Source organism: Carassius auratus, chromosome 31, assembly GCF_003368295.1.
Source record: "Carassius auratus strain Wakin chromosome 31, ASM336829v1, whole genome shotgun sequence".
Lineage (NCBI taxonomy): Eukaryota > Metazoa > Chordata > Actinopteri > Cypriniformes > Cyprinidae > Carassius > Carassius auratus.
Window position 1 is genome coordinate 22325074 of NC_039273.1, and position 56201 is coordinate 22381274.

At 36.9% G+C, this 56201-nt stretch overlaps 3 protein-coding genes across 3 annotated transcripts; all 3 read left to right on the forward strand.

The window, feature by feature from the left end:
- Positions 1–255: 255 nt before the first annotated feature.
- On the forward strand, positions 256–8407 carry LOC113050868 (cytochrome P450 27C1). The gene is made up of 9 exons (XM_026214280.1): positions 256–1065; positions 3256–3446; positions 3827–4026; positions 4755–4964; positions 5074–5237; positions 6422–6585; positions 6721–6799; positions 7038–7241; positions 7377–8407. Exons 1-9 carry the CDS (start codon positions 772–774, stop codon positions 7491–7493), a joined length of 1623 nt encoding a protein of 540 aa, XP_026070065.1. The 5' UTR covers positions 256–771; the 3' UTR covers positions 7494–8407.
- A 1283-nt stretch (positions 8408–9690) lies between these two features.
- Positions 9691–22972, forward strand: LOC113050870 (mitogen-activated protein kinase kinase kinase 2-like). Its single transcript, XM_026214282.1, has 17 exons — positions 9691–10208; positions 11115–11187; positions 11333–11448; positions 12643–12683; positions 13418–13517; positions 13606–13719; positions 13820–13916; positions 14189–14319; positions 14421–14500; positions 14980–15047; positions 15146–15238; positions 15321–15539; positions 16141–16289; positions 16375–16506; positions 17456–17585; positions 17766–17943; positions 18461–22972. The coding sequence occupies exons 2-17, from the start codon at positions 11184–11186 to the stop codon at positions 18678–18680; spliced, it is 1872 nt and encodes a 623-aa protein (XP_026070067.1). The 5' UTR covers positions 9691–10208; positions 11115–11183; the 3' UTR covers positions 18681–22972.
- Positions 22973–40442: 17470 nt separating this feature from the next.
- LOC113050872 (cytochrome P450 27C1-like) lies at positions 40443–55267 on the forward strand. The gene is made up of 9 exons (XM_026214283.1): positions 40443–40832; positions 46630–46820; positions 49380–49579; positions 49705–49902; positions 50320–50483; positions 51662–51828; positions 52852–52933; positions 53015–53221; positions 54379–55267. The coding sequence occupies exons 1-9, from the start codon at positions 40590–40592 to the stop codon at positions 54493–54495; spliced, it is 1569 nt and encodes a 522-aa protein (XP_026070068.1). The 5' UTR covers positions 40443–40589; the 3' UTR covers positions 54496–55267.
- Positions 55268–56201: the final 934 nt, after the last annotated feature.

Below are 56201 nucleotides of genomic sequence, written 5' to 3' on the forward strand. Positions count from 1 at the left end.
TTCATGTTCCGCTAATTTGTTTTTAAATAGAAAACAAAAAGGAAATGGGTTAAAATAGGGCAGATTTAACAAATTGCCAATGTAGAATATTACATTAGTTTGTCTATACTCTAAATTAATATTAGGCTAATGAATGATATTGTAGTTAAAATTATTTGAAATGAAAACAGTATTCAAGGATTGACTTGATTGAACCTGTAGGCTATGTATTGTTTCTGTCTACCCTGCAAACAAAATTAATTAAATAAAATGAACTAAACTGAACTGAACTATTAAATGTCTGTATACTCTCCCCCAAGCCTAGGGTTGGTAGTGGTAAGCGCAGATCTGGAGGAGGAGTTATGATTAGGCAATCAGGCAGTTACTAGTTAATAATTTGGCAGGGGGTCGAAATTGGGCACACCACCAGTACTTTTCCAGTTGCTGACAAATACTAAAGAGTCTTGCGGTTAATGCGGGTCAACTCGAGAGCTGCTAGCCACAATGGATTTATGTAATGGCCAATTTATTTTGCAACAAAAGAAAATCCTTCACTTCAGCTTTCCATCGCACACGTCTTCTGCCTCGTGGGGGGTGCGTGAGGACCTCTGCTCATGCCAGGGCCAAACTCCAGTGTCCAATCCCCTTCGCTGATCACTAACCTCTCCCGTGGACCTTTAAAAAGCCGCTGCGCACCATTCATCAGTGCGCATTCGCTCCAGCCTGCGAGCACCTTCACATCTACAAGACACTCCTGACTTTATCTTGATAGCACGTTGTACGGTCTTTGAGATGGCTCTTCAAAGCAATATTCTGCACTTGGCCCGCAAGAGTCTGCTCCAGGAGTCATCCAAGCCGTTTTTCTTCCAAACCCTCGGGCTGCACAAATCCGTGGCGAGCAGCTCTCTGGAGATCGCGGCGCACAGTCAGGAGGATGTGAAGGAGGAGAACATGGTGCGCCCCGCCGCTGAGGAGCAGAAGGTGGCGAGAGTGAAGAACCTCCATGAGATGCCCGGACCCAGCACCATGGCGAACCTCACTGAGTTCTTCTACCGGGATGGATTCAGCCGCATCCATGAGATCCAGGTGAGTCGACCGCGGTCAAACGTGACCACCGTTACGCGTTAACTTATGTGTTTGCATTTCAATGTTTCCTCAAGCGCGCAGTTTACACATTCAATACACGTTCAGCGGAAAAGACGGTACTCAACCATACGGTTTCATTTAATAAAAAGGCCACATATTTGAGTTGTATCCCCTTTATGTGCTCTGTAACCTATTAACTTTTTATTTAACAATCTGGCAGAAACTGCAGTGCCAGCAATTGCTGTTGCACAAACTATAAATAAACCTAGTCAAGATCAATCAGTTCGGCTGCGTAATGTGCAGTGCGGACACGTGAGGTGTTGAATTACTTTTGGAGTTGCATAAACCGGAGAGTACAGTCTCCACCCCATCGCGAGGGACAGTCGCAAAACTTATTTTATCCCAGGCGCAGAATGAAGAATCACGCAATACGGTGTCACTGCCAAACACCCAAAGAATGACAGAGATTTGCAACACTCAGGAATGATTTAGGCTACACAGGGCTACAGAATACAGACTGAAAAATGTGTAACCTAAAAATGTTAACATCTACAAGTTTTAACATAGTTTTATTCAAGTCTAAAATATAATTTAACACCAAAAATATTTGGTTTATATGAACAAAATAAAATATAATGGGTTAAATCGGGTAATAATATGTATCTTTAATGTAAACAATTGCATTTATTCTATAGATAAATATTTAATCAATTCTTCCAATGAGTAAATATGTATAACCAGTTGTAATTGAAAATGAAATTATGTGTGTATCTTGATTTCCTCTCAAATTGCAATTCAGTAAGTTCCTCTTCATGTCATTCCAGTTCAACATCCTGTGGAAGGTGGCCAGTGAAATAAATTCTAACTAATGCATTGAAACAGAGCCAAGAACTGCCCATTACTAATCTAAAATGGCCAGTGATGGCTGGCATAGGCTCACATGTATACATTAGGGATCAGTTATGTTGTGCAGCGAAGTCGTCTTAGGACTGTGAAAGATGAGAATGTCTTCCAGGCTGAGGAGACACAGAGGTGGCTTTGTGTTGAATGGTACAAACGACTTGAGAAGGGGGATGAACGTGGTGGGCAAGATCGCAGCGAGGGCCGTATTTGCAAATGGGCCATTTATACCGGGAAACGTCTTCCTGTGCATACTGAGCAGTTGACTAACAGTCATGTGGTCTTTGGGGAGACATATTGTCAGTCAGGAAATGGGTGATGTTATATGGGCAAATATGTTTTATTGCTTTATTACTGTCATTTTTTTTTTTTTTTTATCAAATTTTTATTTATTTTTTCCTTTAGGGAAAAACATACAGACATGCTTCACAGAAATAGAATATAAATGTATATATACATCCATTTACATACATGCCTATACATAAGCATATATAATGAAGCATAATTAACATAAAAAAAAATAAAAAAATAAAAAAAAACAAAAGAAAAATAAATAAAATCCCATGTGGAACCCACCCGCCCCTTGGATCCCGATCCCCATATCTCACTCGCAGATTAAATCTAAAGCCCACGGAGAGTGGTCAGCAAAGAGTGCCAAGCCTCTATTGCTGACTCTTTGGCACCGTGGACTCTAGCTATTGACAACTCCAAGTAAACAATATCCAAATACATTAAAAGCCAAGCTCGAAAGCAGAGTGAGTGTGGAGGTTTCCAGCGTGTGGCAAGTAGTTTTTTAGCAGCTGTAAGTCCAGCCAACAATGCCCTTCTCTTGTCCAGTGTCAAACCCAACTTTGACAAATCATTCAAAATAAGTGTAGCAGGCGTACAAGGCAGTCTAATCTTAAACAACTTAGAGAGGTTAAAGGCAACCATCTTCCAAAATTCAGCCACTGGGGAACATTCCCAGAACATGTGAAAGTAACTGCCAATCACTTTAGCAGAACAGAAAGTACATGTAGGATCGTCAATAACCTTCATTAAATGAAGCTTTCTAGGGGTAAAATAAACCCTATGTTCAAAATTATAATGAATTTGCTGGTGATCAGGGTTTCTGGAATTATTACTGTCATTTTGTTTCCATTCGTATTATTTAAATAGAGCATTTACAGCTTGAAGGAAAGCAACCTTTAAAGCACATACTTTACATCGGTAACAAAAACAAGAACAAAACAAATGGTTCCAGTGCATTTCTGAGCTCCATACTGATCAGGTTTACAAATCTTCTTGCAGTTGGAGCATTCTCAGAAGTATGGGAAGATCTTCAAGTCTCGATTTGGACCTCAGCTGGTGGTGTCCATCGCTGACAGAGACATGGTGGCACATGTTCTCAGGTCTGAAGGTGTGACTCCTCAGAGAGGCAACATGGAGTCCTGGAAGGAGTACAGAGATATGAGGGGAAGATCCACTGGACTCATCTCAGCGTAAGTACCTGCGGATGTGCTTTCTTGAGGGGTGCTGTGGGGATTAAAATGACATTTTTGATACTTTTTTGATATTGATCAAAAGTGGTTATAAACTATTAATTACAGATGTTTTATATTTCAAATAAATGCTGTCCCTTCATCAAAGAATCCTAAATAACATCACAGTTTACACAAAAATAAAAAGCAGCACAACTGTTTTCAACACTGATAATAGTGACAATGTTTATTAAGCAGATTAGTATGATTACTGAAGGAGTGGCTGGTGTAATCGCTCCTGAAAATTCAGATTTGCATCACAGGAATAAATTACATTTGAAAATATGTTCAAATAGAAAACAGTTATTTGAAATGGCTGTTTTCACTGTATTTCTGGTCAGCGAGGGTGATGAATGGCTGAAGATGCGCAGTGTTCTGCGTCAGCTGGTTATGCGGCCCAGAGACGTGACCGTTTTCTCCTCTGAAGTCAACGATGTGGTGGCCGACCTGGTGAAGAGAGTGAAGACACTGCGTAGCCAGCAGGACGACAGACAGTCTGTCCTTAACATCAATGACCTGTTCTTCAAATATGCCATGGAAGGTGAGCCTGAGGGCACAGTGTGTATTTTTATGTGATAAATTCTAGTTGGATATTAAAGGCGAAGTGGTCTGATATATTATGTTTTATGCTTTGATCACAGGACAGGATTTGGCCTTCAGCCAAAGAGTTTTCCTTTCATAGTGGTTTAATTTCCTCCTCCAATGCTGTAGGGATTTTTCTATTTTAATTAAAAGAGGACAATCAGGTAGCCTAGTGGTTTTTCTGAAAAGGAATATGAGGGCTTCGTATAAATGAAATATGACCCAGCTATTTAGGGAGTCTGAGTATGAATCAGATGTCCCATAGACATTTTTCGGTGGGGCGGTTTGTTTTTGGATTTTGATTTTTTTTTTTATATAGTGTGTTGTTTTGTCACCTTTTAACATACTTATATAGTGCTTTATACAAAACAGATAATTTTAAAGCAGCTTCAAAGCAATAAACAGGAAAATAAAAGTGACTGATGGTCATCAGTGATTAAGCAACTTAAGTTTAGTGTCATTAATCAGCTCCGTTCATTCAGTTCAATATTAATTCGATTGAATTTAATAACAGTGTCAACGCTGCAAAGATCACCAGTGATGAAACAACTGCAATTTTAACTATAAAGCATGCCGATATAAGACAACAGTGTCAACAATCAGCTCAGTTGAGTGAGATTCAATATGGTAAATCCATAAACGTGAAGCAATATGACATGAATAACACAATGTTGAACTCTTTTCTAGGTGTTGCGACCATTTTGTATGAAACCCGTCTGGGCTGCTTGGAAAATGAAATTCCCAAGATGAGTCAGGAGTACATTGCTGCACTGCACCTCATGTTCAGCTCTTTCAAGACCACCATGTACGCCGGGGCCATTCCCAAATGGCTGCGCCCCATCATTCCCAAACCCTGGAAGGAATTCTGCAGCTCATGGGACGGCCTCTTCAAATTCAGTAAGAGCAGAGGGAACTGTGGTGTGGGCTTCAGTGTCACTGTGAGACAATTGGTCTTCTACAGCTACTACAGCTTCTTATTAAAAGTTTGTATAAATGTGTGTTTTAGGCCAAATCCATGTGGACAAGAGGCTTTCAGAGATCAAAAAGAAGATGGTGAAGGGCGAAGAAATTAAAGGGGGGTTGCTGACTCACATGCTGGTCACCAGAGAGATGAATCTGGAGGAGATCTACGCAAACATGACAGAAATGCTTCTGGCTGGGGTGGACACGGTAAGAACTGTGGCTGCTGGGAAGGAGATATGAAGTCAATGCTTCAGAACTTGTTGTTCATGACTCGTAATTTGGCACGAATTCAGCGGTAACCTATATTTTTATCAGCATACTGATAAAACAAATAAAATAAAATGTATAGCCTGAATGCACTGTAAGTCGCTTTGGATGAAAGCGTCTGCTAAATCCATGAATGTAAATGTAACCCAAATGAATTCGAGTGATACAAGGTTGCTCATGCCTGAATTAAGTTATGCTACAATATATTTTTAATCTCACCCACATTAAACAAGACCTGCCAAGACTCTCTCCGTTTCACTGAGGCATCCTTTTCACTTTGATCTTTTCCTCTCTTTTTCTTCCAGCTGTAGGATCATTCCATTGTGAACCAAAGCCTGTTATGTAATCTTTCCCTCTCCGCCTGTCAGTCTCTCTGTCTTGCTTTCCCTTCACCTCTATGAGGCAGGGTGCCTGTTTTGGGTTCTTGCTCCAAAAAGGAATTAGTCGCCCCAAAAAGAAGGTGAACACTGTGATCACTGGAGCTGAACGCACATGACAGAGGCAGATTTAGGCTTAGATTTATCTGAGATAAAAGTAATGATGAATGGAGGGAAGCATGGCAGGGCTTTCATTACAGGATGAAGGAGTGTAGAGAGGTCCTAACAAGGGGGAGAGTGAATGATGTTGACTGGAGGGAGGCTGAAAAAAGCTTTGGGAGAATCAGTCCATGGGAGGTGGTTATGTAATGAAACGTCTTATGTAAAGCTGCAAAATATAGTAGAGCAGAAATTATCTTTACCATTAAGGGGCAATATTTGCCACCTAATTTGATTTCCAGGTTTTTATTTTTAACCTTTATAAGTGCAATTTTTCTAACTGCATTAAATGTATACACCATCTTTTATGATTTTTTAAAATTTAATCAATAAATTAGACATACTGACACTGTGTCTTTTTATTGTGATTGCTGGTATTGTGATTTGCACTACCAAAATGGCACAGAGGCCGCATTTGAAGTGGCATTACGATGTATTTACATCTTCAGATGCAGCTCAGAGGTGGTATGAATGCATTTACTCTGCAATTGAACAATAAACGATGTTAAAATAAAGAAGAGAGGAATTAGTGTAATGTTACTAACCTCTATTAAGTCTTCACATTTTCTTCTCTCTGCCCCTCTGCAGACCTCTTTCACACTGTCATGGAGCACATACCTTCTGGCAAGACATCCCATAATACAGCAGGAGATTTTTGAGGAAATAGACCGAGTGCTGGGAGGACGTATCCCAACCGGAGAGGATGTTGCTCATTTGCCCCTTATTAGAGGGCTTGTCAAAGAGACACTCAGGTAAGCTCCGCCCACAACTTCAGCTTATGACAGAAGTACAGTGATCATTCTAAAATTGCACAGCATTCATAGAGATCTGCACAATGCCTAGTATTGTTGCAATAACACATTTCGCTGTCTCTGTAATGCATATAGGCTTTTCCCTGTTCTTCCTGGTAATGGACGCGTTACACAAGATGATCTGATCATCGGAGGTTACTTAATCCCTAAAGGGGTAAGAATATTTTTATATGCTTGTCTCATAAACACATGTCAAAACCTGCCCCTGTAAGTAGAAGCATTGTTTTAAGCCTGTCTTTCTTTCAGTTGTAGATTTATAAACTAGCTTGACTGGGATATAAGTAGATATGGTGTGCCTAGAAAAAAAACACAGTTGACTTATATTTTCACAGAATTCAGTATGTTAAAAAGATGGGATATCATGAAAAACGAACAACTTCCTGTGTTCACAGACTCAACTTGCTCTGTGCCATTACTCCACCTCTATGGATGAGGAGAACTTCCCCCGTCCCGGAGAGTTCCGTCCAGACCGCTGGATTCGCAAGGATGCCTCTGACCGTGTGGATAACTTCGGCTCCATCCCGTTTGGCTATGGCATCCGCAGCTGCATCGGGAGGAGAATAGCCGAGCTTGAGATGCATCTGGCTCTCACACAGGTGCGTGTTTGGATCTGCGTCTCAAAACTCAGCATCAAGCAGCATCAAGTTCTTAACCATAGTGGTGCTATTATTAAGCAGCTATTATAAAGTGGATTCTTGTCTAATGGTGTCTAATGTTTTTCTCGGTCACAGCTCCTGCAGAAGTTCCACATTGAGGTGTCTCCCCAGACCTCTGATGTGCGTGCTAAGACTCATGGCCTGCTCTGTCCAGGGGCACCCATCAACCTTAAATTTGTGGACCGAATGTAATGTGCCGTTACACTCTGTGGGAATTGAAACCATAATCCATACTGTGCTTTTGAAGTCCAAAGACTGTTAGCATCGTTGTGTATTATAGTGCCTCTTCCAGCTTTTATCCAGCGAAGAATGTTGCTTTTGTTTATGTGTGAAGTGCCTCTAAGATTTTTTATAGTTTGCTTGTGTGAATGTTTATAGCCAATCAGAAGACCAAATATTTTAAACAGCCACTATTTTATATAGTTGAATCAATGCGAATTACTTTGAGAACTGCGTTATATTTTTCATTTACATCATAACAGCAGTGTACTTTTCTCTCATATCAGTGTTAAAAATGAGCATGAAATGTGGTCAAGAACACCTTGTATGTAGATGTTTTACTGTTAAATTAGCTTTAGTGCTAAGCTCGTTATTTATTTAACATGGTACACTTATATAAGCTTAAAGACTTCTAGCTTACAAGCAGAAAATTCCTAAAGCAAACGCGAATGAGAAAATCCTATTAAAACTACAAAGCTACTTTAGAAGATTGTGCTAAAACCCTGTCCTGTGGACATTTATATTAAGATAAGTATTGTGTAAAGAAAACTACACAGCATTGTCCATCTTGATTTCAGTGTGGCTATAATTATCTAATTTGTTATTCAAGAGTGATTTTGTTTTGATTCCACTAAAACTCTTTAGTGGAAAACATTTTATTGTGAAATGCAAAAATGTGCCTCTTTTAATTTTTATTTTTTTTTGTGCACTAGCCTTATAGGCAACCGATGGTTAATGGGAAATGGTGAAAATTAACAATTTTCTCTTTTGTTTTGTTGAAAATGAATGTTGTTTCTGAGAGTTGTGAAATTACTCCGTATTGTTGGATATGTGAAAATGTTTTAAGTTACAGAATTTTGTATGAATAAATTACACCTTTATTCATATGTTGTCTGTTTAAACATACTATTTAGGAACAACAACAAAAATATTGTCTTTGTCATGCTTACCTGAACTACATGAAAATGTAAAAAAAAATTGCCTCAGAACTTTTACACACTAAAATGCTCTATGTGACTCAAAGACTGGCCTTCTAACTAATTTAAACAAGTAATTAATTATTCAACTTTGATAGATTGATGACACATGACTCTTCAAAAAAGAAAAAAAAAGAAAGTAAATGCAAAATAATAACAATAAAATAATTCTAAATAAATATAAAAATATTTTAAGTACCGGTAAATGCATTTATCTCTATGTAATTATTAGATTTATCCACCAGATGGCAGAATGGTTTGACTAGCGGGAGAAAGAAACAGACTCAATGTTAAATGTCTCATTTGCCATTAGCTGAATTATCTTAATTACAAATAAGGTGGTTTACACACACACACACACACACACACACACGTGTGTGTGTGTGTGTGTGTAAAATCTGCATCGGCTAAGTGGCTTTATTTAATTATTAAAGACAAGTATAGGCCTAATCTATTAATCGTCCCAATGCAGGGTTCTGGATTACATGTCGGTCAGAAGTAGAGCCTCAGTGGGGCGGTTCTTGTCGGGAGTGAATGACAACGTAAGTAGACTCTACTGGATGTGTAGATAACAAATCCTTGGGTTTTAATATAAATTATTTTAATGCGCATGAAAACTCAGTAATGATGCATAAATTACAGGGCAAAGTAGTAAAGCCAATTGGGGGTTAACTGAAAACTTTCGGGGCTTAGTCCACTGGCAGCGTCACCCCTGCAAATAACCAAAAGAAAATGCAGCATTCACGCCATATCGTTATCACCGTAATTTCGAGATGACAACACGTGACGTTCTACCACCTGCAGATGGTACAGCGGTCACCTGGTACAAGCCATAGCTCTAGATCAGTGATTAGCTCAGTAACCTCCCGGTTCACAAGTTGTAATTACGAGTTCTAAAATGACGTGAACGCATTTTATAAGCTGAAATTTAGTAATTACGGGAATTCCGATATAGCGTGAATGCACCTTTATTTAACAAGAAGCCCAAGTTCTGATTGGTCGAGAGGAAGCGAACCACATTCTCGGAATGGCTAGAACTCGATACTGCGAGTCTCTGGCCATCCGAAGCATAGATATGTATAGATAGATTCCCCATTCGACAGCTCCTAGCACGTAGAGGTCTTCGATGTAAAGCGGTCAAATGAGGTATCTAGGTATAAACGTCTAGGATCCGAGGCATTCGTTAGGTGTCAGTCGACAGATGGCGCTGTGGAGACACGTGAGTTGTTTGAGTCAGCGGTGCTGTCCTAAAAGTAGTGTGTGTGTGTGTCTGCGTGTGTTTTTAAGTGTACTTAATATCTAACATCTTTTGCTAAATTTGTTGTACGCTATTTTGAATTCATTTTCTGACCATACCTTCTCATGCTTGGGCATAGCTATCGTTTTAGATCGTGAATCTCAATATTCTACCCTCAGTCTTAATTGACAGTAGTTGATATTCGTTAGGTCGGGGGGCGCGTTGAATCCAATGTAAACAAACCCCGGTTAGCGGTTGATGATTAGGGTTTTTCTTCCGAAAAACTCGCCTGGGATCGCTGCAGCAGCTTTCACCAACTTGTAAAGTGCGTTGGAGTCAGCGGGAGATGATTTGGCCGTGTATTCAGGCCTTGGACTAAAGTTGATGTCGTTTAATTGAGTCTGTCAGAGTGTCAGATTCGTCTCGAGGCCTCATATCTGTGGATGAGGAAGTGAACGGACCAAGCTCACCCAGGTGATCAAATGCTTTTTGTTTTATTTGTTTTATTAGGAGACTGAATGATAAAGAAATTTTAGTTACCTAAGCCCATCAAAATCACTCAGTTAGCTGTTTAAAGTCGTTAGCATCTTGGCTCAATGCTAATTTTGGCCTAGAGAGCTAAGCGGCTAAATGTGTTTATAAATATGATTACGGGCCGTAGTTATATTCAGTATTGTGTCTTGGTGCAGACGAGACTAAATTGAATACTAAATGGCATTGTGAACTCAGTAGAATATCAGTATGTAATCACATTTGGGTAACTTTGACCTGCCATAGTTTTGACAGGTGCTCGCGAGCTAACCACTTAAACATAGCTTGTTTATTAGCTTTGTCTGCCGTTAAAGGTTATCTATACATTAACTGAAATATTATTTTACTGTTCATCATATTATGTTTAATTTTGTAAGTTGTTACTATATTTTACTCAAACTGTCATACATGGTTATGAATGAGGTAACATTAGAAACATAGACTGTATTAAAAACAGGTAGAACCCTATCTTAGGACTTAAGACTTATCTGATAAGCAAGCTATTTATCTGTAATTTGACATTTTCTTGTTCTTTAGATATTTTAATCAAATAGTTGTGTGTGTATATCAGTCAAACTAGCTGCTGCTGTCGTCTAGCGTCATTCATGATTTTGACCGATTTTGCCAGCTGAAGTAGTATTTGGGTCTTTTAAAGGAACAGTTCACCCAAAAATGTTTCTCACTTTTTGCTGTTCTGTAGTAACCGAGAACAATTTAGTGGCAGTGATTTCACTGTAGTCTTTATAGATTTTGAATGATTTATTGTCACTTCACGCAAATATTTCACGTTAATTTTATTAATGAATAACGCTATTATTTATTTAATAAATATGTTGTTTTCTTGTGTAGGAGAAAGGATCCCATTTCATGGGAGAATCCTCTTTCCTTTACTCCTGGGTGAACCAGTGATCTGTGAAAATGGGTATGTGCTCAGTTTTTTTTTTTTTTTGCCAAATTGTCAAAATACTGAAATCATTTTCATCTATTAGAAGTACAAAGGATGCAATCTTTGTTTATATTGAGAATCCATAATTATAATGAACATTTGTTTTAAAAATACCTTGTAGATGAGCAGGAGGCCCTGAATTCCATCATGGAAGACTTGGCGGTGCTGCATCGATCCAGTCGACCATCTGGTCTGTCTGACCTGGGCAAACCCAAGGCCTCCTCTCCCAAGAACCAGGTCTGCTTGGACTCTTTTGTCATTCGCATCGGCACCAGCTACTTTTTTTTTTTTTTTAAAGAAAAAAACTGTTCTCTCAATGTAGAATAAAACGCATTATGACAAATGGGTATTATAAGTTCAGAGTCACAGAAAACGGCTTACTATGTTGAAAAATAAGGTGGACACTGTAAATGTGACCACAGTTAAATAAGTCTGATTACATCATTTAGCTGTACACAGGCCTTCATACTAGAGGACTATGTAGTTAAAATGTCTTGATATTTTTCAGCTTGTTTAAAATTATGCAACATTTTATTTCAATATTTCTGTACTAATTTTTAGTCTGAAGAGCCTTTAAGTTAAACTAAAGAGCTTGTGTTGAACAGCCTAAGTAGACCCAATATGTGAAATGCAAGATGTGAAATACTGTAACAGTCTTGTGAATGTAACCTACATTTTCTTTTAGCCATTATGTATTTATAAAAATTTTAACTCATTACTGGAAATGATCAACTTTAAAGGACAGTCCACCCAAAAATTACCCATTTTTTCAAGACATCCTAGGTGTGTATGTATATATATATATACATTGTATATGACAAATACAGTTGTCCAGGCTCCTCCCAGCTTTATAATGACAGTAAATAGTGCCATATTCTTACACAAATGCATCAGTTCTGCTCAGAAGGCCTTTATTCAGCCGTGTGGAGCACTTTTTATGATGGATTCATGCACTTTATTTTGCTTCAAAATCTTGACCACTATTCACTGCCCTTATTAAGCTGGGAAGAGCCAGGATATTTTTAATATAACTCCATTATATTATTCTGAAATAAGAAAGTCATATACACCCAGGAAGGCTTGGGGGTGAGTAAATCATGGGTTAGTTTTAATTTTTGGGTGAACTACCCCTTTAATGACCCCCCCCCCCCCCCTTACAAAATTTTCAAAAAGAGGTGCTCTGTATTAACAGAGCTGTGAGACAAGAATGGATGAATATAATATATCAACACAGTCACAGCCAAATTAAGAAGTGTACTAAAAAAATTGCGATATTCACATTGTTGCTTATTTTCTAGTTCACACAAATATAATTGTGAATATAAATTTATATTGAATATTTTCTGTGTGGCCCAGTGCTATCTCATACTGTTGTGAATAAGAAATGGTGTGCATTGATAGATGGGTGAAACTGTGCTTTCTTGTCCACAGAATGATGTAAGGGTGAAGTTTGAGTACAGAGGAGAGAAGAGGTAGTGACCACAATTCCTGCTTCTGCTCTACATCACTTCCTATTTTTAGCACTTCCCTCTAGAGGTTTCTCTTAATTAAACCTGTCCGAAAGAGCCCTGTAAACGCTGTGTGATGGATGTCGCGTCAGCTGCTCCGAACCTGTAATATTATTCCCAGTCCTTTAGGATCACTTTACAGAAAATATTTTGTTCTAAGCCAAATTAACTAAAGGGCTCCTTATTTAGTAAGCGTTAGTTAATTAGTGATGTATTTTTGGGGAAGTCATGTGTTTGTGTGCATCTGGGTGTGTATGCAAAGACTTAAGAACCAAAAACCTTTTATTATTATTTATTCATTATGAACTAGAAAAGCAACACATGATTTTTAAATGTACAATTCTCAGTTTAAATTCTCATACTGGTTAAAAATGCCTTTACAGTTGCCAAAATATAACTTTTTAAATGAGCAAGCCCACCCCAGGTGACAAAAAGTAACACAATATTAACGTAATGCATTACTTGCCATAAAAAGTAACTAAGTAATGCAATTAGTTACTTTTTTTTTATGGAGTAGTGCAATATCATAATGCATAACTTTTAAAAGTAGCTTTCCCCAACACTTGCACTCACTATAGCTTTAATACAAACCTAATTATGTAATTATTAGAGAATGTATTTGGAGGAACCATTTACTTGTTTCTGTCAAAGCAGCAGATGATGGTGTGGTTTATGATTTATTGTGTGATTCACTTAAGGATCCTGCAGTTCCCTCGACCCGTCAGTCTGGAAGATCTGAGCACCAAAGCTAAAGTAGCGTTTGGGCAGAGCATGGACCTGCATTACACCAATAATGAGGTAAAGAGTGCTACAGCTTTATCATATTTATGATATATTTATTTGAATGCTTTCATATATGCCTCTTTTTCTTTTCTCTGCCCTGTAGCTTGTGATTCCGTTGAGTACTCAGGATGATCTGGATAAAGCTGTGGAGCTGCTGGATCGCTCGGTGCATATGAAGAGCCTAAAAATCCTGCTGGTGCTCCCCTCCTGTACTCAAGTCAGTGGGCATTATAAACCCCGTTCAGAGAAAAAGTGCTAGTCTGAGACCTGTGACCTAATCTAAAAGCTAAATGTTTCAAATGTTCTTGTGCTTTCAGAACTCTGTCTCCAGTAAAGACCTGTTGCCAGCTTGTGAGAACCTGGACAACACAGACTTTAGTGTTGCAGATAAAAAGAACATGCTGGCACTCATTGGTGGGTTGCATTCAGTGTTTTTGAATTGCATCCTTGACATAAATCAACATTAAATTAAAATGAATGCCCATTCTTTGAAAGAAAAACATATCTTCATAGTGTTTTAGTAAAATATAGTGACTTACTCTTATCTGAAATGACATTCCATTTTTCTCCTCCTGATTAGACAAATCACTTTTACTTTTCAATCCCACATCTTGATCTACCTGACTCTATTCTATTCAGATTCTAAAGTGCGTGATGTGTTTTTTTTTCTCTTGCTGCTTCTCCAGGATCTCAGTCAACCGATCGTAGCTCTCCTCCTCCAGGATATATTCCTGATGCTCTGCAGCAGGTGGCCAGAAACGGCTCTTTCACAAGCATCAACAGTGAGGGCGAATTCATACCAGAGAGCATGGACCAGGTATGAAGTCTACCACATCTGGTTGAGCTGATGTGGGTGTACTGATCTGTAGCATTGTGTCCTGATTGCTCATTTATCTGTTCCTGTCTCTATCTCTATAGATGCTGGATCCTTTGTCTATGAGCAGTCCTGAGAATTCAGCTTCAGGCAGCTGTCCTTCACTGGACAGTCCACTTGACAGGTTAACTTCTAACTGACGCACACATGCAGCCACAATCAAACTATTATAGAAGACAGACTGAACTTATATTCACAGAATTCCTTTAGCATGTCAGTAAAGGTATTACGCAGCCTAGCAGTTAAGAATCAACATTAATAATAAGAATGAGTGTTTCTTAAGCAACGAATCAGCATTTTAGAATGATTTCTAGGGATCATGTGATACTGAAGACTGAAAATTGAGCTTTGCATCACCGGAATAAATTACATATTATTGAAATTTGAAATTGCAATAATATTTATCCAAATTAGTTGTATTAAATATTAAATTATATAAAATAATTTCTGCCTTTTTTTTTTCAAATAAATTCTGCCTTGGTGAGCATGAGAGACTTCTTTAAGATCTGACTGACTCCAAAATTTTAAAGCGTAATGTACAGCTCATGCTTGTAGTTAAATTGTAATAGTGTTTTTTTTTTTTTTTTTCCTCATCTCTTACAGTGATGCCTATCCCAAATCCCGTATGCCTCGAGCCCTGAGCTACCCTGATAACCATCAAGAGTTCCCTGGTAAGCTGTTGCTGATCTTTCTTTCAGCTTTGATGGCACATGAATACATTAGTTTGCATTTCGAAGTCTATCTTAATTATTTCTGCTATGTTTCACAGAGTATGATATACCAGTGTTTGAAAAAACAGGGAAGGGAGGAACCTATCCTAGGCGATATCCCATCTCGTTTGGTCTGCACGACTACAGCGATGGTGAGGTTATGTTGGACCGTGGCCATTTTTCCAAAAAGCAAAATCACTCTGTTCCTAAATTGGATCATCTTTCTCCACTCAGGACGAAAGACCTTTCCGAGGGCGCGGCGGACACAAGCTCATGATTTTCGTTCTCCGGTAAGTTTCAGCCCAACTGAGCAGAGGAGCCCCAGCACTAGCAGTGGAAGCAGCATCTTCACTCCTGAGCTAGAGGAACTGGGGCGCAGACGCCGCGGCAGCGACATAGAGCCCACCTCTAACCCCACTCTCTCAGTCATGGACACCAGCCCTCCAAGCCGCTGTGAGTGGATTTAGGCTTAGAGGAGAATTCTGTTGTTTTTTTAATCTGGGATAATAAGAAATGTTAATTGAGCACCATATCAGCATATAAGGCTGATTTCTGAAGAATCATGTGACATTGAAGACCGGATGTCTACTGAAAATTCAGCTTTGCCATCACAGGAATAAATTACATGTAAAAGCACATTAAAATATAAATATTATACTGTATTTTTCAGACTATGTCACACTCTTTTTTCATAGTTTGGCTGGTTCTGCGACTTATAGTCAGGTGCGACTTATTTATAAAAATTAATTTGACATGAACCAAGAGAAACGAAACCAAGAGAAAACATTACCGTCTACAGCCGTTAGAGGGTAGACGGTAATGTTTTTTCTTGGTTCTAAATAAATGCGACTTATAGTCCAGTGTGACTTACGTGTTTTTTTCCTCATCATGGCTATTTTTGGACTGATGCGACTTATACTCAGGTGCGACTTATAGTCCGAAAAATATGGTAAATAGAAATCTAGCAAAAAAATTAATTTAAATGAATTGGTCAAAAACCAGAGGGGAAAATGCTGTTAATCTCAGTCAAATCATCTCTTTTCTTTGTGTATAGCCCCTCGGGCTCCTACAAACTGGCGTCTAGGGAAGCTTTTGGGGCAAGGAGCATTTGGGCGAGTGTTTCTATGCTACGATGCAGACACTGGAAGAGAACTGGCTGTTAAACAGGTGCAGTTTGATCCAGATAGCCCAGAAACCAGCAAGGTGAACGTTGTTTTTCAGGCTTTGTAAAGTTAATGTGGTGTCTGTGTGAACCTTCGCACTTATTGTGGTTTGGATGTGTGTTCAGGAGGTGAGTGCTCTGGAGTGTGAGATTCAACTGCTGAAAAATCTTTTCCATGAGCGCATTGTTCAGTACTACGGCTGCTTGCGGGACACGCATGAAAGAACTCTTTCTATCTTTATGGAGTACATGCCTGGGGTAAGTATGTGCTAATTCACTTGAACACATGTTCTTGTATGCTAACTTTGTTTTCTAAAGGATTTGCGGCGTTGGAGAGCTGTGCAATTAATCGAAATAAGAGTTTTGATTTTGGCCTCCAACGATTATGAAAATAGAATTGGAGTAAAGCAATTATCACGCCCCGTTCCATTCCCTTTCCAGTGGTGCGCTTGCATCCTCAGTAGAAGCCTGATTTCACGTGCAAATCAGTATAATAATGTAACGTGACTTTTGCAAAATGGGACGTGCTTGATTTATTGAAGTTGAATAGATTTATTCATGTTTTTAAAAGCACAAAAGAGAAGTTGCACTGTTCCTCAGGAGGATTTCTGTGCATGTGCTCAGAGACAGAACAGAACTAGGACATGTACAGTCAACCTTTAGCTTAAGTTGCTTGGCTAAACGGTCAAATATACGCAAAAATGCGGCACTTGGTGATTATTCACGAAAACTCTTGTTGGTTATGTAATAAGCGAATGTAAACTATTGAAAATGAAAATACGTGTAAGAGTGTGTTTTTGTGTGTGTGTACATATGTGTGTGTGTGTGTGTGTGTGTGTGTATATATGTATATATGTATATATATATATTTTGGTCATAATCGTGATTTATGACTTTTGCCATAATCAAGCAGCCCTAGTATCCTAAAATAATCAGTAGTATTTTTACAAATTAAAATGTTACACAAATATCTGAATGTGTATGTTTAAGTAGATTGTTGTGGTAATTATTTTGATGATCTCAGAAACAGTAAATAAACACAACAGTTCTTAGTTCTTTTCAAATCAGACATGACTGATTGCGATTCAGTAATAGAGACATTAATTTTGATTTATCCTTGTAAATATTTTATTTATTTTTTTGAGAGAGAAACTATTTGCAGTCATGTCTTGTCTTCCTTTTGAAATGAGAATGTTCTGTTCCATAGGGTTCCATTAAAGACCAGCTGAAGTCTTACGGTGCTCTGACGGAGAATGTCACGCGTAAATATACACGGCAGATACTAGAAGGCGTGTGCTACCTTCACAGTAACATGATTGTCCACAGAGATATCAAAGGTGAACCAACTGCATGTGATGTTGTCAGTTATTATGAACTCAATGGTTTTTTTTATATGTATTTATGTATACACGGTTTAGATGCAATACATGTAGCACTCAAACTTCTTTTATAACTGTCCTTTAAATGTCTCTAACTTCTAATCTGCATTGACATGTCCTGTTCTTTCATCCATATAGGTGCCAATATCCTTCGGGACTCTGCAGGTAATGTGAAGCTGGGTGACTTTGGAGCGAGTCGGCGGCTCCAGACCATCTGCTTGTCCGGAACAGGCATCAAGTCAGTGACAGGTACACCTTACTGGATGAGCCCAGAGGTCATCAGCGGAGAGGGCTACGGCAGGAAAGCTGATATCTGGTAAGCCAGTCTGCATGAAATAAAACTACTTATCCATGCATGTTTCATTTTTTACAATTTGTTTTTACCTACTAATTTTTAATTGAAATGACTTAATTCGATGGCGAAAGGACATACTTCTCTCAGGTGACACATACTGAACTGCTCCAATCATTTAATAATTAAACCAATCACTTTCTTACAGTTAACTGCATGTGTATGTTACATCTGTCTGCATTCTGTCAGCAATAAACAATGGGTAGAACCAAGTTCTGATATTCTGAAATTCTGTTTAACTTGAATTTGCATCACGACATGGAAGGGAAATGCTATTTCCATTTCGGTATGAATTAAAGCCTTTTAAGCTGAAATTGTGATACTTGTGGGCCTCGACAATAAGGAGATCTGATGGCCCAGGTTCAGCATAAAAAAAGACTGTCCTGTTTCTATCACATTGAAAGAACACTATTAGCAAAGATCTGTATATGTTTTTGTATATCTCACATTAAGAATGATGGTAATACCACTCTGATTCCAGGAGCATCGGCTGTACTGTTGTGGAGATGCTGACTCAGCGGCCGCCCTGGGCGGAGTACGAAGCAATGGCAGCCATTTTTAAAATCGCCACACAGCCCACTAACCCCACTCTGCCGCCTCACGTGTCGGACCACTGTCACGATTTCCTTAAAAGGGTTTTTGTGGAGACAAAACAGCGTCCCGCTGCTGAGGACCTATTACGGCACACTTTTGTCCACTAGCCACTCCCCCTTCCATCTCTGACCACTCAGAGACTTCCATAAGTGTGGGAGGACCACTCCCTTTTGAGCCTCCTCCCAGCAGGCCTACGAGCCCCTACCTGGACTGGAGTGCATAGCGAAGAGGGCAGTGGCCTAATCTCACTCCTCTGCTGGGGCCGGAGGGTAATTTGGAGCAGCTTGATTCCGTATAAAAACATTGCACCTTAATTTCACTCGGGTAAGTACCCCTAAAGACTAACGGAAATCGGTACCCCCCCAAAAAACTAGAGGATATTGTCTTTTAAGGGGTTTCTTTTATTCATTTTTTTAATGCTTTGATCTGGGATATCTGATTGGGTTCTGGATGCACTGGGTTAATGCAGAAAGATCTTGGAATGTCATCCCCAGAGCAAGGCAGGTACACCAATACGCTGCTAAAGGATAAAAGGAAACAGAATAGATGACAGGACGCAAAGGACTCTCCAGCCCGGCTGTCATGGCTTCGAAAAGTTCTCATTTTCTTGCACAGTCCTCTTAGAACACACACACACACACACACACGTACGTGAACTCTGATCAAAAATCTTACTGTAGATACACTCACTATGCTGTACAAACAGTTATGTTTGCTGAACTCTCTCACCTTCTGATTGCAACCGCACACTGGAGTGTATTCGCTCTGTCTAGCTCTAGAATTGGTCAGGATCTTGTACCCGTTTCTGCTTAGTTTCTGTTTTTACTGTGTGCCTTTTTTACAACTTCCCCTTCCTCTTTTTATTGTATTCTGCTTTAAGAGTCCAGTCATTTTTCTAGAATTTTATAAGTTTAATGCACAGCTACTCACAAGTCGTTTTAACTTTGGTCTGTACTGGAATTATTTAGGACAGTTTGGCTCTTCGTACTGTTTCTAGGTCAGCATGAGCAGCCTCTGCCTTTTCCCCCTTTGGTCCCTTTGCTGGTTCACCTGTGCATTCTCTTAACACAGTGCCGTACACTTCAATCTGATCAGGTAGGCAGGTTGAATACACCTTCACCAAAGCAAGAAGAAAAACACAGACCACACAGCCAGGGTTTAGTGCCTGGACATTTTGCAGTAAGAATTGATCTGATTCCTTGCTCTCCGTATGAAAGTTGACACTGTAAGTGCACTTCTAATCAAGACTACACAACCTGGATCCTCTCTGCTGATATTTTCCATACCAGACGTCTGATGTTCCAGTTGTTCTCATCAGATGTTCTCAATCTAATGTACATCCCTAGGTTTCAGAATATGTGGAATTTCACAAATTGTAACAATACTCAGCACTTGATAGTACTTAACGGTTTGCCTATAAATGAACCTCGCTATCCCACGATGCCTTGGGACAGGACATTTCACCCGTTCACACTCTGTCAGCACTTGGTTACACACTCCCTGCTAGTGAGCACTCCCGGATAATTGCTGTTCAATTCTCATTCAGAGATATTTCCTCCACGTTGTTCTGCGGTGCCTGTTTTCAGATGGCGTGCTTGCGTACCTTTTGGGGTTACCCTTTCTCCTCCCTTATTCCAGTGGGTTTGTTTTCTTTTATTCTTTGTGTCACAATCTGCCATTCTTAATTAGAAAGCTATTTATTATTCCCTCTCATAGACATGAGAGTATAGTACTATTGAATTTACATACGCATATTTTAATTTAATAATCATAGAATGTAAACACACTTCAAATTTAAGCAGTGATTTCATATTGCTTACTTGTAGTGACCTGAGAATAAGAATGAGCTTCATATTTAATGTCCGTTCACACGGGACACATTCTTATGTTCTGTTTGCGCAATCTGTAAATAATTGGTTTATTTAACACGTGGGTCAATAACATATATTAATTAAAATTATTTTACTAAGCAGCCTTCAAATATTATTATTTTATTTTTTAAGAAGAACTTAAGTAAAATAAATATTTTTACAAAATTTCTTCACTGTTGTTTGCTAAATCAAAGCTGTGCTAAAAGCAACATGCTGAAATATGGAAGAAAAAAACACTTAAATCAGGAAATTATATTATATACATACTCTTAAAATATTTATGACCATCTATTTTTATGACCGGCTAATTTAGTGTTCAAAAAACTTGATGTAAATGAGTAAAAATGTCATTTAAAAATAATAAATTTAATAAAATCTTTTTTTTTTACTTGAAAATTGAGATTTTTTAAAATTAAATATATATAGTTAATATATATAATATAATGATTAAAATATACACTACTCATGTACTCAAGGAATGTTATTGGTTACACCTTTTTTTTCTTTAAAGAAATGAAACTAACTCATGAAACCAACATGAATGCATTTTGAAGAATCATGAATGCTATTATTTGCCATTGACCCATGTGCTCTCCTCTCATTGTTCGATTAAAACAACGAACACATCTATAACCATTCTTTTCAAATGTGATCTTTCTAGCGTTTCAGTGTAAGAACACGTCCTGTGTGAACGCTGTATCTGTAGATTGTGACAATGTGAAAGAACCAGCTTTTTGCTGTAAGTAAGGGTAACTATAGCAATGAGTCTGCATGTGGTACTCGTTTTTCACACTCCAGGCAAACGTTTCCAGTTTTCTGTTAGTGACAAAGTAAGTCTACCTCCACTGTGTAGTTACTTGGGAATGATTTCATGCGGCTGTTCCGGATCATGATATCTGGGAGTGGAGGACATAGAAGACCCGCTCACACAATAGATCTACTTTATTAGTAGTTCTCTATCCGAGGCCCTTCAGTCATTTAAACACAGGCAGGCAAACTTTGCTTGCTCTTGCACCTTGCAGCTTTTTTAATGTGTTTTTAAGATGCCATGTGATTTGGTCCAGCTGTTGCCAAACTGGGTTTCTGTGGCAGTATTTGAAGGAATTTCTCCGCACCCAGTATAAGGGGCTAACTTTCCTGGTCTGTAGAGGTTTAAAGTGCCAGTTCATAGAACTAAAGCCACATTAATTTCATTTTAAGCATTACTCGTTCAGATGGTGTATAGACATACTACACAAAAAGTAGGCAGTGTATGTTTGTAATGTATGTACTGTTCAAATGTTCTTTTGATGCTGAAATGTTTGCACATTTTGAGACCATGATTTTTACACTGATTTTAATACGTTTGCCAGTGTTCGTCGGTCATTCTGTAGCGACGTGTGAGCTTGTGTGAATGCTTGTTTTCTGTTCATGCGGATATGAGATCAAACGCTTGCCCTGGTTACCAGCTTTGTTGGTTCGGTTGGTCACATGGTCACTCACTGACGTAAAGTCTTCTTATGTTTGAGGTAAACATTGCCTCTGTTATGCTGCAACTTGTTCCTCAAACAAACACACTTGCGAAATTAACAGACGAACGATGTTGGTTTTTGTAAGTTCAGAATTAGAAAATAAGGAGCTGAACGTCTAAATGCTGACTGGTGCCAAAGAAACTGACTTGGACCAACATGACTGGTATCCTGGCCTGGTTTGTTGTAAAGCAAATTGAGAATCTTCCTACTGGAATATAATGCCAGATTTTAGTTTTCACCACTAGGTGGCATCATTCAACTATTTGCGTGTACATACATTTTACTTTGAAATCTCTCTCTGGTTTCCCAATAGAGTCCCATAGCTGCAGAATGCATTGTTTATTTCCGAAAGTAATTACAGGAAGTTCTCCCTTAATTCAGACGGGCTGGATTCAGCGAAACCCGCCACTGCTGCCACTCCAGGGTCATGAATGCACTTTGTATTTGTTTGTGTGAGTGTGTTATTGTCTGAGTGTGTTTGTCTGTTTCATTGAGACGTCTTTTCTGTGTTCTGGTTGAGTGAGATTATTAGCAGCGCACTTAATGCCTTGTGCCCTGTACAACTGATGACAGAAAAGTAAAAACCGAGACGAAAACAAAAGAAGATTAGAACTCTGAAATGAAAAGTATGGTTTTTGTTTTTAGACAGTATCTGGTACAGAACTTATATCTATATCTGTTTGTCCTCTTTGTCTATGTATGAGAAAAGCCATGTTTGTAATTCAATTTGGTTTGTGACCAATAAGCCTGTTTATATCAAATCTGTATATCAGTGGTACGCATATTTTTTTTAAATATATATCTATATATTTTTATTTCTCTCTTTTTTTTTTTTTTTACTCAAAATTTTAAGCATGATTGGTATCATAAAGGCCCACCAGGTCTCTGTGGTCTGCTGATGGCAGGACTGATCAGCCTTTTTTGCAGGATGACATCATGAGATTGTCTATGACAGCTGGCACTTTGTAAAGTGTTGCTAATGATGATGAAAATAAATAATAAAAGATATTTATTTCACATTTCATGATGTTATATTGATTGATTGATTTCAAGATTATGCTGCAGTACATTTATCAGCAATTACTAATTTGCAAGAAAAGCCTAAAATGATCAGGGAAAAGCCTAGAAAAAGTCTTGGAAATGTAGTACATCTTATAGTCATGTATTTTTAGAGTTACAAATAGCTCTATATATATAATGTTGCCATAGCTTGCAAAAGTTTGTGGTCGATGAGGTTTTAAAACAAAAACTAAAACTTTTTGAAAGAAGTCTCTGATACACAGGGTTTTATTTATTTGATTTAAAAAATACAGTAAAAAATGTGATCTTGTAAAATATAATTACAACTTAAAATAACTTTTTTATTTGAATACATTTTAAAATGTAATTTATTCCTGCAAAGTTGTAACCATCATTACTCCAGCCTTTAGTGTCACGTGATCTTTCAGAAATCATTATAAAATACTAATTTAGTGCTTACACTTTTTGTTTATGGATATCAATGTTGAAAACAGTAGTGCTGTTTAATATTTTTGTAGGTTCTGTGATACAGGTTATTCAGGGTTCGTTTAGAGTTCAAAGGAATGACATTTGTTTGAAATGTAAATATTTTGAATCTTTTAACATTGATTCATGTGTGACAGTTTTACTCGCACTATTTTGTAGAATGCATTCATCTTCATATCCATGGCATTCTATTTCCTTTTTTCCTAGTTTATTTTACTACAATTATGTTTTTATTTTAATTTTATGTATTTTAGGGTTCAAAGCTGTCAGGTTTCTCTCACTCGTTATAGGACAAAAAATTCAAGTGGAAATATATATACAGCAGCATATAGAAGGACCAGTACACACACACTCTCTCTCTCCCTCTCTCTCTCTCTCTCTCTCTCTATATATATATACATTCACCTAAAGGGTTATTAGGAACTCCTGTTCAATTTCTCATTAATGCACTTATCTAATCAACCAATCACATGGCAGTTGCTTCAGTGCATTTAGGGGTGTGGTCATGGTCAAGACAATCTCCTGAACTCCAAACTGAATGTCAGAATGGGAAAGAAAGGTGATTTAAGCAATTTTGAGCGTGGCATGGTTGTTGGTGCCAGAGGGGCCGGTCGGAGTATTTCACAATCTGCTCAGTTACTGGGATTTTCATCCAGTATGCGGCAGTCCTGTGAGCGAAAATGCCTTGTTGATGCTAGAGGTCGGAGGAGAATGGGCCGACTGATTCAAACTGATAGAAGAGCAACTTTGACTGAAATAATCACTCGTTACAACCGAGGTATGAAGCCACAACACACACAGCCTTGAGGCGGATGGGTTACAACAGCAGAAGACCCCACCGGGTACCACTCGTCTCCACTACAAATAGGAAAAAGAGGCTACAATTTGCATGAGCTCACCAAAATTGGACAGTTTAAGACTAGAAAAATGTTGCCTGGTCTGATGAGTCTCGATTTCTGTTGAGACATTCAGATGGAGTCAGAATTTGGCGTAAACAGAATGAGAACATGGATCCATCATGCCTTGTTAACACTGTGCAGGCTGCTGGTGGTGGTGGTGTAATAGTGTGGGGGATGTTTTCTTGGCACACTTAAGGCCCCTTAGTGCCAACTGCGCATCGTTTAAATGCCACGGCCTACCTGAGCATTGTTTCTGACCTTGTCCATTCCTTTATGACCACCATGTAACCATGGCTACTTCTATCCGGATAATGGACCATGTTACAAAGCTTGAATCATTTCAAATTGGTTTCTTGAACATGACAATGAGTTCACTGTACTAAAATGGCCCCCATAGTCTCCAGGTCTCAACCCAATAGAGCATCTTTGGGATGTGGTGGAATGGGAGCTTCGTGCCCTGGATGTGCATCCCACAAATCTCCATCAAATGCAAGATTCTATCCTATCAATATGGGCCGACATTTCTAAAGAATGCTTTCAGCACCTTGTTGAATCAATGCCATGTAGAATTAAGGCAGTTCTGAGGGCGAAAGGGGGTCAAACACAGTATTAGTATGGTGTTCCTAATAATCCTTTAGGTGAGTCTATATATATATATATTACAATGAACATCTTTTCAAGATCATAGGACTCAGAACTTAAATATATATACACAATGTGTGTGTCACCTTTATATAATGCTTTTAACAATATACAGTACAGACCAAAAGTTTGGACACACCTTCTCATTCAAAGAGTTTTCTTTATTTTCATGACTATGAAAATTGAGATTCACACTGAAGGCATCAAAACTATGAATTAACACATGTGGAATTATATATGGAATTATATACATAACAAAAATGTGTGAAACAACTGAGAATATGTCATATTGTAGGTTCTTCAAAGTAGCCACCTTTTGCTTTGATTCCTGCTTTGCACACTCTTGGCATTCTCTTGATGAGCTTCAAGAGGTAGTCACCTGAAATGGTCTTCCAACAGTCTTGAAGGAGTTCCCCGAGAGATGCTTAGCACTTGTTGGCTCTTTTGCCTTCTGTCTGCGGTCCAGCTCACCCCTAAACCATCTCGATTGGGTTCAGGTCCGGTGACTGTGCACCCCATCACTCTCCTTCTTGGTCAAATAGCCCTTGATGCCTTCAGTGTGGCTCTACAATTTTCATAGTCATGAAAATAAAGAAAACTCTTTGAATGAGAAGGTGTGTCCAAACTTTTGGTCTGTACTGTACATTGTAACAAAGCAACTGTGTGTGTGTTATATATATATATATATATATATATATCAATTAAATTCGAATAACTACATTAAATCAACATTTGATGTTGGCATCCCTTACATTTAAAGCAGATTAAATTTGTACCTGGTATTGTATGGTGTATCCTGCTTTTGTGGAGAAAATCAACATAAAGTGACCGGGGAGCTCCTATGATTAAGCGACTCGCGGTTTAGGCTCTGTTTGTGTGTATATTGTTTTATTTGTTGTGTTTGGTTTAAAATGTGCGTGCACTTGGTGTGCAGTCTTTCCTTAAATGATGTATGCCGTATTTTTATAATGTATACTGCTATTGTGGACTTATTTGTGCTCTCAACCTGGTTTGTTGTAAAGCAAATTGAGACGTGCTCTCACGTCTCATTTTCAAACACACATAAAATTCTTTCCTTAGGTTTGATCATTCTTTCTTTCCTGTTTACAGTGACTATTACTGTATTAATTTTCATTTCATTTTACTTTACACTTTTGAGAAAACGCAAACTCACTTAAACATTTTTTTATAGAGTGTATTGTTGCTCTCATATCCCATTTTCCAACATAAAGTTTCAGTTTTTGTAAGAATTATTGTGCAAATGTACCATGCCTATTACCATATGAAACTGACTCTTGTTTCATAAATAGTATTGGTCAAAATTGCTAGGAAATACCCTTCTGACAACATACACTTGAGTTATTAGTGTCACATATAAATAAGTTAAAATCTTCATTTTAACCTTAGGAACTGATTAATCACCTCTTTGAGCGGTCCTTATTTGTGTCCATGGTTTATAATTTTTAGTTAAATTTCTTATGTCTTCGCTTTTATAGCCCTGAGGTTGTTGCATTGGTTAATGGTGATTATGCCTGCAAAGCTATTATTTGTTTTGCTGTGTTTGTTGAATAGGTCTACTTAGCTGCGATTTCTTGTTTCTCCTTACCTGTAACTGATCGATTACAATTGAATTAAAATGATAAATCTCAATTAAAATCCAGATACAACAAGATTACACAAGGTAAGATAGTTGACAATGCAAAGTAAAAATAAGTAAAATAGTATCAGTGCCGTTGTTTGAAAATTATCACACTTTTATTTTAATTTTACTTAACTGTATTTTATCGTATTCTATGTACTTTTATAAATATTATGCATTTTATATAAATACATGCTATTTATATATATTTTACTTTTTTTATTTGCCTTTCTTGTTTCAGAAAACAACTTTGTGCATCTTAAGGAATAATATCACTTTGGGCACACTGTTGTATATCCATCAGACTGCACAACAGTGCCTACTGTGGCAACAACACCTGGGAACATTTATTGACTGTCTTCTGCACACTGATGCATACACCTAAAATCATCTTCTCATATTAGGCTTTTGTTTAATTGCATAAAAAATTTAATATGTGCATTTGTATGTGTGAAATGTCATATAGGTCACATAATCCCTATCACATCTTATTTCTGTATTTCAGTCTTAAAGGAACACTCCACCGTTTTTTGAAATAGGGCTTATTCACATTATTTCCTACATTTAGATGGGTGGGCAAATGCATTTTTGTGTCAGTGCATGCATTGTTTTAGTTTGACTGGGTCGGCGTTAGCTTAGCTTAGCACAATGAATGGAATCCTTTGTTGCCAGCTAGCATGGCCTGAGTAAAAGTGATCAAAAAATTAAAAAAGCCCCACCTAATTACTTCTTGTGGCCTGTGTATTCACAACGAGTACAAATAGCGATCCAGATTAACACTAGGCGATTTCCTAGGCAGATATTGACTTGGGACTATATTATGGGGAAACACAGGCGAAGCACTGCTGCTTAGGCGAAGCACTGCTACTTCGGCGCAGAGATATCACGCAAAACATGAAAACATCAACTCTATGTGAATACAGGTATAATATGGGTCGATCTATACATGCGTCATGATTAAAATAATCACTGACTCTGTGGACAGCTGTCCATTTGGTCCATTCGGCGTGGGCCATTTTTTCCAGTTCACTTTGTCACACCGGAAAAAAAAATCGAGTACTGCAGAATGGATCAGCGCCGTGAAATCCTCTGTAGATGTGACACAACTTCGGCACGCTCATCTTGATCTGACGTGTTGAGGCTGGTCATCAATGGAAAAAACATGTCCCACTCTCTACAGCACAGACACTCTATATTCGGCATAGATTGGCATATTCCCCCACATTCACACCACCAGTTCATGTTGGCTCTCATCCTCACGTCCTCAGGCTGTTGAGCGATCGCAACATCCTCCTCCTGTTGTTCTATTTCCAAAGCACGCAGCTCGTCTTCTGTAAACTCTGGTTCAAATAGGTATGGTTCTGGTTCTTGACTGTCTGAGAAGTCACCCTCTTCGTCTCTCTCAAAATCAGCCATGTTCATCGCCATTCGTGTACTGTAAGGAAAATAGCCAGGCAGCTACTATTCACGCCGGTATGTTGACGGAAGTCGTGGGATTTCATGTGTTGCGTGATATCTCTGCGCCGAAGTAGCAGTGCTTCGCCTAAGCAGCAGTGCTTCGCCTGTGCTTCCCCATAATATAGTCCCAAGTCAATATCTGCCTAGGAAATCGCCTAGTGTTAATCTGGATCGCTATTTGTACTCGTTGTGAATACGCAGGCCACAAGAAGTAATTAGGTGGTTTTTTTTTTTTTTTTATCACTTTTACTCAGGCCATGCTAGCTGGCAACAAAGGATTCCATTCATTGTGCTAAGCTAAGCTAAGCTAACGCCAACCCAGTCAAACTAAAACAATGCATGCACTGACACAAAAATGCATTTGCCCACCTATCTAAATGTAGGAAATAATGTGAATAAGCCCTATTTCAAAAAACGGTGGAGTGTTCCTTTAATAAAACTCTTTAAATTACATTAGGATGTATTGCAGTCGATCAGTCAATAGCCTACTGTTATTTCAAGGTGTCACTGAGTATTGAAAGGTGCCTAATAAATTGTATTATTATTATTATCATTAAATTATTGTAGGAGTAAGCGGCAGCAGAGGCTGTGGAAGAATGGCACCAAGAAGTTCTGCAGAGGCAGGAGGACTATAATTAGTTACAAGCATTCTGTATAATAAAAACGGCAACAAATAAAAATAAAGGAAAGGAAACCTCAACAATTTTTCCCATCGAAACATGACTGTTTTCTACAATTTACACTGAAACAATAATAGACTACTATAAATAATAGCAATTTTAATCTCAAAAGATAAGGTATACGTTTCAAATTAGGGCATTTAACAGGAAGCAAGAGCTAAATTAGTTTACCCAGGTCTTATTGTAAATGTCATCAATTAGAGCCGGACTTCTTTTTGTGCTCTTAATGACTTATTATTATGTGAATTAATACAGTAATAATAGTCAGGGTGACAGTGAACTGCAATCAATTGAAAGAACGAGCAAACCTATAAAGGAAAGATTTTTATGAGTGTTTGAAAATAGAACATAGTGTAGAAGTGTTTATTCCCTTAGACACTTGGGAATTGAGAATTTTCTCCAAAATTATACAGTAAAAAATATTTGACTTTTTTTTAAGCAATAATCTGGGTCACTCTGAATACTTCTGAATTGAAAGAATGAGCTAAGCTATAAAGCAACTGTTACGAATGGCTCGAGAGGAAACAGTTGGTCATGGTTAACAGGGCTTTTTATTACGGTGCACAGTGACAGTCACTCAATAGTGGTGGGAAGAAAAACAAAACAACAAAAAAAAAACCCTTAGACACAACAGAATATAAACTGCACAACATAAAGTCAAAGCAATCTATATCAATGAACACAACCTGACCTGTATGTGCAACTGCCCTACATGAGCAGCACTTCCCCAGAGACCCTCTCCTCGCCTCCTATCTCTGAACTATCCTGCTATCGTTCTGGAGCCATCTTATAGGCCCGACTCCTCCTACTCCAGAACATACCATATGAAAGATAACACGTTTCACCTACATCATACGAATGCATACTGAAAATAACAAAAACCATCACAAAAATAATAAAATACAAATAAACATACATACAAGAAGTCATATACAAGTATACATAACATACATATTCAAAGGAAACAAATAACTTGAGAAACCTTCCTCCCTTACAGCTATGAGAATGGACTCTCCGGTGACATCACTCACAGGAACAAGATGGCGGACACAAAGACCTATAGAGCTCGGGCGTAGACGTCATGGAATGGTCTTCAGATGACTCGGATCTCTTTTTTGCTAAAATTAGAAACAATATTCCACACATTGATAACTCTTTTAAAAAGTTATGTGATTCGGATCTTAGAGTTGAAGAATTGGATTCAGTTGTTATGAAGTTGCCTTTAAATAAATCTCCAGGGACTGATGGGCTCACTAATAATTTTTTTAAATTTTTTTAAATTTTTTTGGAAGGATTTAAGGATTTTATTATTTAATGCCCTAGCAGAAGCTATTGAAAAGAAAGAGTTGATAGAAAGTATGAAGCAAGGATTAATTACACTTATTCCTAAAGCTGGCAAAGATAAAAGAGTTTTAGATAATTTGAGGCCTATTTCTTTACTCAATACGGATTATACGATTTTTTCTGGGGCTATTGCTGCTAGACTGAAAAAAGGTATTTCTACCATAATTAGTGAGACACAGTCAGGCTTTTTAGAAGGAAGGTCAATTCATAACAATGTTAGATTGGTTTTAGACTTACTTGACTATAGTGAGGTGGTTCAGGGAAGTGGATTTCTTATTTTTTTAGATTTCTTTAAAGCATTTGATGCGATAGAGCATCCATTTATTTTGAAAACTCTGAAGCACTTTGGTTTTGGAAGAAGATTTATAAATTTAATTGAAATGTTATATAATGATATTAATAGTTCGGTAGCTCTAAGACATAGAACTTGCACACGATTCCCTATTAAAAGGGGAATTCGTCAAGGTTGTAGTAGTTCCCTATTATTGTTTATTATAGTAGCAGAGTTGCTATCGATATTGATTAAAAATAATGGTATTGAAGGGTTATCAGTGTTGGATAGACAAATTATAATAAGCCAATTTGCAGACGACACAACGTTGTTTTTAAAAAATGAACAACAAATTCCTTTAGCTTTACATTTGGTTAATATGGTTTCTAAGGCTTCTGGGCTGTATTTGAATTTAAAGAAATGTGAAATGTTAACTTTACATGAGTTTCCTTTGCAATCATTATTTAATATTCAAATAAAGAAGGAAGTAAAATATTTAGGGATTGTTATCTCTAGAGAGAAAGTAACAATGGAGAATAAAAATGTATGGAATAACATAGAGAAGTGTAAATTGATATTGAATAGATGGCTGCAAAGGGATCTTACAATCTTTGGAAGAGTTCTTTTGTCCAAAATGGATAGTTTGTCTAGACTCATCTACCCAGCCTTTTCCATGCCCATTTCAACAAAAATGATTAAAGCAATAAATAAGATGAATTTTAAATTTATTTGGAGGAATAAATGTCAGTACATAAGAAAGGATGACATGATTAAAAAGTATGAAGATGGTGGAGTAAATGCGATTGATTTTGACGTTATGAATGGTGTATTGAAATTAAAATGGTTAAAATCCTTCATATGTAATCATCAATCCTTTTGGTATATTGTCCCAAGTGCAATTTTTAAAAAATTGGGTGGAATTAATTTCCTTTTACGTTGTGATTTTGAGTGTACCTCTTTACCACTAAAACTTTCCGACTTCCATCAGCAAGTCCTGCTTTATTGGAAATTATTGTTTAAGCATAATTTTACGCCTCATAACACTGCAGTTTGGAATAATAGATATATAAAATTTGGTAGAAAATCAGTTTTTTTTGAGGAATGGAAATCCAAAGGGATTTGGGCTGTTGCCCATTTTTTGGATGATAATGGGAATTTGTTATTACATAGAGAGTTTTGTGAGAAATTCCGACTGCAATGTACCATTAATATTTACAATCGAATTATTAGAGCCATTCCAGTTGCTTTAAGAGTAATCGTTAAAGAAGATATTGTGAACTCCAAAGTTTCCCCAGAATTGAGGCAGCTTTCCTTAGAAGGTCATGATTTCTGTAATAAAAAATGCTCTAATAGAGTTACTAGAAAGTTGATTTCACAGGTTTTATATCCAAACCCAATTAGACGAGAATATGTGCTTAAAGATTTTGATAGGAATGAAGTTAAAAAAATTAGAAAAAACTATTTGTCTTACCCCCTCCCTCCAAAAGTTAAAGAGGTGTGCTTCAAGATTATAAATGAGATTTACCCTACCAAAGAATTTTTAAGGTTAAAATTTAATTTTGATACAAATGATTGTGTTTTTTGTGAAAAAAGTATTGAAACTCTAGAGCATGTTTTTTTTTGGTGTGATTCAGTTCACTTCTTTTGGAGTGAGATGCAAAATTGGTTATGTTCCAAAGATGTTGAATTTTCACCATTCAATGTGAAGGTAGTTAGGTTTGGTATTTTTCATGAAAACAAAAAGTTAGAATTTTTTCTCAATTCTCTTATTTGTTTTGGGAGGTTTTTTATTCACAAATGCAGATGGTTTAAATCTAAACCCAACTTTATTCATTGGTGTAATGAGCTAAAACTTTTATATAAATCCTTAAAATTTGTTAAGAATAAAAAAGCCCTTAAAATGACCTCTGTGTTGGAATTATATAATTTAATTTAAAAGCCCATTTTGTATTATTGTTTTTTTTTTTTTTTTTTTTCTTTTATTTGTTATTTATTTATTTTTTTGATGTGTTTGTGGTTATAAGTTTGGTTATGCTCAACCAAGGCTGAATAATTGTGGTTATTTTTTTGAAAATATGTTCATGTACCTTGTTTGGTTGTAATGTTGTGGAAATAAAGGCAAAGAAAAAAAGAAAAAAAAAGAAAAAAAAAACGTCATGGAATGGTGCATTGTGGGTAACGGCGGCCATTTTAGAGGCATCGCAAAGCAGGTTTGTAATAAGATAATAGCCAGTCTCCAGAAAAAGTTATAGAACGTGACAAAAAAAGTTGCCTATACCTATACGGACAAACTTAATAATGAAGCCAAACAACGCTACTTAAAAAAAAGAGGTTGTAGGCGGAATCGATCCCTATGAACACATGAAAGTTTACCAAGCCTCAGTTTCCCTGATAATTTCTCCTACCGGGTCTGTGGAGTGAGCGCTTACACCTCCGATCAATTTAAAAATGTCACTTTCACTTTTTAAAACGTCACTGGAGGCTCACCTGCAGATCACAAATGGATCTGCAAATTAAACGTGGAGAAAACAATCTTTCTCACTAAGGAAATGTTAACATTAACCAAGCATCAGTGGTGACACATACACACACACTTATCAGATTCTGCGAGCTATGAAGCTTGTCTATGCGGGTTTGTTACACTTCAGGAGTAATTACTCACCTATCATACTATCAAAATCCACTGTTTTCCTCCGGTAGTTCTGTAATGCGGTATAATATTGACGAACATTCACCTCAGACACAACCCACCATTCACCAAAACAAGACGCTTAACTTCCTATTTTGAAGTTCGTTCCAGTTTGGAACGAAATTTGTTAAATACAGTCAGCACAAAAATATCAAAAAGCAAATTAAGTTCAGGATTGGGTCAAAAGAAAATGTTTAAACAAAAAATACAGACACTAAACTGACTCCCTTACTGGCCAAAAACTAGAGAAAGCGTAATGTGTTTGTGTCTGAGTTTGTGTGTGTGTATGTGAGAGAGAGAGACCATACACAACATGTCTCACCATAACTATGTATTATAATATTATCGAAGGTGATGGTTTCCCTCCGTACAGCGGCGACCCAAGCCATCTGACGCCTCTTGGTGATTTCAGACACCTTGTGTTTTTTTTCCAAGTAGGAAAATGTTGAAAACTAATATGTTTCACGAGGCGTTTGCCCTGTCGATCATGAAACCGATTACAGCAGTTCACAATACAGCAATACTGAACCATTTCCCAAAAAATAATCAAAATTAATGACCAAATGACCAACGTTACCTAATGCCTACTATACAGTACATCTACTTCTGTACCGCGACTCCCACAATGCATTGCGACGTGACGCAACGATCCCGACCTCTATAAATAGACTGGATGTCTAACTGAGAAGGTTTGGCAAATGACTCTTGGAAATAACATGGACAAATGAACTGTGGTAAGCATAATCTGCATCTCTCTTACACTGTATTCAATAAACTATGTGAATCAAATACTTGTGGTGGTGATTTATTTCTATATATGCGAAAAGACAATTCTATTATGCTATCATCATAGGCACTCATGTTATGGTTGCTAGTTCTCACATAACTCAGGTAAAACTACATACAGGACATCATCCAATTTAAAGCACACAGTGACATCGAATGTTACACAGGTCCATGCCTACATGAATCTATGTCGGCTAACCCACTACAATACATGACACCGGTGTATGTGTGTGTAGTCCATAGTAGCAGGCTCACCCTGTGACAGGAACCCTTTTTATGAATGTTGGAAATGGAAAAAAGTGCACGTGCAACAATGAAGTTTGATGTTTTGGGTGATTTTGCGTTTAGTTTTTTTTTTAAAACTATACAGTAAAATGCCTTGAAAATTAATACACTGATTGTCAGGGTCACTCTGAATACATATGATTTGAAAGAATCGGCTAACATATTAAGGAACGCTTCTTATGTGTGTAGGAAAATGGGACAGAAAGTGCAATTGCTAGGATGCATTTTGTTGCCAAAATATAGACAGTGATTGAAATCACATAAGATTCAAACAAAGACCATTCAGGTTTGGAATAATGACTCTGTGGAAACTCTGAGGGGGTGTTTTGAAGCAACTCACCTGGAGCAGCGAGAGGAATTTGGATATACTTTATGACTTTGTTGGCTCATATACAGTCTTGTTCAAAATAATAGCAGTACAATGTGACTAACCAGAATAATCAAGGTTTTTAGTATATTTTTTATTGCTACGTGGCAAACAAGTTACCAGTAGGTTCAGTAGATTGTCAGAAAACAAATGAGACCCAGCATTCATGATATGCACGCTCTTAAGGCTGTGCAATTGGGCAATTAGTTGAATTAGTTGAAAGGGGTGTGTTCAAAAAAATAGCAGTGTGGCATTCAATCACTGAGGTCATCAATTTTGTGAAGAAACAGGTGTGAATCAGGTGGCCCCTATTTAAGGATGAAGCCAACACTTGTTGAACATGCATTTGAAAGCTGAGGAAAATGGGTCGTTCAAGACATTGTTCAGAAGAACAGCGTACTTTGATTAAAAAGTTGATTAGAGAGGGGAAAACCTATAAAGAGGTGCAAAAAATGATAGGCTGTTCAGCTAAAATGATCTCCAATGCCTTAAAATGGAGAGCAAAACCAGAGAGACGTGGAAGAAAACGGAAGACAACCATCAAAATGGATAGAAGAATAACCAGAATGGCAAAGGCTCAGCCAATGATCACCTCCAGGATGATCAAAGACAGTCTGGAGTTACCTGTAAGTACTGTGACAGTTAGAAGACGTCTGTGTGAAGCTAATCTATTTTCAAGAATCCCCCGCAAAGTCCCTCTGTTAAAAAAAAGGCATGTGCAGAAGAGGTTACAATTTGCCAAAGAACACATCAACTGGCCTAAAGAGAAATGGAGGAACATTTTGTGGACTGATGAGAGTAAAATTGTTCTTTTTGGGTCCAAGGGCCACAGGCAGTTTGTGAGACGACCCCCAAACTCTGAATTCAAGCCACAGTACACAGTGAAGACAGTGAAGCATGGAAGTGCAAGCATCATGATATGGGCATGTTTCTCCTACTATGGTGTTGGGCCTATTTATCGCATACCAGGGATCATGGATCAGTTTGCATATGTTAAAATACTTGAAGAGGTCATGTTGCCCTATGCTGAAGAGGACATGCCCTTGAAATGGTTGTTTCAACAAGACAATGACCCAAAACACACTAGTAAACGGGCAAAGTCTTGGTTCCAAACCAACAAAATTAATGTTATGGAGTGGCCAGCCCAATCTCCAGACCTTAATCCAATTGAGAACTTGTGGGGTGATATCAAAAATGCTGTTTCTGAAGCAAAACCAAGAAATGTGAATGAATTGTGGAATGTTGTTAAAGAATCATGGAGTGGAATAACAGCTGAGAGGTGCCACAAGTTGGTTGACTCCATGCCACACAGATGTCAAGCAGTTTTAAAAAACTGTGGTCATACAACTAAATATTAGTTTAGTGATTCACAGGATTGCTAAATCCCAGAAAAAAAAATGTTTGTACAAAATAGTTTTGAGTTTGTACAGTCAAAGGTAGACACTGCTATTTTTTTGAACACACCCCTTTCAACTAATTGCCCAATTGCACAGCCTTAAGAGCGTGCATATCATGAATGCTGGGTCTTGTTTGTTTTCTGACAATCTACTGAACCTACTGGTAACTTGTTTGCCACGTAGCAATAAAAAATATACTAAAAACCTTGATTATTCTGGTTAGTCACATTGTACTGCTATTATTTTGAACAAGACTGTATGTCTTTTTGTGCTGGTAATGTTATCCAGATGAGGTCAAACTTTATTCAAACAATAAGCCATGGGTCAGTAAAGAAATGAAACACTGTATCAATAAAAAAGGAGGCATTTATTGAAGGTGACAAAAGGTGTGTAAATGAACTGAGTAAGGAACTGAAGATTAAAACAAGGGTAGCTAAGCTCCGATATAAAGATAGAATGGAGGAGAGATTTACAAGAGGGAATACAAAAACTGCATGGCAGAATCTTAATATGATGATGGGAAAGCAGGTTTTAGCTTGAGTGCAGTGTTCATATTTCCTTTGTGGAGCAGTTGAACAATTTTTATGCAAGGTTCAATGTGGTCAGATTTTGTGAAGGTCTGGTACCTGGTTAATGATAGTAATGCTCCCACTCCTGTCAAGTGTGGATGAGCAAAGGGTCATTTCCATTCTTTCTAGTTAAAGTAGGGAAAGTTCCAGGCCCAGGTGGTCTTGGAAGCCGTATATTGAAGGAGTGTTTGGCTCAGTTAGGTGGAATAGTGACTCAGCTCTTCCAGTGGTCATTAAACACTGGACATGTTCCAAAAGCATGGAAAGAGACAATGATAATTCCTGTTCCTAAACAATCTAATGCTAAAGAGATGGAGAATTTCAGACCTTTGACACTTACCTCGGTTCTCTGTAAATACATGGAGAGGGTGGTAGTAGGGGAGCTTTCTGCCAGTGTAAGTCAGTGTTTAGACCCGCTTCAGTTTGCCTACAAGTCGAAACGGGGAGATGAAGATGCTTGTCTAACTCTTTTAGATACTGTTACTAGACATTTGGATGCTCCCAACGCGCTTGTTAGGATTTTATTTATGGATTTTACATCTGCTTTTAACATAGTTAATATTAATTCATTGTTGGACCGCCTTCAAAAATTGCAAGTTAATCTGACTCTTGTGCTATGGATTAAGGATTTTTTTAATGAATAGACCCCAATATGTTATAATGTATGATCATAAATCTAGTAGTATTATTATAAATACAGGAGTTCCACAAGGTTGTGTCTTATCACCCATTTTATTTTCTATATACACAAATGAAATCATGTGTTGAATTAAGGGTATGTCACTCTTGAAATACGCAGATGACATGGCTTTGGTTGCTTGTATGACAGACAAGCAGTCCTTGGTCATATACAGGCAATTTGTTGAATCCATGGTTGGTTGGTTCCATGACAGTCCCCTAAATCTGAACATAAACTAGACCAAAGAGTTGTGTTGTGGGGGGGGTTCGTCCACTCAAAATGTATTCTTCACTTTATGAACCACTTAGGTAAGGGGGGGCAGGAAGTGGAACAGATTGAATCCTTTACAAATTTGGGCACTATTACTGACAGCCAACTGTCCTTTGCACAACATGTGAATGGTGAAAGAAAGCTAATCAGCATTTATTTCTATTTTGAGACATGCTATTATTAAATAATAATACAGTAAAATGATATGAAAATTACAACAGTGGTAGGCTACTTGGGGCCATGTAGAACAAAAGTCTGGTGGAGATAGCAGAAAACAATTTGATTTTAATTTTGTTATTTGTTTTAATTTTGTTCTGCATTTTGGCATGCAGTTACTAAATAATGAAATAGTGAAATGAAAACAGTTCGGTTCTGGTTTTGTACTTTTTAATAACACCCCCCCCCCCACCACCACCACCACCTTACTGTATGTTGATTTTCTCCACATAAGCAGAATCAGAGGGGTTACCAGGATGTCATGTTTGGGGGGGGCATTTGGCTTGTTTGGGGGGGCAACATAGACAACTGAAAATATCGGCACAAAATTAAGCTATATTACACACAATCTTTTTTAATGCATATCTTTTTCTAAGCCAGGAACCCAGAGATAGGCACAGGGCCCCTATTAGGCTATCACATAAAAGTTAAACCAGGTCAACAGATATGACAGATTCATATATATAACAGATCACGGTGTTTGCCTGATAATGAGTGACAGGTGTTTGCTTGTGAGAAGACGTGTTACACAAGTAGGTTACCGAGAAGGACAAGAGAGTTCTTTAAATGAATCTTACATCATGTTTGTATAGACAGGAGGTTAATTAATTTGTTTCTTCTTTTAAGCTGGTCCAGAAGTAGATGCTACTTTTAGGGCTGAAATGCTTCGTGAATTACTCCTAGTAAAACACATTGGCAGTCATTATTTGTAGGAGTTTCTCTTAAATTCGCCAGTTAGGAGCTACTTGTAGCCTCTTATAAGTTTCTTTGTGAATGCGTGTGAATGTGAATTTTTGTAAAAGTATAAGAATTTCAATTATGATATGATTAGCAGAGGCAACATAACTTTTTTTTAAATATAGTTTTATTTTTTTATTTATTATTAGTGGTGCTTGCCATAGGCAAATATTATTATTATTTTATGGGGGGTTGGAGTCTGTATGGGTTTGGTCTCCCTCAGGGGTGGGTGATATAATAAAAAAAAAATTTTTTCAGAAATACCATGATTTTATCATATTTGTCATGTTGGTTTTTCTATTTTGCAAGCTGTTTGAGCATCACAGCCAAACTAATTTCCCTATTATAAAGCCTTTTAAGGTAACAAAATATGAAAAAGTGTGGCAGATATTTAGGCCAAAGTGCATGGATTAAAATCTTTGTCATTATTTTATCTTTGTTATTAAAAAATGATAACAAAGATACACATTACAAATACAGATATTATACAAATAAAGTGCTTCATTTTCAGGTACAAGGGGTGTATTTAGTAGGAGCATTAAAAATTTTTTATGAACAAATATAAAAATAAAAACTATATACATTGATTCCTATTAAAGCAACTGAATTAAAGTTTTTCAGTCACGAGTATAGAGTACTGATTTTTCTCTGTGTGTTTGTTGTTTCATTAACATACAATTCACCCAAAAATTTAAATAGTGAAGAAAAAAAAATCAGAATGAGTTTCCTTCTTCTACTAAATAAACTCTATTTTGAAGAAGGTGGAAAACCAAACAGTTGCTGATTCACAGTGACTTCCACAGTAATGTTCCCCCTACTATAAAAGTCAATGTGGACCAGCAACTGTTTGGTTATCCTAATTTTTCAAAATATCTTATTTTGCTTTCAGCACAAGAAAGAAGTTAATATAGGTTTTGGACAACATGTGAGTGTATATACAATGACAGAAATAAAATTTTAGGGTGACCTATCCTTTTAATTCACACGGCAGCATGTAGCCTACTGTCCCTTTAAGACCTGCGCGCCTTCTAATATTCAGATATGCATCTGTTTCTTTCAGTTGTTTACTTTCATTTTAAACATATGAGTGTATACATAAACCTTGTGTGTTTTGACAGTATTAGCACAAAACATAACTTAGTAATCAGGCTCAGTTCGAAGGGCTTTTTCGTTTTCGGGCCGCACTTTGTGCTCAGAAAGACCGCACATCAGAAAAGGACACGAACGAATTAAACGTTTAAATAACCAGTAAGGATTTAAACAGATGCAAAAAAAAATGTGAATGAGTTAACTGTGATGTTAATGTATGTCCGAGTATATTAATCCCGCTGGGCTAGAACTGCAGCTGATAGAATGTGCGCAGCACACAATGCATCGATATTTTTTCGAAAGCAGATTGTAGAGACATTTTTATCGCCCACAACCAAAACTATCAACATCCTACCCTCGGCAGAAATCGAGGAAAAAATCAGGCTGTTCAGCTGTCAATGCACTTCGATCCCATACGCTGTTTTGGGGTGGCAAATCAAATTTTTTTTGCCACCCTTCTGGACACGCCACTGCTTTAAAGCTCTGCCAGGTAAACATTTCAATTAGCGTTCTGTTCTCACATGATGCGCTTTTTCTGTCAAACAGCGCCAAACTGGATTTTTGTTGGATCAGACCAATCTGCAAGCTATGGAAAAATATGCACAAAACAATCCACTTTTAAGTTTTAATTTATCATCAGAGGGACAGATCATTTCTCAGGGGAGGCAGGGCTTATCCTAGGGGAGGCATTGCCTCCCCCAGCCTCCCCCTAGACACGCGCCTGAGCAGAATACACCATACAATAACAGTTTCATTTGCCATCCGCTAATAACACATAATTATAATAAAACAAACTGTTGAAAACATAAACAGAAGGCCGTGAAAATGAATACGAATATGAATAAATATGTCAACCGAAGGAGGATTTCCTAAAGAAGATTTCCTTGAACACGCTCGCACCTTCTACAATCTACCACGCACCGCCGAGTAGACGCGCAGTGAACTTGAAGCGCAGATTGAAGCGCGTGACTGCTTTACTCCACTGTGTGCTCACCGATCTGTGCTGTGGTTCAAAACCCAGCGGGGACTGGACGATCCCGCCCAGAGTTTGACAAAACATCATCTAGAATGTGATCTATCAGATATTCGTGCGACCGACGCCAAAGCATCATGTTGTCTTCTGCTCTAGTGAAAGCTGATCGTGTCGCAGTTCATGTTGGTAAAACATATGCACCATTTTATGAATTCATAGCACGAACCCTGAAGTCTCAAACAAGTGGTGTAGAATTTCACAGCGCTACATCAATCACTGGAAAATACAAAACCATAGATGATCTACCGGGACCCAGTCTGGCCACAACTGTCTACTGGCTCTTCGTCAAAGGATACGCGGACAAAAGTCATGCAATGCAGGTAAAACTTTATTATAATTTATTTTTTAAATGCTTTTTCAAGTGGTCTGACTGTATGCTCATACTGCTGCTTAACATGAATAAATGTTTCTTTCGGCGTGTTTTAAGATGCAAACAATAATTAATACATCAAATCATAATGTTTAAATATAAATAGCCTATATATGAAATTATATAAATTGCTGAGACTTTGCCAACTACTCGTACAGGAGCGAATGATTTGTTAAGGAACATTGTTATGATTTTTCTAATCAACAAGCATAATATAAGCCTATGTAAAGACTCAGGAAATCCTGTCTGATGCCGGTATCTGATAACTGTGAAATGTGAACGCAATATGGAAAGCCATTTTAATATGTATTCCTTAAATCTGACTAATATCGAAATATTAATCCAATTATGACTTGTACTGTATCTTTTCCAGTTTCTCTAGCAACTAGCTTATCTGTCAGATGCAAGAAATTATTCCAACAGTCCTAGTACTTTAGAATTGTATAGCCTTCTGTGGTTTAGATATAAGCTAGGCCTATTAATTTTGACAGAAGTGCATTCCAGGTGTTTTTCTAGTTTTGCTAGTAAATAATTATTAGGTACTAGTATTTATTTCTTAGTTAATTGTAACTATTCCAATATTTGGCATAATTTATTAACGAGATACTAGAAATTAGATGTTAAATACTAATTACCTAATTTTTAGACATTTTTATTTATCCAAATGTTACTTATAGCATGACTCTCTACTAGCTACAATTGTTTATATATATATATATATATATAGTTGTTTGAAATGGATTGAATCATTATTTAAAATAATCTTGGAGATTTTTGAATTGCCTCAATCATAAATGCAGCCGGGTTAAAGCCTGCACTGATGTTTCTCTTTTGTTATGGCAGCCGTCCCCTCTGAACATATATATTTTGCTGTTTGTTATTCTGCACGAAACTTCATGCCAATAAATAAGATATATTGCTGACTTGTGAGTTTCCAGCGCTCTCTTTACGTTCGTCCGTTATTTGACGTTGAAAAAGGAATCAACTTTTTTTTTTGACATGGAAAATCAATTTTACAATAGATTCAATTATAGGGTTCCCACACTTTCATGAACACCAGATTCACTGGACTTTCAAGGACTTTTTAAAGCACCATTTTATTAAATCAAGCACCTTTGAAATTCACACTCCCAGCACATAACATCATGAATGTCTTTACTGTACTTACCATTTCACTTACACTTAATATTTACATAAAGTAAATAATGTAATAATAATAAGTAATAATCATGTTTTGAATGTGTAGGTATTATAAAATTAAAGCATTTTAGACAGTCATGTTTAAAGGACTTGAAATCCATTAAATTCAATACTGGTAATATTCAAAAGCAGTTTCTGAAATATTGTTAAAAATGTATAACACTGGTTTTTAAAGAGTTTTTAAATTAAGAATACATTTTTCTCAGCTTTTGTTTTTTTTTATAAAAAGCTGTTAAATGTTTTAATAACATAGTAAAACCTGTTAATATTAAAAATTTGCACATTCACTCAATAAAGACGTAAAGGGACATAGCCATCTTTTCAGAAGTGAGGGGGACCAAAATTACACACACACACACACACACACACACACACACACACACATATATATATATAACATTACAATATAATATAAAACATTACAATATAATATTTCTGTAATCAATATAGCCTATCAGTCTACAGTTTTTTTACATAAGATTTTTAATGTCTTGAGTCTCTTCTGCCCACCAAGCCTGCATTGATTTGATCCAAAGTACAGCAAAAACAATTGTGAAATATTTTTACTATTTAAAATAACTGTTTTCTATTTGAACTTATTGTAAATTGTAACTTATTCCTGTGATCAAAGCTGTATTTTCAGCATCATTACTCCAGTCTTCAGTGTCACATCCTTCAGAAATCATTCTGATATGATGATTTGCTGATGATCAATATTTAAAACAGATGCTACATTTTTCAGTATTCTTTGATGAATAGAAGGATCCAAAATTCAGCATTTATGTGAAACAAAAAGCTTTCGCAACATTATACCCTATACCATTCAAAAGCTTAGAGTCTATTTTTTGGAAAATAAATTATAGAAATGTATACTTTTATTTAGAAAGGATGATAAAGACATCATTTTACAAAAGATTTATATTTCAGATAAATGCTGTTCTTCTGAATTTTCTATTCATCAAAGAAACCTGAAAAAATTCTACTCCGCTGTTTTCAACATTATCATAATAAGTGTTTTTTAGCAGGAAATCAGAATATCAGAATTATTTTTGAAGGATCGTGCAACTGGAATAACCCTTTAAGCTAAAATACATTTTTTTATTTTTTCATTTTTATTTTTTATAATGTTTAAGTTAATACTTGTTCAAAACAATCACTTAATATTTTTATATATATAATTTTGTATAATATTTTCATAATATAAATATTCACTTAATAAAACAATCACTAAATATTTTTTTGTTTAGTCTATGCATATAGGCGTTTTGTGGCATACCGCCGAAAAGAACTTAAATTGCACTTTCAGTTTTGATCATACAGGTAAGAGCAATACATCAATCGAATCTGTAAAGAGTCTACTTTAATTTGTATGCACACATAATGAGAAAACTTTGTGCATTTATAAAATAAAGAAAACAGAGTGCGCTGTCTGCAGCCTTGGTCTGCGTGATCTTCATTTAGAAATGCGTCATGAAAATGAACTGAAACTCAACAAATACTCCACAAAGAGATATGAGAGATATTTCTATAGAAATCTTGTTTTGTCTACTTTTAAACTAAGCAAGTCTTATCAACAACAAATATTAAGTAATAAAGTAATCCATATGAAACCAACGCAATGTCCAGTCTTTTACGTCTCCCTTCATTAACTCTTACGCGACCATTAACCCTTTAGATAGGCCTGTGAAAAAAAGGCTTAGTTTCTTTTCTTGTATATGGAGTTATATGGAGTATAACAGCAAACTATAGTGTGTGTGTGTGTGTGTGTGTATGCGTGAGAGAGAGACAGAGAGAGAAAGAGAGACCTTTGTGCACTTACCTTGATGTATCTGAAAAAATCCAAATATGCACCTCACCTCTCAGAAATACATGGAGTAAACAATAAAAAAAGAAGTGTGTTTATGCAGCTGCTGCCTTTTGATGGTGAAAAGTACGGATGGCCTATGTGTGAAATGCTCTTCTTTTCTTGATAGTAAAACAGTTTAAAACCTTAAAATCCTGTAAAAAAAATCTACTTTGCATCAGATCTATGAACAAAATGTATTATGAACCAAAATACAATACCAACTTCAAATAAGCTGCAGCTTGCTGGAGGGGTCAAGCTGCAAAGTCATTTCTAAAACTTCAGTACAAGTCGAGCCCTTTCTCGTGTTGCTTGCTGCTCTTCTCACCATTAAATGACCAGCAGGATGACATGCAAGTGTCTAAATCCACGTACTTTGTTTAGTCTATACTTATCACCACCATCAAAAGGCAGCAGGTGCATAAAAACACTTTTGTTTACTCCATGTAGTTCTGAAAGCTGAGGTGTACATTTTGATTTTCTCAAATACATCAAGGTAAAGGTCTCTCTCACTCTCTCTCTCTCTCTCTCTCTCTCTCTCTTTCTCTCTCTCTTTCTCTCTCACACACACATACACACACAATATAATATGGTGTTATACTCCATTTAACTCCATATACAAGCCAGAAACTAAGCCTTTTTTGCACAGGCCTATCTAAAGGGTTAATGGTCCCACCTAGTGATCAACTGTAAAAATAACAAATGTTACCTCTTACCAAGAGGGAAAACCACCAACAATCAAGAATCTCACACACACACACAAACACTATAATTTGCTGTTATACTCCATATACAAGCCAGAAACTAAGACTTATTTTGCACAGGCCTATCTAAAGGGTTAATTGTCACACCTAGTGATCAACTGTAAAAATAAAAAAATGTACCTCTTCCCAACAGGGAAAACCACAAACAATCAAGAATGCATGATAATATGGTGTCATGTCTTTGCAATCAAAAATCTGGCCACGATTAATTTTATATTTAAAATAAGTAATTTTGTTTGTTCCCCCCCCCCCCCCCAAAATCAGTGATATCATTTATGAACTTGGCAATTAAAGAGTTAAAATCTTGGATTTAAAAAAAAAAACATTTGGTAGTTTTGATCAAGACTGAGGTTGATTAATAGATTTATGCAAAAAAAATATATATATTTATCCGATACATTTTTACAGTTCAACTGAGTGGATGTTTTCATCCCAAAGTTAACGAAAGGGTAGTGAATTTGAACAATGCACATGGATTAATATAATGTTTTTAAATATGATGGTTTCATTCTAAACATGGTGATTATCTCCAAGGACACCCAACATAATATGGTATTTAGCAACTGAATCTAACCATATCATGTCAACAAATGGAAAAGTCAGCGGTCTGTTAATTATCATGTTAATCACGGCACCTTTAGTCACTACAGCAGGGTCGCTTTTCACCCTAAATACCATACATTTACATATTCTTTCGTTATTTAAAAAACGTTGCTTTAATTAACATAAACAAAACAGAAAATCATAAAGAAGACCTTTTTCTCAAAATATATGCATAGATTTTTTTAGCTATTCTGATTTGCTACTTAAATTGACAACATTTAAAAAAACAAAACAAAATATTAGATCAAGCAAGCACAGAATCAACTTTGCGGTGCTCCGCACGATCACGTCAGAGATCAAACAGATAACCTCCCGTGTTTAGTTCTGTTTTTGACAGAAGCACATATTGGACAATTTAAAAAATAGCAGCACAAACAAAACTGATTTCAAATTTAATTCAAGCACTTTCAAGGACCTATGTTAGTTTTCAAGTACTTTCCAGGCCTTGAATCCATATGTCTGAAATTCAAGCACTTTCAAGTACTTTCAAGAAGCGTGGGAACCCTGCAATTAACACTTATGTCTTAAAAATCGAAAATGATTTTTTTCACAAAAGTGACAGCCCTAATGCAAACCAGTGTGTAATAAATTCATACTAATGTCTATTACTTCTAGGAAAGCAGGGATATATACTAAAAACTATAGTTAATGGCAGGAATAAAGGCATTACTTTGTAGGAAAAAAAAAGGTACTATAAAATTGGTAGTTATCTTTTGGTAATAAAGGTTAAAACGTCTTGCCATATTTATGTTTGTTTATGTAGAACTATGTAGGTCAGATGTCTGAGCACATTTACTAGGGGGGTGACATTTTGTTCTTTCTCTGTGTCACTCTGTTAACAACAAGGAATTTGAATACAGCCCACACAATTTGGCCAGTCAGAAAACTTGGAGGCTGTTCTGTCATAATAGCATTTTTGTTTGTTTAAAGGACTTGACATGCCAAGTTCTGGTTTAACTAATGGTGTTATTTACGGCAGTTTGTCCACCCATAGGAAAACAGGGTGTGTTTGTGTTTATAAATTAGCTTTTTAAAGGGATAATTCTCACGGTAATTTTAATTCTGTATTCATTTACTTAGCCTTATGTCGTTCCAAAGTCTCATAAGAGTTTAGGCAAGCTTTGAAAGACAAACTGAGATTGATTTAATGAAACCTGAGAGGTTAATTCTAAATTAGGAGTTGATATTCAAACATTTTACACAATGACACAACTCATATTTAACTGTAGGTTACTCCTGGGAGGATAATTGTAATTAGCTAAATGGCCTAATGTGTGTGATGAATAATTGGCAATACACAAAATGATTTTTTTTTTTATCTCACATCTATTGTGCAGGTGGAGCATAAGCGCCTGTATGGTCCGATCTGGCGGTCCCGCTTTGGGCCGTTTGATGTGGTAAATGTGGCAACGGCTGAACTGATTGCACAGGTGATCCGACAGGAGGGCCGTTATCCAGTGCGGACTGATCTGCCTCACTGGAAAGAATACAGAGACATGAGAGGACAGGCGTATGGACTTCATGTAGAGTAAGCACTTCCCTCCTTCACAAGGTCTGTCATGCCAAACCTGTATGACTTTTTTTTTTTTGTCAGTGTAACAAGACCAGAGCTTTCTATCTTCAAGAGTATGCAAAATAGATAAATAAATGAATAATAACATCATTAAAGTATGATAAAATCAGCCTCAGTGATTCTTTACACCACATTAACAAAGCAATATAACAGCTCTGTGTGCCAAACAGTACAAACGTTTTTATTCCCTGATAATGTTTTTGAATGTTGAATCTCAAGGTTAACAGAATTTTAGTTTGATTGACCGATTGCCATTTTGTAGTATATACATACTGATATGTTATGAAATGTGGCAAGAATGTTTTACCTTTAGTGTAACTGACTGGTCTGGACTGGTTGTCTTACCTTACACCTGTTTCACACATACTCTGTCTTCAGTGCGTATGCAGTCCGTGTGCGTTACGTATGTGGAGCAGAAGCAGCATGGAGTCATTGTGCTTTCACACAGGACGCGTTTGCAGTTGCAGTTTGCAGTTAATTAGCAAGTTTCACGATAAATGTGGCTAAAGTAAACAGTCCCTCAGAGAGCAGCTCTGAAGAGAGGAAGCGAAGTCAAAAGAGCTCATTTACATTTAAAGGAAAATGCTACAAAACTACATGCTCTGAAAAGAGCTGTTTTTGACAGGGTGAAAAAGGTTTTTTACATTACCGAGAAATTTTAACCAAACTATGTTACAGAATTTTCATTAAGACCCTAAAGAATCATATCAACTTGTGGAAAAATGGGAATCTGTTGACCCCTTTAAAGTGTAACTAAATCCCTGGTCAGAGCCTGGCTCCACCCAGTGGCAATATTTGAAAAATGCTGAAAAGTGGGCAGAGCACAACCGAGGGCAGGGCTGAGCGGGTGGGGCATGAACCTGAGATCCGCAGTGAAGGATTAATTGACAGCTTCTCTCAGAGTCGCTAAAATGGAAAGTGACTGTAGTGACGCAAGTAGCTTTGCAACAGAGCATTAATTTGAAGTAGAGGACTTTTCTCCCCCACCTTCACCTGAAGTGGAGGATGTCGAGGTGTCTGTGGACACAGGGCCAGCGCCTGAGCCTTATTAATTTGAGCCGCTGGCTCAAACTGCGGTCTTCCCGCATCGCGATCGGCATTCAACGATGCTAGCCAAGCAGTCGTGCAAGAGAGAATGGGGCCAGTCTCTGAGTAAGGCATTGCATCACTTTTTCACAAGCTGTGTGGAGAAGCCCATTTCCATCTCCATTGTGTTGGAGAAGCAATCCTGCGTAAAATGTAGTTTGCACACTCTAGCTCTAGGCGAGAACTCGCGGCACCTAATTTTCAAGTCTGCAGGAAAACCATGCAGTCCAGCAGTGCTGTTGCAACCAGCAACACTACACCTACATAACATCCTTACCACTGTACTAAATACAGATAAATCTACGCTAACTTGAAGCTATCCTAACTGATGCAATACTATGCTACTAACTAACTATGCTTCTAACAATACTAACGTTACACTAACAACTATGCTATTTAACTACATAGGCTACACAAAATAATCTAAATAACTATATGAATGCTATGCTAAATAGATGCTAAAATACTCTATCCTGATCGTTTTCAGTACTCGCAATTCCAAATCCTGACTCGCTACAGTGTTTTTGATGGAACAAGATGGTTTTCAACTGCAGTAGCCACCGTTCAACCTGAAGAGGGCAGCACTCAGACTTTTTTACACCATATATTGTAGAGTTAAAACACTTTATACTAAAATGTCAAAAAAGTTACTTGAATCAATGGACAGCAGTAATAAAGCCCCATTCTTACAGATCATTAACTAAAGAAAGTTGGTTTAGGGTTTAGTTACCCTTTGAGGTTCCATTAGTTGATGTATTAACTAACATGAACAAAACATTTATTACAGTAGTTATTGATCTTTGTTAATATTAGTTAATGAACATTTAGTTGTTTATTGTTAGCTCATGTTAATTCACAGTGAATTAGTACATTTTAAAAAGCACAACTATTGATTTTAGTAATGTTTTAGTAAATGCCGAAATTAACATTAAGATTTATACATGCTTTGATCTCATCCAATCACAAGGCATATTCAACATATATGTCCATTTAAGGTGCCTAACTATTTCCTCCAGATGAGTTATCCAGAATTTAATGCAAATCTTTCTAAGTAGCCCCTAGCCCTGATGCCTAAGAAACTAAAATAACATTTCCGTCTCACACACAGATACAGATCAAACAGATTTCCTGTTGTCTCTCAGCTCATCGAAAACTCAAGCATACTGAAGAACTCAGAGAGAGTCTAAAGAACATTCTTTAGTACAGTGCAGCAAATTATACTAATAATAATATTAATATTTCAGATAAAAATAACATTTCCTCCACACTGTTCAGGTAAATACAGCCTTGGTGAGAGTAAGAGACTTCATTTAAAAACTTTAAAAAAACATCATCACCAAAAAAATCAAATCGACACCAAACATTTGGATGCTAATGCCTATTTTTTATAAAATCACCAATTTAGTCTCTTTTTTCTGCGGCTTTCAGTACAGGCCCTGAGTGGTATCGCATCCGCAGTGCACTGAACCCTAAAATGCTTAAACTGAAGGAAGCAGCAGCATATGCACCTATCATTCACGAGGTTGTGTCTGATCTCCTGCAGCGTGTGGAACGTCTGCGTCTGCGCAGTCAAGACCAGGCCACCATCAGTGACCTCACCTCTGAGCTCTACAAATTTGGCTTTGAGGGTGTGTATGGATGCAGAATGGTTACGATACCTTGGAGCTATTCACAGTGATGTTTGAACAGATACATACTCTTTTGTAGTCTGGTAGATTTAGTTTGACTGTGGTTTTGCTTTCCCACTGTTCAGGAATCTCCTCGATCCTGTTTGAAACACGGTTAGGCTGTTTACAGGAGGAAATTCCCACAGACACCCTGCGGTTCATATCTGCCGTTAATGATATGTTGGCGCTGTCAGAGACGGTTCTTTTCTTCCCACGCTGGACCCGTCACATCTTCCCGTTCTGGAAACGGTTTGTCCAGGCGTGGGATGACTTGTATGACGTAGGTATGTTAAAATTCAATGTCTTCTTTAAGGGCGCACAATATATCATTACCATATTGGATATTATTGATTTTTTTGATTATTTGTCGTTATCGTATTTATATTGGCCAATATTTAATTGTGCACACTCATTTCATTATTTTTTTGAATAATTATTATTATTTTTTTTTTTTGGGAAAAGAAGATTCTTATCCTTCCTAAAGCAATATTTATTTGATAAACAAGTAAAACAGTAAAATTTTGAAATATTATTGCAATTGAAAAACATTTTCTATTTTAATATATTTTAAAATGCTATTTATTCCTGTGATGGCAAAGCTGACTTTTCAGGTGCCTGGGTTGCTGGGTATAAATCTGGTTGTGAAACATCATCAGTATAACTGATTGTCCTTTCTGTCTGTGTCTTGCACTTTTGTCCAGCCCGGCGTCTGATTGATAGGAAGGTGAAGCAGATACATGATCAGGTTGAGCGTGGAGAGCAGGTGGAGGGCATGTACCTCACCTACCTGTTGTCCTGCAATAAACTCAGCTTAGGAGAGGTGTACATCAGCCTGACTGAACTTCTGCTGGGAGGTGTGGATACGGTAAGAACATGTTCGTTTTCACCTGAAACAGTCGAAGAGGAAGTAGGTCAAGCTATTTGATTTGCTGTTATTCAGAAATTAAACATATTCCATGAACAATATCCTGCACGACTGGTTCAGTTGTTTTGACAAGTGGGCGTTTTCTTAATGTACCTGCAGAAAACAAGAGAGAAATTAAGCTTCTGTGAAAGGAAGGAACATGAGAGAAACACACATGCGCAAATAATTTTTTTTAAACTATTTTATTATGATACAAACAGATATGGACCAAGTCCCGTGGTTCGGAATGCATGTGATTCGTAGATTCACTGGAAAATGTAACACTCATAAAGTGAATGTTTATCATTTGCATTGGTTTTGTCTTGCCAGTTTACACATTCAGTCAATTTCGAAACCACTGAACCTGTTGAACCACTAACCTTGCTCAAACATATTTCCGTTTTTAATTTGCCGCACCTTTATAAAACTGGAATGATCATGACCAAAATTTCTCTCTGCTAAAATTCTAATAGCCAAAAGCTTGTCTTCATGTGTACAGATGTGAACAGATATTTCACTAATAAATAGACTACATATATACACAATGACCCCAAAAATTATTTGGTCACTTTCGGCCACTGGAGTCATAACTAAAAATGGATGCGATTGTATTGCATTAGAAAATGTTATTGCAACAAGTGGCATCTGCAAACACAACCTTTCGTTTTCTGACCCATCCTTGCAGTTACTTTTAATCAGCTGTGGTCAAGGTGAGTTTACACAAGAGTCCTAGCGGGATGACGACTGATGTAATTCACCACATCAACTTTGAACATGTCCCAATATTGTTTCACAGACAGAATGTGCTGTTCCATCCCTAACTGAAGCTATAATAACCTTTAACATGCTGTACTATGTTCCTAATCTCTGTGTAAAAGTCTGTCAAGGTCTCTTAGGGTCTGTCAAAGCCGTTGTTTATCAGATCTCCTGAGCATTTAGCTAAAATTGTGTCCCACATTTAGCAACACACAAGGTCGATGACCTCCCATTCAGCATTTTTGCTAATATCTTAACCTGTTTCCTATTTAACCTGTTAATTTTGCCAGTCAAATGTCTGTATGATGACATCAGCTGAGATCTGTAAATGCATTTTCAAATAAGACATCTGACAGTCTTTCTATTTTCTTTGTCCTTGAAAGACGTCCAACACGTTATCGTGGACCTTGTACCACCTTGCACGCGATGCAGGAGTCCAGAACCGCCTCTATAATGAGATCACATCTGTGTGTCCCAATAAAGAGCTGCCGACCACAGAACACCTGACAAGGATGCCCTACATGAAGGCTGTCATCAAAGAAACTCTCAGGTCAGGGAAATCAGAGAAACACTTTCCACATCATGCAGGAGTAGCCAAACTTCACTATTTTTAGGTTGTGCCTTGCTCATTCCTTAATTAAACAGTCCAGCTCACATCAATGATGTCCTCCACAGTGATTACCGTATTTTTCGGACTATAAGTCGCACCTGAGTATAAGTCGCATCAGTCCAAAAATACGTCATGATGAGGAAAAAAACATATATAAGTCGCACCGGACTATAAGTCGCATTTATTTAGAACCAAGAACCATGAGAAAACATTACAGTCTCCAGCCACGAGAGGGCGCTCTATGTCTTCAGTGTAGACTACAGGAGAACTGAGCAGCATCTCTGGCAGTATAGAACGCCCTCTCGCGGCTGGAGACGGTAATGTTTTTAATTTTCTCTGTTCATGTCAAATTAATTTTGATAAATAAGTCGCACCTGACTATAAGTCGCAGGACCAGCCAAACTATGAAAAAAAGTGCAACTTATAGTCCGGAAAATACGGTAAACATGTAGATTTCTTCTGGATAAACAATGAACATGCAGTGAACTTCTGTTCTGTTTTGGATTTGCTGTGGTTTGTAGCTGAAATTGCAAAAGATAGTACTTTAACAGTCTTAACGTCTTATTCAAAATTCCCAATTCTGACAAACAAGATAAAGAGAAAACCTTACCAGCCAACGTCAATAATGAACAGTTTCACATCTCCGGGGTTTTCGTAGAAGTGGAAGTCAAAGTTGGGTAAACTTCTGTAGTGGTGAATGGAATAAACCAATGGTTATTTTTGTCTTCCAATGTGCACCAATAGCAAAATAAAAAAAATGGTTCTTCTTTCTGAGCAGTTCAATCTGTGACAGTTAACATCCTAACCATTATTTTGAAACACATATTTAAAAAATTACTTATAAAAAGGATCAAAAAGATATAAAAAGAGACTCAGGTTACATATTTTGAGATCTTTTTCTTTGGTATCTTTGACTGCACTTTAGAAGTTCACGATAAACTGAAATAAACTTTGTAATCATAGGATGTATCCTGTTGTTTCTGGTAACGGACGCCTGACTGTGGATTCAGAAATAATTGTGGATAATTATTGGTTCCCTAAGAAGGTAACCAACCACGAAGACACATCTAATAAAGTAATTCAACATCTATTAGCCTAACTTCCAGTTTTCACTCTCTCTTCACAGACACAGTTCCATCTCTGTCACTACGCTGTTAGTCACGATGAGAGGAATTTCCCTGAACCAGAGCGTTTTGTTCCAGACCGCTGGTTGAGAGACAGCCCGTCTCGCTCTCAGCATCACCCCTACAGTTCTATCCCGTTTGGGGTTGGTGTTCGGGCCTGCGTGGGGAAGAGGGTCGCGGAGCTGGAGATGTACTTTGCCTTAAGTAGAGTAAGTGTGACGCTTCCACACTATCTGCAAGTTCAGTTTCACACCCAGTAAAAATATTCTGTTAGACCAAGAACGAAATCAAAGAAAAAAAAAAGAAAAATCAATCTCACATTATTTTCCTGGGTGACAATATTGATTAGTCATTTTTAATCAATTGACATTTTGATCCCCAGATTTCAAAATCGATCTTTCACTCTTCACTAAACATTATTTGTAGCTCACCTACCATCCAATAATCACAATAAGCTTTATTAATTTTGATATATAAGAAAAAGTCAATTCATTCAATTAATCCGCTTTAGTACTAGTTTTAGTAGTAAATAAACATGAATGAGATCCAGAAGGTACAGTACGCTGAAAGATACAGTACAACTCACTAAAATGTATCATGTTTCACATAATTGCTCAGTGTTTCAACAGTGGAAAGACGTCAATTTAAGCAATACCATGTAACATGACATTTATCTCAGGAAAACCATTCAACGTCCTTAGCTCAATATTTACCTAGAAAAAATAACTCCAAAGAGCAGAATCTTGTTAAACATGTGCACTTTATTACATAGTGCGTATTAATGCGTAGTAATGTCTTTATTTATTGCATATTTTAATAAATTTGACATCAAAACTAGTTTTTATAACAGCCACCATTATTTTTTATTTATTTTTATTTTTTTATGAATTAGAGTAGAAACACATAATTAAAGATCTGCCTAGTCCTAATCAAAAGTATGGACACTCCTACCCATTCTTTATTATTAATATTTTACACATTTACACAGAATAAAAGTCATAAAAAAATATAAAATATCACAAAATGAAAGTATAGGAGTTATGTACTAGTGAATAAATTTACACTAATGAAATGTAATATTTAAAACTATGAAAATTTAGATTTGATAAAGAAATTCATTTTGGCAAAATGTGGATTTGTCTCTAATACTAGATTTCTTTAACTTTAAAGAAACCTTTAAATCAAAAAGCTTTATTGATTTTTGTTGTCGTTGTTGAAGATTTTAGTCTGTTTTATAAGAAATACCTTCAGTGTCCAAACTTTTCACTTAATATCTTATTTGTAGTTGATGTTTAAACTTCTGTTACCTCACTATCGTTATTTCTCTCGCTCTCGTTTATTTAACCCTTCACTTTCCACCCCACAGCTGATGCAGCATTATGAGGTCAGAACGAAAGAAGGAGCCCCATCTATACAGCCCAAAACCAGAACCCTGCTCATTCCCTCCAAACCCATTGACCTGCAGTTTATCCCTCGGGCTTGAAACCAGCCACCAGTACTATTGATTCAAATCAATTTGCCTTAAATGTCCTAGTGGCTCCTACCTGTTTCTGTGAAATGCTGCTTGTGTTAATTTAGGGTAGGAGGTAGGTAAAAGTGGGCCAGCTTTTTAAATAAATCACAATTGAGCTTAAATATTATTAGAGGGATTTAAAGCTGAAGTGTGCAAATCACCTGGGTTGCATTATTAAAGAATTGCTCTTTAACAGTCTGGAGAGAAAGCATATTGGAAGAGGCAGAAGAAACCTTCTCTTCATGTTCTGGTGGCAGTGACAGCTTACAAAACCTGCTATTTGCTATGGCCTTGTGTCTGATCAAGCAGAAAGTATGTTCTTCCAAATGTTTTCTGACTGTGTTTTTATCTATCTATCTATTTTATATCTTATATATAATTTTATATTGATGTTATGGCATTTGTTCAAACTTTAACCAAAGGACATCCTTTGGAAATCTGCACTTTCCTAGCTATATGTTTTGAGCCAGGCTTACTTATTAAAAGTTTAAATAGAAACAGAATGAACTAGAAAAGAAAAAAAGAAAAAAAAGAGATAAAAGCTTATTGCATTTCAGTTACCGTAGTTGCAAAGGCAGCTTTTCTCATTTTATTTTTGTATTCCTTGATGTACTGAAATAACTCAAATTGAAATGAAAACAGAAAATATAGTTTTTTAAATTAATTTAAAATAAGAACTGTAATTGTATCCAGATACTATAACACTGTAGCTGTTCTTATCAATAAAGATCAATTTCACTGGTTCTGTTGCAGTGCAATAATTGTACTTTCCATTTTATGTGTGTAAACTTGTGCTAAAGGAAATATTTCTATTGAAGTATACACGATTTTGCTCTGACTACCTGATAACTGTCACCCGTCCCCTCTGTGGGACGCCTACATTTACTTCACTATATTATAATTAAATCTAATCTAATCTTGACAAACTATATATCGTTGGAAAGGTCTAAGACTCCCAAATATATATTTTACCAATGTTTTTTGTTAAAAAATTATGTAGTGCAAGTAATCGATTAATTTATGACAAGAGTGCACCATCAAAAATCTAAATTATAACTGGTGTTTGACCTTGACTTTAAAAAGACTTCTTTGTTGCCTTTTTCTCTATTATATTTTAGAAATCATCAGAAATTATATATCGACTGAAATATTAAAATCTCAAAATTCATCCTTTGAAACACATTTTAAAATCAGACATTGCATTACCATGTTAATGGTACATCAATATCATGTTACATTCATGAATTATAAAAATTTAAGTTTGGATCGTGCACAACGAAACAATGTTAAAAAATGTGAGTGACAGTTAAGGGGTTAAGGTTCTTAATTATAACTTTATTATTTTCACAGAAAATCTTGACAAAATGAACAAAAGGGAAAAAAAGCTGAAGCCATTGCTTAGTTAAGGCTTGAAGAGTTAGTTTATGTGAGGCTCTTGGAGGTATATTTTAATTATCTTTTTTTTTAAAGCTTGATATTTTACCAGGGTATCTGCAGGATTTTTATGCTCAAATTTTTATAACCTTAATTTTTTTTTAGACCTGCAGAAATACACTGAATACCATGAGTGGGGTAGGGAAAAGTCTGTGGTAAGATATTAAACTGTAAAATGACTAAAAATGCATGATTTACAGGTCAGAAAACAAATTGTCACAAAATGTTGTATCAAAAGTATA

Bases quoted from the DNA above. Each gene is read 5' to 3' on its own strand.
- LOC113050872 (XM_026214283.1), top strand. From the start codon at position 40,590: ATGTTGTCTTCTGCTCTAGTGAAAGCTGATCGTGTCGCAGTTCATGTT. The intron at 40,833-46,629 runs GTAAAACTTTAT...TCTATTGTGCAG, and splicing joins ACAAAAGTCATGCAATGCAG to GTGGAGCATAAGCGCCTGTA. The intron at 50,484-51,661 runs GTAAGAACATGT...TGTCCTTGAAAG, and splicing joins TGCTGGGAGGTGTGGATACG to ACGTCCAACACGTTATCGTG.
- LOC113050868 (XM_026214280.1), top strand. From the start codon at position 772: ATGGCTCTTCAAAGCAATATTCTGCACTTGGCCCGCAAGAGTCTGCTC. The intron at 4,027-4,754 runs GTGAGCCTGAGG...ACTCTTTTCTAG, and splicing joins CTTCAAATATGCCATGGAAG to GTGTTGCGACCATTTTGTAT. The intron at 4,965-5,073 runs GTAAGAGCAGAG...TGTGTGTTTTAG, and splicing joins GGACGGCCTCTTCAAATTCA to GCCAAATCCATGTGGACAAG.
- LOC113050870 (XM_026214282.1), top strand. The intron at 13,917-14,188 runs GTGGGTTGCATT...CTGCTTCTCCAG, and splicing joins GAACATGCTGGCACTCATTG to GATCTCAGTCAACCGATCGT. The intron at 14,501-14,979 runs GTTAACTTCTAA...CATCTCTTACAG, and splicing joins CTGGACAGTCCACTTGACAG to TGATGCCTATCCCAAATCCC.